The sequence below is a fragment of the Lactuca virosa genome, chromosome 7 (genome assembly GCF_052849685.1).
Source record: "Lactuca virosa cultivar CGN04683 chromosome 7, Lactuca_virosa_CGN04683_v6, whole genome shotgun sequence".
Taxonomy (NCBI): Eukaryota; Viridiplantae; Streptophyta; class Magnoliopsida; order Asterales; family Asteraceae; genus Lactuca; species Lactuca virosa.
Window position 1 is genome coordinate 246,776,873 of NC_136432.1, and position 72,089 is coordinate 246,848,961.

At 37.3% G+C, this 72,089-nt stretch overlaps 3 protein-coding genes and 1 long non-coding RNA gene across 4 annotated transcripts; 2 read left to right on the plus strand and 2 right to left on the minus strand.

Moving 5' to 3' along the window:
- Positions 1–14,288: 14,288 nt before the first annotated feature.
- LOC145123369 (uncharacterized) lies at positions 14,289–20,824 on the minus strand. The gene is made up of 19 exons (XM_079058583.1): positions 20,694–20,824; positions 20,214–20,274; positions 19,897–20,007; positions 19,691–19,753; positions 19,517–19,587; positions 19,332–19,431; positions 19,178–19,248; positions 18,782–18,882; positions 18,592–18,695; positions 18,308–18,361; positions 18,181–18,236; positions 18,041–18,079; positions 17,791–17,935; positions 17,376–17,554; positions 16,857–16,924; positions 16,614–16,748; positions 15,643–16,525; positions 15,155–15,445; positions 14,289–14,833 (listed from the first exon to the last, which is right to left on the minus strand). Exons 2-19 carry the CDS (start codon positions 20,268–20,270, stop codon positions 14,566–14,568), a joined length of 2,796 nt encoding a protein of 931 aa, XP_078914709.1. The 5' UTR covers positions 20,271–20,274; positions 20,694–20,824; the 3' UTR covers positions 14,289–14,565.
- LOC145123370 (uncharacterized) lies at positions 17,454–18,043 on the plus strand. Its single transcript, XR_013715111.1, has 2 exons — positions 17,454–17,580; positions 17,844–18,043. It is a non-coding gene; the product is annotated as an uncharacterized LOC145123370 (long non-coding RNA).
- A 3,443-nt stretch (positions 20,825–24,267) lies between the features above and the next one.
- Positions 24,268–31,997, minus strand: LOC145127690 (uncharacterized). Its single transcript, XM_079062839.1, has 12 exons — positions 30,368–31,997; positions 28,744–29,382; positions 26,679–28,680; positions 26,154–26,292; positions 25,797–26,067; positions 25,643–25,727; positions 25,429–25,562; positions 25,255–25,336; positions 25,086–25,176; positions 24,844–24,998; positions 24,387–24,763; positions 24,268–24,314 (listed from the first exon to the last, which is right to left on the minus strand). Exons 1-12 carry the CDS (start codon positions 31,995–31,997, stop codon positions 24,268–24,270), a joined length of 5,652 nt encoding a protein of 1,883 aa, XP_078918965.1.
- Positions 31,998–38,691: 6,694 nt separating this feature from the next.
- Positions 38,692–39,408, plus strand: LOC145127691 (uncharacterized). Its single transcript, XM_079062840.1, has one exon. It carries the CDS (start codon positions 38,692–38,694, stop codon positions 39,406–39,408), a length of 717 nt encoding a protein of 238 aa, XP_078918966.1.
- Positions 39,409–72,089: the final 32,681 nt, after the last annotated feature.

A 72,089-nucleotide genomic window follows, 5' to 3' on the forward strand; every position in this document is an offset into this window, starting at 1 on the left:
GTTGACTTTGAATAGACTTGGACTGACCCTGTTTAGGGTTATACTGGCTGTGTGTTGACTTGAAGGTCGTCGTGTAGGGATCGAGGAGTCGAGGGGAGTCGACTTGTACGCTGAGGATAATTCAAACACTGCACGACATCGAGGTGAGTTACCTTCCAGTAGGGGTGGGTTTAAGGCCACAATGCCGGCCCACCAAAGAGGAGTATTTGTAAGATGATTGTCTTTGTGATAATTATCTTGGTTTGGTTATGTGCTTTGGTCACGAGTATTATCTGCATGATATGTTACGTGTATAGTAGGGATTAGGATCCCTGACAGCGGCCCTTAGGGCCGTGGGGTAGGTCAGTACCCGGATATGCCTGACTGTATGATTGTACCTTGCTGTTGTATGCTAGTGGTAGGGGGTGGAATAGTCCCCAGTTACCGGTTGAAAGATACCGATGATGGTTACCGGTTGAAAGATACCGATGATGGTTACCGGTTGAAAGATACCGATGACGATTACCGGTTGAAAGATACCGATGAGAATACACACTTCTAAAATCGGCCTAGCCCTCTTGTTTCTTATGTGTAGCCAATTTTGGTGGAGAATGGGTTTCTTATATAGTGTTGACACATCTAGGGTTACACCATGTAAACCCTAATGTGTCATGACTCTTCATTTCCATGACCCATGGGTTTGTAACTCCCATGGAGCATCCATGGAGCATCCTATGGGTGGAACCCAACTTGATAATCCATGGAGCCTCTTAGCCCACTATATAAGATATGGAAGATTTACATAATCTACCCATATATTTAATTAGTTATCTTTTGATCACTTAATTAATTCTAAATTAATTCTTGATCAAACTAATTAAATAATATTATTAATATATTAGAACTTATAATATATTAATAAACCATAAGTGTTATTTCTCTCATTGTAGTTTATCCAGTTGCATGGTGCCATGCAACCCAAATGGACCATGCCGGGTCGGGTCAAGTACATACCAAAAATAGTTATGGACTTAGACACCTTATCCAACACACCTCTCATTGAAACCCTAACCGTTATTGAAGCAATCTAAGCCTTGTTGGTGGATTTTGGTGCTTGTGGTCTTAAGAAGGAAGGAGAAAGGCTTGAGGAAGCAAGTAAAGACCAAGGGAACCCGAGTTTGTGTACCTTCTACAGTTCATTGAAGGTAAAAAGTTGTAACCTTGCTCTTTCATTTTTTAGATCCCTTTTTGGGGAGATTTAGGGATTTTATAAACCACTTTTGATGGCCAACCATGATTGCAAACATGGTTGGGGGTTGGAGCTTCGGAATCACGTCATTAAAGGAGTCACAAGGCAGTTGGGGACTGCTTTTGCACCCATGAAAGGCCCCATGCATCTTAAGAGCTTGTTTTATGTCTTTTTGAGCTCAAAGTCCCATGCAAGCACGTAAAGTTTGTAACTTTACGTGCTAGATCGATTATAGAAGCTTGGATCTATCTTTTGATCAAAGGTTGTACATCAGAATTCAAGGATTTAGAGTGTGGACATGACTGAATCGGCGAGTCCGTTCTTGGACTCGACGAGTCCGAGGCTTTGAGCCTCATATCTGTTGAGAGTCAAAGGAACCCAGTTGAGTGTTAGAAGGGTTGTAATCGGACAGGAAGAGTTACCCAATGTATTGGACGTGATTTTAGACCTGGAGTTCATGGGACTCGACGAGTGCTAGAATAGACTCGGCGAGTTCAAGGCAATCTTCTTAAGGATGAAGATGAACTTGACGAGTTGTTCATCAACTCGGCGAGTCGAGGACAGAACTTGTTCATCAGATGAAGGTGAACTCGACGAGTTGTTCATCAACTCGGCGAGTCGGATGAGTTTCATGCGATGTTCATGTGAGGGAGGAACTCGTCGAGTTGACGGCCCAACTCGACGAGTCGGGTCGTGGATAAGGACGAGTAAAGGGTGACGGAATCGGCGAGTTGACGGCCCAACTCGGCGAGTCGGGTCAACTTGAAGTTGACTTTGACTAGACTTGGACTGACCCTGTTTAGGGTTGTACTAGCTGTGTGTTGACTTGAAGGTCGTCGTGTAGGGATCGAGGAGTCGAGGGGAGTCGACTTGTACGCTGAGGATAATTCAAACACTGCACGGCATCGAGGTGAGTAACCTTCCAGTAGGGGTGGGTCTAAGGCCACAATGCCGACCCACCAAAGAGGAGTATTTGTAAGATGATTGTCTTTGTGATAATTATCTTGGTTTGGTTATGTGCTTTGGTCACGAGTATTATCTGCATGATATGTTACGTGTATAGTAGGGATTAGGATCCCTGACAGCGGCCCTTAGGGCCGTGGGGTAGGTCAGTACCCGGATATGCCTGACTGTATGATTGTACCTTGCTGTTGTATGCTAGTGGTAGGGGGTGGAATAGTCCCCAGTTACCGGTTGAAAGATACCGATGATGGTTACCGGTTGAAAGATACCGATGATGGTTACCGGTTGAAAGATACCGATGACGATTACCGGTTGAAAGATACCGATGTTGGTTACCGGTTGAAAGATACCGATGATGATTACCGGTTGAGAGATATCGATGATATTGTATGGTATATGGTATGATGGGGGAACTCACTAAGCTTTGTGCTTATGGTTTCGGTTTTAGTTTCAGGTACCTCTTCGTCTAAGGGGAAGAAGCCGCCGGCGTAGCATCGCATCACACACACACATATGGTTTCCGCATGGAGTTTTCTGGGATTGTACTCTGATATGTTATTATTCTATGGCTTGGGTTTTCAGACATGATACATTGTTTTATGAGATGATGTATTTTCGCAGTATTTTCTTATGAATGTTTTTATGTGTTGGTTAATTAAAAAGAAATTTTTTTGACCTGAAAATTGGGATGTTACAGTTAGGGTCCCGAGAGTTCATAGAGGATGTACACTGCAGTTATTTGATGAGCAGTTCCCAGTAGATTTGGTTCCTATTCCCCTGCGAGGGAACAAGGTTATAGTGGGTATGGATTGGCTGAGTTCCAATGGAGCAGTGATTGATTGTGAGCTACAGTTGGTGAGGGTTCGCACTCCTAGTGGGGGAGAGTTAGTGATTCAGGGCGAGAGGCCACAACACGGACCGGTTCTTTGTTCAGCAGCTAGAGCGAGGTGCTATTTCCAGCAGGGTTGCGCGGGGTACGTTGCCTATATTATGGATACCCGGGATAAGGGTAAGGCGACAGTTGACGATGTGTCAGTAGTACGAGAGTACCCGGACGTATTCCCAGAGGATTTGCCTGGGATACCTCCGGATAGACAGGTTGAGTTTCGGATTGACCTGGTCCCCGGTGCGGCTCCGATAGCCAAGGCACCATATCGGTTGGCTCCTCCCGAGATGCAGGAGTTATCTACACAGCTGCAAGAGCTATTAGACAAGGGTTTTATCAGGCCGATCAGTTCACCATGGGGAGCTCCGATCCTGTTTGTGAAGAAAAAGGACGGGTCGCACCTTATGTGCATAAACTACCGGGAGCTGAACAAGGTAACGGTGAAGAACCGTTACCCACTCCCGAGGATAGATGATTTGTTCGACCAGCTTCAGGGAGCATCTTGGTTCTCCAAGATTGATCTACGGTCCGGATACCATCAGATGTGGGTCAGAGATGATGATGTGCAGAAGACCGCTTTTAGGACCCACTATGGTCACTATGAGTTTGTGGTGATGCCGTTTGGGCTCACCAATGCTCCAGCCGCGTTCATGGACCTCATGAACCACGTGTGCAGGCCGATGTTGGATCGGTCTGTGATAATATTCATTGATGATATCTTGGTTTATTCCAAGACTGAGGAGCAGCATGAGGAACACCTGAGAGAGGTGCTTGAGACCTTGAGGAGGGAGATACTTTTCACAAAGTTCTCCAAGTGCGAGTCTGGTTGCGCGAGGTGCAGTTTTTGGGACACCTCGTCAACCAGAAGAGTATATTAGTCGATCCGGCCAAGATAGAGGCCGTGATGCAGTGGGAGGTCCCAAGGTCTCCATCAGAGATTCGGAGCTTCCTGGGATTGGCAGGGTACTACAGGAGATTCATCCAGGATTTCTCCAAGATAGCAGTACCATTGACCCGACTGACCAAGAAGTCGGTGGTGTTTCGCTGGGGTCCTGAGCAGTAGACAGCCTTTGAGACGCTCAGGCAGCGACTGTGCGAGGCGCCGATTCTTACCCTGCCAGAGGGAGTAGATGATTTTGTAGTCTACTGTGACGCTTCGATCACAGGTATGGGAGCAGTGTTGATGTAGCGGGGGCATGTGATAACTTATGCCTCGAGACAGTTGAAGCCTCACGAGGCTAACTACCCGACGCATGATTTGGAGTTGGGGGCTGTAGTGTTCGCTCTCAAGATTTGGCGGCATTACCTCTATGGGGTCCGGTGTACTATTTACACAGACCACAAGAGTTTGAGGTACCTCATGGATTAGCCAAATCTGAACATGAGGCAGCGTCGGTGGTTAGACGTGGTAAAGGATTACGATTGTGAGATCCTCTACCACCCGGGCAAGGCCAACGTAGTGGGCGACGCCCTGAGCCGCAAGGCGGTAGCGGCTCCGATTCGAGATACTTGCTTGAGGATGACAGAGATTACTCCACTGCTGGAGAAGATTAGGGAGGCGCAGGTTGAGGGCCTGAAGGAGGAGCGTCAGAAGTGCGAAAGGATAATGGGTCGAGTGGCTTCGTTTGATTACAACAGTCGAGGATTATTGACCCTGCATGGGAGGGTCTGGGTACCGTACTGGGGCGGAGTACGACAGGTGTTGATGGACGAGGCCCACAAGTCTCGGTTCTCTATCCATCCAGGAGCGACGAAGATGTACAGAGATCTTCGACCCGATTACTGGTGGCCCTGCATGAAGCGGGACGTAGCTTGGTACGTGGAGAGGTGCCTGACCTGCAGGAAGGTCAAGGCAGAGCACCAGAGACCCCACGGAAAAATGCAGCCGTTAGATATTCCCGTGTGGAAATGGGAGGATATCACCATGGATTTCATTACTAAGCTTCCGAGGACCGCACGTGGGGTGGATTCGATATGGGTTATCGTGGATCGGTTGACCAAGAGCGCCCATTTTATACCGATCCAGGAGATCATCTCAGCCGAGAAGCTAGATGAGATTTATGTGCGAGAGGTAGTGGCACGGCATGGAGTGCCTGTCTCGGTAGTGTCAGACCGAGATGTCCGGTTTACTTCCAGATTTTGGAAGCGGTTTCATGACGAGATGGGTACTCGTCTCCATTTCAGCACCGCTTTCCACCCTCAGACGGATGGACAGAGCGAGAGGACGATTCAGACTCTCGAGGACATGCTTCGGGCATGTGTGCTAGATTTCGGTGGCAGTTGGGATACGTATCTTCCGTTAGCGGAATTTTCGTATAACAATAGCTATCACGCCAGTATAGACCGACCTCCCTTTGAGATGCTTTACGGGAGGAAGTGCAGGACCCCAATCTGTTGGGGTGAGGTCGGTCAGCGAGTCATGGGGAGTACAGAGGTGGTACTCAAGACTATAGAGCGGATTCGGCAAGTCCGGAGCAGACTCCAAACTGCTCAGAGTCGGCAGAAGAGCTACGCCGACAAGCGGCGTTTTGACTTGGAGTTTCAGGTGGGCGATATGGTCCTCCTGAAGGTGTCACCCTGGAAGGGTGTTATCAGCTTTCGGAAACGGGGCAAGCTGGGCCCCAGGTTCATTGCTCCATTTAGGGTTTTGGCCCGGGTGGGTCGGGTTGCTTATCGGTTAGATCTTCCAGCAGAGCTCAGCCAGATCCACAGCACGTTCCATGTTTCTCAGTTGCGGAAGTGCTTAGTGGATGATTCAGCAGTGGTACCCCTGGAGGACATTCAGGTTGACGATAGCCTGAACTACATCGAGAGACCAGTGGCGATTTTAGATCGCAAGGTGAAGGAGTTAAGGAACAAGAGTGTAGAGCTAGTGAAGGTGCAGTGGCAGCACCGGAAGGATTCAGAGTGGACATGGGAACCCGAGGAGGAGATGAGGAAGCACTACCCAGAGTTGTTTTCAGATTCATCAGACTTCGAGGACGAAGTCTAAGACAAGTGGGGGAGAATTGTAACGCCCCATTCCTGGTACGAAAGTAATTCTCTAAATGTTCATTTTATAAGAGCTACTCGACGAGTTGGTAGCCCTAACTCGTCGAGTAGGTGCGAGCTGGACCGCGGGGTTTAAGTGGACTACTCGACGAGTCGGAAATGGACTCGGCGAGTAGGTCCATCAGGAGGAAACCCTAATCCTTAGTGTTTGCACCCTATTTAAGCATCATTATGAGTCCTCACCCCAGCCTCCATCACCTCCACAGTCCATTCTCGAAACCCTAGCAACCATTGAGTGTCTTAAAGCCTTTCTTGCCATTTTTGTGTGGTTTGAAGTTAGGAGAAGGAAGAGATCCATTGGTGATTCAAGAAGAGGTAGAAGATCCAGAGTTTTAGTTGCATTTCAGAGCTCTTGAAGGTATAAAGTTTGTACCTTGGCTTATTTTCACTTAGATCTTCTTGAAAGCTTGTTTGTTGCCACTTTTGAATCCTTTCCAAGATAATTTCGGGTAGAGAGCCTTTGGGACTATAAGGACTTTAGATCTAAGCACTCTTGAGCTCCAGAAGCTCAAAGTTACCATCTTTATTCAGCCAAGGTCCCATTCTATGCCCTAGGCTCTCATTTCTAGCTTGTTTTGGGTGATTTAGCTTCATAGCATCATGCATGCACGTAAAGTTAGCAACTTTACGTGTTATTCTAGCCTAAGGAGTCCAAATCTATGAATTGGAAGCAGTGGGATCACCTAGGAACGACTGTATAGTGTGAACATGCAATGGACTCGCCGAGTTGTTCTTGGGACTCGACGAGTCGGATCGATGTCCCCAAACCCTTCTTCGATTATGAGTCATACCATTGAGTTAAGGAGATGACTCAGCGAGTTGGACATGAGTGAGACTCGGAGACAAAAGAACTCGACGAGCCCAAGGTGAGACTCGACGAGTAGGATCGAGATGTCCTGATGTTATGACCGTGGGAACTCGACGAGTCGGTAGAGGGACTCGGCGAGTTGGGTTGACTGAGAGTTGACTTTGACCTTAGCGTTGACTTTGATCAGAAGGGTAAAATGGTCATTTTACCCTAAGAGAGATTATTAGTTTTTGATTAAGTGTTGTTATGGAATTATAGCCGGAGAGTCGCCAGAGCAGCAGATAGGAATCCCTCGCCCAGTTTTTCAGCAGCCAGCCATACGAGGTGAGTTTCCTTCCAGTAGGAACGGGTCTACGGCCACAATGCCGGCCCGTTTAGATGATAGTAGTTACGGACTTCGGTCCGATGCCGGGCGGGGCCCGATGCAGTAGTATTTATGCTTGATGTCTTCGTGATTCATGCATGTTTTTGATATGTGTTATATGATCCGGACTTCGGTCCGATGTCGGGCAAGCCCGATGCAGTTTATGTGATTATGCTATATGTTCATGCTATGTTATGTCTAGTTTATTCCGGACTTCGGTCTGATGTCGGGCGGGGCGCGATGCAGTGGGCGGGGCCCAAGTTATTCCGGACTTCGGTCCGATGCCGGGCGGGACCCGATGCAGTGGGCGGGGCCCAGATTATGCCGGACTTCGGTCCGATGTCGGGCGGGGCCCGATGCAGTGGGCAAGGCCCAGTATGTGTTATTTGTGTTATTGTATGGTATGTGGTAGTATGGGGGAGCTCACTAAGCTTTGTGCTTACAGTTTTTAGTTTTGGTTACAGGTACTTCCACTAGCAAAGGGAAGGGCTCGGGTTGATCGCATGGCACACACCACAGTCACAGCCTGGGAGTTCACTCTGATGATTTGATATGCGATTTTGATTTGAGACAGATACTATGATGTTTTATGATACATGATTATGATTTTGGATGGTTGATGGTTTTAATAATGTTTTAAAAACGAAATTTTTGGGTTGTATTTTTGGGATGTTTCAATTCTGGAAATCACTCCAGAAGGCTCTTGGAACTAAGCTGGACATGAGTACAAATTATCATCCTCAAACTGACGGGCAAAGTGAGAGAACCATTCAAACCCTTGAAGACATGCTGAGAGCGTGCGTTATCGACTTTGGCAAGTTATGGGATACCCATTTGCCACTGGTCGAATTCTCCTATAACAACATCTATCACACTAGCATTAAGGCTACTCCATTCGAAGCCCTCTATGGCTGCAAGTGCAGATCCCGTCTGTGCTGGGCTGAGTTGGGTGACACGCAACTAGCTAGAGGTCAAGTCCCTGATAGCACTCTCACTAGCCCAGAAATTATCCGAGAAACCATCGAAAATATCGTAGAAATCCGAGAACGACTAAAAGCCTCGAGGGATAGACAAAAGAGTTACGCCGACAAAAGACGAAAACCCTTGGAGTTCCATGTTGGTGACCGCGTTCTATTGAAGGTCTCACCCTGGAAGGGCATGATACGCTTCGGAAAGCGTGGAAAGCTGAATCCAAGATACATTGGACCATTTGAGATCCTCGCAAGGATCGGTCCCGTAGCTTACAAACTCCGGTTACCCCAAGAGCTTAGCAACATTCATCCCGTCTTCCACGTGTCAAATCTTAAGAAGTGTCTATCCGACGAGACTCTTGTGATTCCACTCGATGAAATCAAGATCAACGAGAGTCTTAACTTCGTGGAAGAGCCAGTCGAAATCATGGATAGGGAAGTCAAACGAACGAAACAAAGTCGCATCCCAATAGTGAAGGTTCGCTGGAATGCCAAGCGGGGACCCGAATTCACTTGGGAGCGAGAAGACCAGATGCAACAGAAGTATCCGCATCTCTTTCCATAGTACATAATTGTATTCATTTTAGAAAGAATTTCGGGACGAAATTCCCTCTAACGGGGGGATGATGTGACAACCCGATACTTTCTAGTCATCAAAAGTCAATTCCGTTAAATAAAATTTCGAATTTTGTTTATTCCGTTAAGCTCGTGAGGGTTAGAAAATAATTTAAAATATATAAATAAAATTTATATAATTCTTCGGAACCAAAAACGCTCGAAAAATCAAGATTTCCCTCGAAAAATCAGCAAACTCGTCCAGCCACGCGTTTACGGCCGTAAACCCGTTTATGGCTGAGAACTCATTTCCGGCTGCAAACCCAACTGATATAAAGGTTTTTCCCAGAGAGATTTTTCATTTCTCACCTTCTTCACCCGAAAACTCTCTCAAGTTACTCTCAAGAACCTCCCAAGAACATTCATATCTTCAAGAATAAACCTTCAAATCTTCATATTTTCACCAAGAACACCAAGAACATCTTCAAATCTTCAAGCTACCGAGAACTCCTTGAACCGGGAACCCATTTACGGCTATAAACCTGTGTTCGGCCGTAAACCTGTGTTCGGCCGTAAACCCGTGTTCGGCCGCAAACCCCTTGGAACCGAAAACCCTCCCTTCATTTCCAACACTCTTGGTAAGTACTATTCCTAACACAAAAGCAAGTGTTTTCTAACACTTTAATTAATGGTTTCGCTATTTAAATACAATTATGTGTTTAATTATCATTAGGATACCGTTAATTCAGCGTACTCCAACTCGAGGGTCATCTTTCCGGTTTTGCTGTCGAGCACGTGCACATAATCAACTGTGAGTTCATACCCCTACACTTTTACTGTTTTTAACGTTTTCAGTAGGGATAAGCAGCGGAAGCGGGTACCTGCTTTCGGAACCGGAATCGCCTCGGAACTGCCGGTTCTGGAACTGGAACTGCCTTAGGTGGTTCCGGTTCCGGTTCCTAAAGTCGCGGAACCGCCTTAAGCGGTTCCGGTTCCAATTCTCATTTTTACGAAACCGATACCCGCTGGATACCCGCCGGTTCCGGTTCCAATACCGGGTTCCCGGAACCGGTACCGACAGGTACCCGCCTTTTTCTAAAAAAATATTTAATTATTTATATATTGTTAATTTTGTCTAGGGTTATATCTCATCTAGGGTTATATGACTATATCGACTCATTCTTAAAAATACGCCGACACACGCTTCTTCTCTGAGTTCTCTCCAGTCTTAGACCTGAACTGTTCCTTCGTCTCCCTCGTCTCCCTCGTCTTTGTCTCTCACATTACCAGTTTGCCCCAAATAGGTGGACCATGTCGCTTCTTCTCAGTACCATGTCGCTCCGATCGTCCCTAATTAGGTTCTCCATCGTCTCTCTCGTCGCTTGATTATCAGTCCTCTCTCATCCTCAAGGTTAGATTCTTAATCGTAACTCTCAAATATGATTGTATCCGTTGATTGTGGAATTGGATATCTCGATTATTGAGTTCTTAGGTTGTTCAACCTCCATATGTGAATTCGTTTATTAGACTATTAATTTTGATTTTTTTTGTTAATTTGTCGATTCTTTAGGTTCTGTTAACATCTATATGAAGTTTAAGCTACATCAGAAGATTTGTTCTTTGGTCTCCACGATTACCTTCTACTGAAGACATTGTCAGCCTGTAAGTGCAAGAAGCTTTAGAAATTCATATCATTTGTATTCTAGTTCAGACAGTCACTGTAAGTGCAAGAAGCTTTAAATTTTCTAGTTGCAGGAGTAGGATTGAATGTTGAGTTACAGAAGCTGATATTAGCTCATAATCACATTGAATTGCATTAGGGTAACAAGCTCATAATTTTATCTGAGAAGCTAGTTGGATCATGGACTTTACTCACTGAACTTAATGCAGGCATGTCATCTTCTTCCAAACAACTTCAAGTTCATTTTACTTTCATTTAATTAATATCATTTGTAATCTACTAATGTTAATTCTTTGGATTTACTAAAGCTCATACTTTGGATTCACATTATGTTTTTGTGCCTCTGTTTTATTATTTATATAGTTAAAGGAATATCTAGTTGAGGCATGCAAATTGAAGATTTCAGTATTGGATTTGTCTAATAATTCACTATCTAGCCTCCCCCTGAGATTGGTAAGGTTAGCATTTTATTGTACATGTAGAATTCAGTACTACATGAAAACAATACTTTTATGATTTTTATTTTTATTTTTATTGGAAAAGGTACTTTTATGAATTAATAATATTATTCTCTAATATCTTTTAGGCTTGATGACAACTTTGAGGAGCCTTGTACTCACTGGAAATCCTATACGAACTCTAAGAAGGTTTAAAAAGCAACTCCATTTTAATTATTTGATCCAAATTTATATTCTTCAAGCTAAAGAAGGTACCCACTATTCATGTGCACCATATTTGGTATTGACTTTTATTATTATTATTATTATTATTATTATTATTATTATTATTATTTTATAGATTTGGTCCTTTTATAAGTTTGAATGTTACTCCAATGTGTTATAAATGTAACTTTTTTATTTAATAAAATGTTAGTTTTTATGCTTAATTTATGTTTCTTGTATAATGCTTATTATAATTTTTTTTTTGCTTAATTTCATTTCAGAAATCAGTCGCAATATGGAAGATCTCTTAAGAGGGAATAAGTAATTGTTGTTGTTGTTGCTGTTTTTGCTGCTGCTGATTGTTGTTGTAGCTGTTATCCGATGTTGCTGTTCTTGCTGTTATGTGTTGTTGCTGAGTTGTGTTGTTGCTGTTTTGTTGTTGCTATTGTTGTTGTCACTATTGCTGTTTTTCGCTGTTACCATTGTTGTTTTTATTGTTGTTGTTTTTTCTTTTATGAATTATAATTTCAGTCTCCTGTTGCTATTTTATAGTTTTTTATTATTGTTGTCTATAGCTTGTAGTTTGCTATTTTGGCATGTTTTTAATAGCGTGTTATTCAAAAGATCAATTTTTTGTAAATGTTTTGGATTTATATCTTCTACTTATATTGTTTGTATTGGTTAATTTACATAATTGACATGACATGTATAAAATAACAAGTTTTAATACTCAAAAGCCGGGTACCCGGAACAGGAACCGGTTCCGGGAGCGGTTCTAGTTTTCTAGGAACCGGTGTAGGCGGTTCCGGTTCCAATACCAAAAACTTAAGAACCGCCAGTTCCGGGAGCGGTTCCGGTTCCAGTTAAAATAGGCGGGTACCCGGTTATGCTCATCCCTAGTTTTCAGGGGGGAATAAAAGCAAAATACAAAGAAATTTTGTGTTCTTATATAAAGGATTTCAATAGAATTAAATCTTATGCAATTGATACAATCAAGAGATCACTACATTTTATAAAATATTTAGATATTTTATCCATTTTTGAAACATGCTGAGCATAAGGGAAGTTTTCTACATACAACCAAAATTGCAAAGTTTTCGGTACAATACGTGAATCAAATACATAACATACATGCAAGCTATAATAGGTATAGTTTGAGATTCAACACACGGTTTTATCAATTCCAGAGCTTATACATTAACAAACATATAAACTATGATAGATATAGTTTATGGCATACAATACTATTTCCTGAACACAAGAGTACAATACTAAATAATTATTTACGTATAATTATTTTTACTCTACAAGCATACATACATTTTCATGTACAAGAGAACACTACTACATTACACGTAAACTAGTTGATACAGGGTTGTGAGGCACTACTTCGGGTACCCACCAGGGTACAGGTTCAAGTCCTATAAATTATAACCAGAGTCTCCCGGATGGAGAGCGTGAGGTTTGTGTATAGATCTATACGGGACTGACAATCTCACACCCAAACTGCTAGCTACAATTAGGCAGGCATGCCTGGGGGTGACACATGTCATAATACCGACGCCTGAAGAATTTCGTAGAGGCCACTAGGTCATATTAGCATGGTTATATGAAACTCACAACAGTATAACTAACAAGTATGTTTACGGGATTAACTCTACTTCAATGGTTTTATTTTAATTAATAAGACTACCATACACTATTTACTCTACAGCTGGTAGTAACCAGGCATTTATATAAGGTTTTCATACAAACATCACTGTGGTTCATTACTTTACTCTACAATTTGTAAATACCAGGTTTTCATACTAAGGTTTTATACAAACACTATTACAGTCCACTACTTTCACTACAACTGGTGGTATCCAGGAATACATACAAGAGTTTTTCATACAAATACAAATACAATACACCGTTTTTCTAACACAAAGTACACTAATATAATATACAAATACAAGAAACATACATGACTACACTGCTATCACTATAGAAAATATTGGATTTTCTTGAGAAACACACTAGGTATTTTCAAAGTACAAAGACAAGTTTTCCAGCACTAAAACATACTTATGAACTCACCAACTAAATGTTGATACACTTTCAAAATCACTTGTATTCTCACGGAACCAGAAGACAGGTACACTCGCAGGGTTTTGAGAAGACGGAGCTTTTAGAGTCGCGTCTTTTACACTTTTGTTATACTTTTGCTGTATACAAACTATGTATCAAACAGATGTAAATACCTTATTTATTTAATGTAATGGTTGTGTTTACTTTGATTACTATGATGCAATTTTTGTGATACTATACATGACGTCCTCCACCCCCGAATGTTTCTGCCGTCTCGGTTTGGGGGTGTGACACTTAATATAAGTGTTATTACTTAAAAGATTAATGTATATTAAATACCTTGTACTATGTGTTAAATATATGTACACTGAATTAAGATAGTGTTGCATCAACAAGGTTGGTATTGAAATTAGATTACAGGGATTATAGTCTTGTCTAATTTTTAAACTATGACGTATAAAGGATAATCAGTTCCAGTTAAGTTGAAGAAATGTGTAGTCATATACTATATTGCGATAATATGGTATAAACAGGAAAATGGTTTTGTAAGTTGACTAAAGCATTATAGTCTTGCCCAATAATGAAATAAGACTTATAAATGATGCTTAGTTCGAGTTAAGTTGAAAGAGTGTTTAGCTATATCCTATAATCTAAAGATATTACATAAACATGAAATTTATGTTTGAAGTTGCTTGTGGTTGTTGTAGCATTGTCTAGTTATAAACTAAGACCTGAAGAGGATGCTTAGTTCAATTAAGTTTGAATATTGGGTAACAGCATATTAAGGGTGTGTGTTGTGACATCCACAAATTTTTTCGGCCAGAAAAGATCGTTTTATTTATGCATATTTTAAACAAAGTTTATTTATAAATGCGAAATTTGTCTCATTAAAAAGTATTTCCAAAGAATGTTTTTCATTGATTTTTATAACTTTTGTGATCTTACAAATAAAACGATCGTATTACGATCTAACATGATTTTCATAGGTAGGATCTTAAGATCCTAGGATCAGGACCTTGACAAACTTACTTAACACAATTAAGACAAAATTCTTTGATGCAATTTTAGCAAAGAACATAATGTTGAGAGTATAAAAGTATAACTTGGGTTGCAACTTCTACACCCAAAGGAAGGTTTCAAGTACATGAGTATTGTATGACAATAAGATCTGTTAAAGAAGGGGCATGAGAGAAAGAAGGGACGTGAGAGAAATGAGAATGCTACGGTGTATGTATGTACATACTGAATGTTGGGTTTTGTTTTTTGTGAAGACAATCATGAATATTAATAACTTAATGTAAGTAAAAAAGAACTAAAAACGTCACATCATCTTTTACAAGCGTAGTCGAACATTTTCTGCAAGATGCTTCTTGTGTCTTGCTCCTTTGGCAGCTTTAGTAGACGAGCCACTTCTGTATATCTGGCATGTTGCCTGAGGAGAGATTCAGGCTTTACATCAGGCTTCATTTCGTGATCAGGCCCTTTGGGTTGTGTTAAGGCCCATTGCATAGCCCAAATCGCCAAAGGCCGCATGTAAGTCAGAGATCTGTATTTCCCATTACTGTTCCAAGCTTCTGGGGTTTGGAAAGAATAACTGCAAGTACCAAAAAAACAGACTTATTAATTAAAATAACTTAATAGAGAAAGTCAGGACTAACGTTTTACAAAAGTTCCCTCTTTTATCTTTTAAACATATAGATGGTTAATTGTTGAAATTTTCATAGGATGTGAGATAATGAAACTTGGTGGAAAAGGTGTAACTTGTCCAACCTGTCATATTTGGATTTTTATTGCAAATAGACCACCATTTTTGCAAAAAGTAGAAAAAAGAATATTATAATTTGTAAGAAAGAGACTCTGGATATATTTTGAAAACTTAAATGAATGAAAGTAGGTTGCTACTAAGTAGACTTACCTAGATCCCTCTTCAGACCAAGCGGTTTCATACACACCACTTGCAGTGTGGAAAGCGGTGTTGATCATGTCTTCATGAAGCATACCAGCAGCAACTGCATAAGTGACTCCGGTCCAAATTTCTCTTGATTGCATACATGAGGTATCGGGTTCTCCAGTGGGTAGCATCCCATTAATAGCTCCACGCTTCCCATTGTTCACTTTTAAAACATTGAAGTTGTAAATCTTCTCCAACGCACTTTTCGCCTTTTCTTCATCAACAATCGGAGAAAGCCCACATGCTCGAGCATACCTACCACAATTCACAACCAATGTTAAATGTCTTAAATGCCATTTTGTAATATCTCGTCTGTTCCTTCATAATTAAATGGAATGGAAGAAACCCATTTGTTTTAGATATTTATTTAATTCTAATCATATAATTTACTATTTACAGAACTAAAAGTTAAACACAATAAAAACTTATAAATTAAATTCATGAAAACATACCACTGTCCAGCCAATTGGATAGCTTGAATTGACGAACTTGCCCTCCCATTACTATCATCATAGTTAAAGTAAGAACCATTCCACAGCTTGTCATACACACTCCTCGCTTTCAAAAACTTGGCCCAAAAATACTCCTCGCAACCCTTATCACCAACTACACCAGCCATAGCAGACGCCGCCTGCAAAGCCGCCACCCACAGCCCACCGGAATACGCACTAACACCCGAAACCGACCACGTATCAAACGTCTGATCAGGGAACCCTTCATTTTCAATCATCCCATCTTCATCCTTATCAAACTGCTCCATGTACGCCATTGCAATATAAACCGAAGGCCAAACAGCTTTCGCAAAAGTCTTATCTCCGGTAGCCACCACGTTTCTGTAAGCTTGGAGGACAAATTTAGGGTTTAGATCTTTCCATTGATCCGTATTGAAGACGTTATAGAAGTTAACTTCAAACCAAGGATCGATCATTCCGATATCATGTGGGACAGCACCTAGGGCTTTTCGTGGGACCCATGTCCCATCGGATAAAAGATTCATTTTACGAGGATCGTGCATCAGGACAGAAGCTGCGAAGTCGCGTTGGAGGCTGAGTTCGAGTTTGGGGAAAAGCATGATTAGGGCGAATGATGCGTAGAAATGGACGTCGTATGTGTTACACATGTGGTATTCTATTCCTTCGTAATACAGAAATTGCCCGATGTTTTCTTCTCCTTCTTGTAGAAGATTTGTACCGAATGCTGAGTTTTTTGATGTTGGTATATGGATTTCATCAAGGACTGAAGTGATTTTTTCAAGAACATTATCATCATTGTCGGATTCATGAGTTATATTACCATTATTAATACTCTGGGGATTCTGTACTGGACCTAGTCCATCTGGAAACATGGATTATGAACATGAACGTGAGCTGCTTTCATTTTATGCAAAGATGATGATTTAAAAAAATAAAAAGATTGGGGTTACCTGTCCAGATTGCTCCCCCTGAGTTGAGATAATATAATTCATTGAAAAGAGTGATTGGGTACCATTCAGGAAGCCTCTTGTCTTCAAGGATAGGCTGTTGCCATGCTTCTATCTGGGCCTCCCAATTACCATGTTCTAAATTTCATACAAAATGAATAATTGGAATTGTTAATAATATATAAAAACAAGTTTCTTGAAATAGCAATGTACTTTAAAATTCTAAAATAGATAAGAATGCATCACCGAGAATAGCATCATGTGCAATTTTTTCAGCAGCATCCCCATGAGTACCATAAAATTTGGTGTAACGCCTGTCACAAAACATCCCTCCTAAGAATCATGCTAGTTTTCACACAACACTAAATGCAAGAAATACCAATGTACTTTCATCTATTTGTTTATCAAAGCATTAGCATCCTACCCCTTTTTCTATTAGAACACCGTATTTTTTTTTCTTATTAACGCATTGTACTTTGAAACTCTACCTAATCATAGCATTCTACTTTAAGTTTTTTTTTTTTTTTTTTTTTTCTTCTTATTAGGACGTTGTACTTTAAAAAAACTACCATATTATAGCTATGAAAATTGCTTTGTATTTGGATGACATTATGATAATTTGGTTGATTTTCAAAGTAGGATCATGTAATAGGACGAAATGAAAGTAAAATGCTATAATAAACATATGAATTAAAGTACATTGTTATTTCTTGCATTTACTCTTTTCATATATTATAAAGTTGTAGAAAATGTTTGGTGACCCACCTATGGTACGTCCTGGCTGGAAAGACAAGTTCCGGACAGTCCCATGCCAATGAGAAGGTGACAGTACGCACAGCCTGAGATGGTATGGTCACAGAAGCTGCAATAGCCGCACCTATACACGACTTTGCTTCTGAGATCATTGGTAGTTGAGAAGAATGAAGGTGATCAAAAGAACCATTCTGAATCATAAAAATTAAGGCTAAATGTAAGAAATGGCAATCTACTTCCATTTATTTGTTTATTATAACATCTTGCTTTCATTTCTACCTATTACAAATTTACAACATTGCACTTTGAAAAATCTATCCCATTATAGTAATGTCATTGCTATAATTGGGTAAAATTTGTCTTTACAAGAAAAAGAAAATTGAAAGTACAGTGTTGTAATAGCCATAAATGAAATTCACATGCTAACCTTTTTAATTTCATTCCACATGTCTTTTGCTGTGAAACCCTTGGACTGTCCAGATGTTATGAAGGATGGGCACTCTGAAACGCGAACATGGTTTGTTTCTTGTGCTGCAATAGCAAAGGTTAACGGGGCTTGCCCATCTGCACTCCTGTAATTGAAATAAATGAAAGTACGTTGCTATTTCTTGCATATGGTACAAATGTAACATCGAACTTTATGAATGAATTAATAAATCAAGGAGAGAGTAGTTTACGCATGATGTAGGAGTACACCATGAACGCCATCTTTCACCCTGATAACAATATTTTTAACATTTATTACAAAGTATATAATTAATAATCCTGAAACCCAATATGGATGTACAATCTGAGGTTAACATGTAAACATCCTTACGCCATTTTTGAATTGGAATGATGACCGGATAATCCAGAGGATCCACCAACAGAATTCTGAAATAAGCGAGAATATCAACTTTTACTTATTTTGTTTTTCTGAAAAACCCTAAATGATGAAAACTTACCTCCCATGTAAATAGCAAAGTGACATCTGCATCTGTGTTTCCGGTGTTTGACAGCTAAGCAAGATTAAAGCCAATGATAAAGATCAATGTCATCTTAATAGACCACATAACAAAAATCTGTAAATAAGGACAGGAGGGTATTCACGTCTTTTGCACAAAAGAAAGATTGAGAGCGAGTCTCTCTCCCACCTTTTTGAATGGGACAAAAATTGTAGTTTTTGTAATGTTATGTTGTGTTCTAGTTCAGGGTCTTGTCATGTCAGACTTTAAGAGAAAAGACATACTGTGTAAGTAAATACTGCTACAGGAAGGCTGCTTTCTTTATAATTATGAGGGATAATTGGGGAAATCTGACGACAAACTATTTTGAGGTCCGGATCAGGTTCACCTACATAACAGAAAAAGGGTTGGTCAATGATGAAAGTCAAACTTAGACCAATGGTCAACTTTGGGAATGAAGAAGATGAGAATTACCATCATAAACTGTCCAAGCCCTTGGGTATAATGCATGGTATGTTGATTTCTCTCCACTAAAATTCCAGTCCCAAGATCCAATCCCATCGACCGAACTCTCTCTGTTAATTTCACATTATCTTCGGTTTCACTTTCATTCATTCTTACATATAGAACAAGATTCTCATAATGAGAAAACAAAAACAAATGTATTCTTATCAATCTTAGAGTCAAACTTTGGGTATTCAAAATCTATAAAATAAAATTTATCCAAGATAAAATAGTGATTTTGCTAGTTGGAGTGTAAGTAAAAGATTTAGTAGTCTAAAATCTAAATTAGTGTTTCTACATAATACTATATTTTCTTAACTTCCACATAATTTATAATTATTTTGGGACACGAAAAAAATTGCTTACTTTAGCAGTTTTGGATTTGGTGGGCAGAGGACAGTGGAGGTCTTGTTTCCGTTTGGTCTTGAGACAAATATCTGCACAATGTCATAAAGTAAATAAGATATCATTTACGAATATTAAAGTGATGAATATCTGTTCAAAAGAAGAAAAAACTTACAGAAAATTGATTTGCTAAAACTGGTTTATCTTCACATGTTTTAGGAAAGAGTTGCCAACGCAAAAACTCGCCTTTATATGTCCTTCCAATGCTACCTGCACTGCCAGATGTGTTTTTTCAAATAAAATGACCAAAAGAAAAAGTTGTGATTATCAATTTATCATACAAAAGTTTAATGAGCTTACCCAATACCACCTAAAGGAACACCATAACAAGAAGAAAAGTAGTGTTTCTTGAAAGGGTCCACAAAAGTTCCCTGAAACCAATACAATATATAAATAAGTCACTGAATTAGTGCATTTGATTATTATTATAATACTAGTGAGAGAAATAATTATATTAACGAGTTAGAAAAATACATTTCCGTTTCCCTTTGAAGCATCTTCTCGTAACCAAAGCCATAAGCGATATATTAATGGAGCCTATGCAAATAAAAAAAACAACTTCAAAAATCCAATAAATGACCTGAGTTTGTTGCTACAGACAAAATACTGATAAAGTGAAGAGTATTGATTTCGATAAAGACTCTTTCACTTTAATTTTATGATTGGTAAAGCATACATACCAGACGAATTACTTCTGAGATCTTTATGCCAAACTGTGAAAGGGGAATTGCCTCGGTGTTGAGTTTCCTATTCCATGTAAGAGATGCTGGTTTTGCTGGATCAACCTTACCCTAGAGAAAGAGAGAGATACCAGGACAGATCTAGTCAAATTCAGTAAAAACTTCAATTTAACTTCTGAGGAATCTAATCATGGTTAATTTCTAGTGTTTTCCAGAAGTAAAATTTACTTGAAACACAATTTACAAATGTAATGCAGGACAATGATTTACAGACAAATGAAAAGAATAACAGAATAGAAGCATTATTATCCGTGTACCTTGATATCATTCGAATTAGAATCTTCTCTATCAGCATCATATTTATTTGCTGTCATTTCCCTGAAAGAAAAAAAAAAAAACACAGGTAAGAAGCTTAACTACAATTTCGGAATTTCCACAAACTCAGCAGTAGTGCTGAATGCTCTGATACGAGTGTTTATTGCCATAACCAGTACGAAGATTCAAATACAACGAACTGTAAGTAATAAAACAAAATTTAGTTGAAAAAAATCCTCCAAACAAAACACAATCGACGATTATAACATATTTTGAAAAATCAATGTCAAATTTTCAACGGAAAACTTAAAGTTGACGTAACCTTGATTCTCCGATGTGGAAAGGAAAAACCACAGGCGGAATTGTTTGCGGTAGAAAACAAATTTCAATTTGAGAAGCATATATTTGGCAAATCAAACTTATTAGCAATTAATTAATCAATTAAGAATTTCGTTTTCAGCATTCAAGTGAAAGAATCAAACCGTGATTAGTTTCAGTGATGAACTTCACGAACCCTACCCACGTTGTGACTTGTGAAGAAACGATACAGCAAAGGTTTGCTGGTGATATTGATGTAGAGACCCTCTCTATTATGCTTAACTGGCAACTTGAAAATAAGAATAAACAATATGGTGTAGCTGCCTCTGGTTTATATATAAAAACCACTGTATCAACTTTTGAACTCTGAACTCTTTTACTAATTTACATAAGTTGTCCTTGACTATTCATCATTGTACAACTTTGGTCTTGAAGTTTTATTTATTACTTTTTCAGTCTAATTTTGTTTTTTTCTTTAAACAATTCCTTCGTTCACTTCAATGGGACTCTATTAAAACAATAATGTTTTATCAGGGTAACAATTGTACCCCTAACATCGTTTGATGTTCGGTTCTCAAGTGAACCTGCAGTTGCGACCATCAAAATCATTAAATTGTAAATTGCAGTGAAAACACGTAAATTTGGTGGATTTTAGATTTTATTTTTTTATGTATATTAGAAATTAATTATATATGACATAAACTAGATAAAATTGATTTATAAACAGATATTGTAACCCTCTTAACATGGTATATATTGCTCGATATAAGCAAATTCAAAAATTAGACAAATAACATCAACACATATAAGTAAATGGATGAATAGATGAGTTTTGTAGTTCACTTCAACTTAAAGAAGGTTCAAGAAGAGTTTAGGTGGGCAAACGATATAAAAAAGTCATTGTAATTAGCTTTTTCTTCTTAAATAAGTCACCCTTAACTTATTATTTTCAATCAAATCAATCATAACTTATGAGATTTGAACGCTCGTTTTAAATCACAACGAATTTAGCAAGCACACGACTTAACTACATGGCCAAAATAGACTTATGATGTTTCATGTTGATAAAGTATCAGTATAATAACATATAAATGTATTTGGAAAACTTGTGAAAAAAAACATCTTAACTTTGTATATAATTATTTCAAATGATTAAGATCAAATAAGAACTCAAATTTCTAAAAAACCTAAGATTCTTTTTTCTCAGTAATATTTTTCAATCAAAACACCATCAAATGTGCACTAATGTACCGATTTGAAGATTTTGAAAAAAATAAACCTAAGATTCTTTTTTCCCAGTAATAAACTAACTTCACACCTTAATTATTTTGACTAGACTAAATTGGACGTTCCTTGTCTATAATTCTTTCCAAAAAGATTTTGGGTACATGAGTCTCATATATTTGTTTCGCTTAATAGTTAAGCAAAATTTAAAAAGTATTAAATGCCAAATAACTTTTGTCAAATTTCTATTAAAATAATATGGTGTTTGACCCTAGCAATTAAATCAATAATTACGTTTAACAAATTATAATATATCGAAAATAATTAATAAATTGTGAACTACTTACCAGGACTAGTCTTGATGGTTTAAATATTCTCAAATGCTCTTGACGAGTCAGGAAATAATGGTTCTTATCGTTATTATCAATTTTTTATTTTTAAATAAATATATAAATACATATATAACATAATAAAAAAAATGGACCAAAAAAAAAATTAAGCCTTGTGCAGCTGCCCACTTTGTCCCTCACTTCGCGCCCCATGCTACTTACAATCCATTTTATTAATTAATAACAACAATAACAGTATTTTTCTACCATCTAAATTATGAATAAGAAAATATTAGAAATATATATTTATTTTTATTGGAGATTTAGGAAGTGTTTAATATGTATGCTGAAAATGATTAGCTATATCTAATAAATTATGTTGTACAAGATATTTCTGGATTTGTTTTTGTCTTCTCGAATGTATTAATATTAACTAGCTGTGGTACCCCGCTCTGCGGGGTTCAGTTTTGATCGTAGTTTTATTTATGTATTTTTTGGTATATGTTTTAATGGATATTTTATTTTTGCAACGTAAAAAATAATGAGGTCAAGTGGAATGATTAGGGTGCGGTAATTGCAGCCGATTTGGGTAGGTAAGCATGTTGAAGGTGGCAAGTGAAACGTCATCTACGTCAGCGGTAGCATTAAGTGCAGGAAGGTAATCGTCATGGAGGGCAATCTGGCTTCTATAAGATCCGTAAAGGGATTACCCTTTATTCCAGATATCTCCTTTTTTGTACACATTGCTTTCGAACGTCAGTGCTACAAATCGAGCAGGAAGAAACATGAAGCCGCAGGAAATGGAAAAGATCATCAAGGTTCTAATCAAGCAAGCGGAAGAGGAGGTAACTGCATTGGCAAATGTTGAAAACGATTTCTTTCTGAACCAACAAACAAAAGCTGAAATACAGGCGGATATGAACCGGGGACCTAGGTATCTTAACTATCTGCGGATGGAGAAGCTACTCATTGATAGCACATATGAAGCATCGAAAGCTATCCAAACCATCTATAAACTGAAGAGGGAAGCAGAGATGAGAATGGAGGAACTGAGGAAGGAGCTGAAGAAACTACCAGAGGATGATGGAACTTATGTGGATTAAGGTAATAGTTTTATGGAGGTAGTTGTTATGGTGTTTTGTTTTAGGATGTGAATGGTCTTTTGGGGTTGTAAATGGGTATGGTCGTATGTTGTCTGTTTTGGAAATGGTGTTTCTTTGGTTTTTGGTTTCTTGTGTATTGGTAATGGGTTGGGAACCGTATTTGTCATGGTCATATGTAATGTAATGCTTTTATGTTTTAAGGAATGGAAGTGATAATTAGTAGTTTACATGTAGTCTTTGTAGATTAAGGATATTTGTGTGAAATGTGTTTTGTTTTGGTGTTTAAGGATAATGTTGATTCTGTTGTACGTTTATTGTTGTAGTTTTGTTTACCAATACATGTAGTCTTTGTAGATTAAGGATATTTGTGTGAAATGTGTTTTGTTTTGGCGTTTAAGGATAATGTTGATTCTATTGTACGTTTATTGTTGTAGTTTCGTTTAGAGTAATGTTGGAAAATGGGTTGAATGGAGTTTGGATTGTGTTGTTAGCTTCCAACATTGAGACCATCTAACTGTAAGTGTGTAAGTTGGGTCCCCATCTATGTATCATTAATATTATATACTTTTTGTCAATAGTAGCATGTTTTGGTTATGAGTTCAAGTAGTTTTTGGGTTTTAGGGTATTGCAGGTTTATATGTTGTCAATTATAACAAACTAAGATTGATTCTAATTTAATGAAATCGAGAAAAAAAAACGTGTTGTCTTTCTGAGGGTGTGGATGTGTTGTGTGGTAAGAATATAAAGAACAAAAAAAAGCTACCAAAAGTAGTAAAAGTGGTATTCTAGTAAAATAGCATTCCAAATTATTTATATACATATTGGCGATACATTATAGGTAATGGGTATTTTAGCTGGGTCCATAATTATGGTTCTAGTAGACTGATTTCTATCTATTCAAGGCATACATAAGTGGTACATTTCATAAAGCTTATAGCATCCAAAGTTGCATAGTTAACATTTTGGTACAAAATGTTATGTTGTTTACATACAAAAGCAGTGAAAGTGTTTATGGAACATCTGATACTAACTACAAACAGACGGGACACATTGATGACAAACAAAATAAGGGATGATTCCATCTATTTTTTGCGGCTTCGCTTTGTGTCCGTTGATGGTGTTGGCTCATCTGTATCCAACAGAGAGGATGTGTTAGAAAACATAAAGGTATAATAGGTAATAATTTGGTTTATGTGTATACCAGTGGTGCTGTATAACAGAGCACGTGTGCTGCGGGTGACAGACATTGTAGATTCAGGTGTGTTTTGTTGCATTGTTGGCCTTGTTGTGGGGACCTGTGCTGGAGTTGTTGGAACATTTGTTTGTGATATAGAATTCAAGCTTTCAATGTCCACAATTATGAAACGTAAATTGTCCCGAGCGGATGCCTTTAGGATTTGAACTGACATGTTCTTTGTTTGCCCTTTCTGCTGAGTAATAAAGGGTGGAAGTGTTTTCTTGTCGATGGTGTTGTTTGCTATAAGATTTTGAAGGGTAGAGTTGAGTAGTTTCTGACATGAGGTGTCGGATATGATTGCTGATATTGTGTCCGTTGTGTCACTTAGTGTTAGGTTGAATCTGTGTTTGTTTTTAAAATAAGTTTGTTACCTCATAGTATACAGCATAAACGGTTTTAATGTAGATTGAAGTGTACTTACGAAAATATTGGGTTTTCAATGACAGAGTGTGCACTGCAGTACCATTGTGGGCCCCGTTTGTGAATGGGATCTCTACAAGTTGGACATAGAACCTGATACCAATTGTCTTGAAACTGAATATCCATGATTGATGCTTTGATCAAAAAGGTTTTATCCTGCAACCAGATGGTTGTGCTGTTAGTGAAATTTTTTTGTCAATATTATTCAATGAAATTAGATAGGAAGATGTCATGTAACATAACCAGTAAGTCCGATCGTTTTCTTGTTTTGATATCCTGCAATGTAATTGGTATTCTAGATGGAATAGAAATTGGTCTTTGTGGTCCACGGAAACTGAAATCAGATAGTCATTTGGTTAACAATAGTTTTATTCAAGAAATCTGATGGTTATAGATGAGAAATATGTCATACATATCAAGAAGTGCTGCTGTTTCTGGTATTTCTGGATTTATGTATACATGGGTGGCAGGTGATGATCCATGGCGCAATGTTCCTAGGATTAAAAACAGGATTATATTCATTAATAAGAATTATTATGGCATGGTAGTAATTTTTTTTGTAACTTTCAGATTGGAAGTGCCATACCTGCAGAAGTGGAAGCTTTTAGGTTTGTAACAACAACAACTATAATCGCAGGCAGCGGGATGAGTAGATCGCGGTTGAATTTTGTTGGGACTGTGATGCATTCATTCCATAGGTTTATTGGAAGTTCATTGCCACTACATGTTTAATCTATGATGTTACTACCTGATGGAAGTGTAATGTATACTTAATATATGTTCCATGATATTGCAGTTACCTGTTGTCTGTTAGGAGGAGGAAAACATATGGCTCATCATCTTGTTTTCTGCAGTCTTTGATTTTTGATAGAACACCAATAAAATCTAAAAAAGTAATTAATGTTATTATGTGAGTAATATGTATGATATAGAATGAAATAGGGATCTGTATACCTGGATAGTAAGGTGGTTTTTCTCCAAGTTCCATGAGATGCGATTTTGTCACAAACCGGAACCAGTGTTTTGGTATTGTCATTGTATCTGGAAGTTGTTTGATGACTGAAATGAGACCAACTTCAATGTAGAAATCATTCTCTAATACCTTCTGGTGCCTATCAAGTTCTGGACAGCTGTATTCAGAGATCGTGTAGCAATCGAATAATTTGAATACTGATTCAATATAAGCTTGACTGGTACGTTGTCCAAGAATTTGTATTGCATCTCCCTATAGAATTAATTAAGTATTAAAGTATAGGCATAATAACTGTTTTTTGTATATTTATGTTTTGTGTATATGTTTTGTACACTTACAAATCTGTCAACAGCTAAGTACCATGTCTCGTATCGACGGATATTATTCTTCCATTTGCGGATGATTCTTACTTGTAAAGGAGCTCCAACACCTTCGTACTTCAGATCGGATATACTACACATGACTACTGTGTCTTCACTGTTAGGAAAATAGGGATAAATGGAGGTAAAAATGTTAGGTATTACATACAGTATGCATCGACGCTTGTTTGGAAAATAGTTAAAGCTATGTAACTAATAGTGATGTGAAATTTATATTTTAGGTTGTTATGGGTATTATGGACCTGTTTGTGGATTACATTGCGTAGCAGATCTTTGTACACAATGTTTTTTGTCTCTGTGGGTATCAGATGTTCATTTCTTTCTATAATAATTTTTATAGATGCAGGTGATGTTGCTCTGGAGAAAGCTACATATAATTGCCCATGTGCAAAAATTGGTTGAGATAGATAAACTCCAATTTTTTTTAAAGACTGTCCCTGGCTTTTATTGATTGTTATTACATAACAGATTTTGACTGGAAACTGTTTTCGTGAAAAACTGAATGGCAAATCGGATGGTGTGTGTATGAATTTTATGCGAGGAATGTATACACGTGTTCCGATATAAGTTCCAGTCATTATAGAAGCCTCAATTATGGTTGGGAGAAGTTGTGAAACAATCAACTGAGTACCATTACATAATCCCTCCTTTTGATTTATGTTTCTCAATAACATAATCGATGTTCCTTGTTTCAAGTGAAGTGCATGAGGTGGGATTCCTGGAAATATTAATTCATTCAGGTACTCTGTGGGATATAGGTCTTCTAGATCAGACGTGTGTTTTCCATTTGGCTGCATTGAATCTGTACTGTTATATACTAAACCGGAAGCTGTGATAGTTTTCAGGATCATGCTGTTTATCTTATCTGCCACTTCATTTGTAGGACAGACAATCGCCCTTTCTGAAAGGTCTTTGGCAGTTGGGTTGGTGAGTATACAATCTCCATACACAAACTGTATAAGATGTTGTAACGCATTTGGTCCAGGCGGGATCAACAGCGAATCTGGAATTTGAACCCAAGATGTGTTGTCTGGATCATCTGTATCTGGACATCCAAGCAAACCATCTCCAATGTTGAGAAGCCAAGTGGCAAAATCTGTTGTTGATATTATGTGTGCCTCTGCATCTGTATTCGAAAGTAAACGCATATTTTCCGTAAGCATTCTAACTTCAAAAAGAGGCCATAGATATGATTTTGGTAGTGTAAGCGCCGTTATCTCAGAACGTGTGCTTTTAGGGACAACCGGAAGTGTTTGTCGAAAGTCACCACCAAGGAGGACAGAAATACCACCAAATGGTTTTTGCTTACAATCTAAAACATCTCGTAGTGACCTGTCGAGAAATTCAAAACATCTTCTGTCACTCATTGGTGCTTCATCCCATACAATAAGTGATGTATGACACATGAGATCACCTAACATTGTTCTCTTTTTTATATCACAGGATTTTTTGTTTGTCAGGTCTATTGGAATCTTAAATCTTGAATGTGCAGTTGTTCCAGATAGAAGTAGTAATGATGCTATTCCAGATGCAGCAACAGCCAGAACCACTTTCCTAATTGATCTAAGATAAGAAAGAATCGTAGTCCATAGAAAAGTTTTGCCTGTGCCACCGTGACCATAGACAAACATCAATATTTGTTTCTTATCTTCAATGCACCTAGTAACTGTTTGATAGATTGACATCTGCTGTTCATTTAATCGTGGCAGAAATTGATTAAGTACTTTGTGTAGTTCTTCTCTATTGTAAGCCATTTCTTCAAGTAAGAGTCGATTATCAATCACAGGAAGGATATCAGATGATGGCATCGGTAAATCAAAATCATGTAACGATCTTGAAGGGACGGAAGAACGAAGTGTATCCTCTAAACTGTGAAGCAACTGCTGTGTTATGAGATCATCCTTGAAAGACAAAGACCTATCCAATATTCTGGTTTTCATTGTGTACAGATAATCATCGCACATCTTTTCATGTGCCACTTCCCATAAGAGGCGTGGATTACTTACCTCACAAAAAAGCAGCATGTGACAGAAAAGGGATCGCAGTTGTGCCGAAGTCGCCCAGACCGAAGCTTCAACGAATGCGTTCATCCACTCGGTGTCATCTCTAATTATTCCTAATGCATTGCACGCACTTCTGTAGGTTGGATGGACAATGTTGGAAACGGTACGTAGATCTTCAAATGATTTGCAACCCTTCTGATGAGAAAGTAACATTCTCAGATAAAACAGTTCACCAGACGATGGATGAACAAAGACAACCCGGCCAACCATTTTTGATGTGTCATCAGCCCTACGTTCCCACGATTTAGAAGGACCATCCCATTTGTAATACTTTGGATAGTCAACATATGTGACATCGTGACCAGACGAATCTATTGCATTGCTCTCAAACCATGCAAGAAGGGTTGTTCTAGAAGCATTTGGGTTGGACAAAACTTCTTGTATTGTGATCTCTTCGTTAAACACAATATGCTGCGTGTTTTCTGTATGAACAGACAGAATCTAAACAGGTGGGTGTCGGTGATGTATGTGAAAATCAAGAATACGCCATGCCGCCTCATGTGGACAGATGTATCTTCCATCTATGAAATTCTGAATTTCATTTACAAAACAGGATTCCTTTTCTTTTCCATCCACTTTATTATTTGTCACAACACTTGGGCCACCTCTATCTTGTGTTTCAGTTTTTTCTAGTGCATATCTAACACGATCTGCTCCTTTGGAAATGTACTTGAAGAGATACTTTATCATCATGTTCCATCCACAGTACTCAACGTTAATATGTGCATCAAACCGAGAACATAACCTTTTGTTATAGGGTACGATATACCCATTATCATTTGGAACCCCACGTGGTGTTATGTGTTTTGCTGCTGAAGATCGTTTGTAACGCACATAACCATCAGTATCAAAGAATGTAGAATCGAGAAACGGCTTTGGAAAATGTTTCTTGCATTTGCCATCCTTCATACATGGAGCTCTTTCATTTAGTGGACCATATGGACCATGAACCATGCACGCAGTAATTGTTCTATACAATGCAGGTTCCGCAACCGGATCTGGCAATTCAGCAGTTATATATGTATCTACAACTTCAGCATGGCGTATTTTAGATGAACTATTTACCCATAATAACGTATGACAATGTGGAAGACCTCTCTTTTGAAACTCAATTGTATACAAATCTGTCAACATAATTATACTTGTTAAATTAAAAAAAAATGCACTTTGTTTTATGGTAGTGATATGCACATCAAATTTAGGGTGTATGAAATACAGGAAGATCGAAGATAAGAATAAAACAATGTAATTTAATATGGATTGAAAAACAGAATTGTAAGAATCTGAGATGATATGAAAATACAAACTACTTATCCACTTTTAGAAAAAAGAGTCAGTATTTGTAAACCATTGAATTAAAAAAGAAATGAGGATAAGGGAATCTAATTGAATACAAATGCAAGGATATAATTATCACATTCTTACATGACATATGTATACAAACCATTTAAATACTGAAAAGAAAAAAACATATAAAAACGGTAAACCATTGAAACGAAAATGGATGATAATGCAAGAAAACAGGTAGCTGTAGATGAAAGACGATAGACTCCTGTATCTTCATTCCAATTATTTGTAACATGTATGTTTTATATGCTGCACGCTGTTTTTATACTTACAGGACTGCCTACAAAAAGTTATTCATTAAAATCCCCGTAGATACTAATTTTATAGATAAAAAATTTTTATGGAAACAAATTTTTACCAAACTCGCCTTGCATAGCGTGTATATAGTTAAAAATATAGATTGTAAGATTTTTGGACGAAGATGCCCCTGCATACTATTCTTAAAAAAAATATATATATTTTAAGAACTTTGTACCAAATTGCCTCTAGATTCTACTTTTATACTCCAAAAAAAATTTATCTTAACAATTTTTGACTAAAACGCCCCTGCATAATCTTTCTATAGCTAACAAAGTTTCAACCTAACAATTTCCAATCACACAACAGTGGCATATAATTATATTTGTCTCATTTACGTGTCACAATAAAGAGTAAGAAATAAGCAAAATAATCATGAAAATTGAACAACTAATAAGATATTTCAACCAAAAATAATCTCAACTAATAATAGATTTCAAGTCATAGGCAAACAAAATAGCTTACATGCATCAACATCACCGAAAGTCCTATCTCGTTTCAAGAAGTCCACAAAAGCATGAACCTTCAGTTTAAAAACCCTTGCAATGATATCTGCCCTGCTATTTGGATCCTTCTCGTGATATCTATCCATGTATCGTCTTATCTCTGGCCATTTTACATTGCATGTGAAAGTTATGAAATATTGTGGGTTACCATAAACTCTACATATGGCCAGTGCGTCCTGATAGTGACTATACATGTACCGGGGACCTCCTATAAAAGAGGTTGGCAAAAATACTCGTTTGCCTACAAACCGACCCTCCCTGTCCCCCTTTGAAAGCGCATCGTATAGCCCACTAACATACTCAGAACGAAGACTGTCCTGATGTTTAGAAATGTAGTCCAACCGTGCACCCTCAATACAAGTGTATGCATCCACGAGATACTGTTGAAAGAGGCGGGAGGCACTTAAAATTGGAGACCATATTCCCTGTCGAGCATGCATCTGATATGCATAGTACATGTTAACTGTGAGGTTCCGAGCATTGACACCAAGTTCATTTCTCAATTTCAACTGTGGAGACCAACCATCTTCACCATATGGAAACAAAATTGGATATTGCACGGGCATGTAACAGGGATGAAGCTTGCTAATACGCTGTGGCCGGCCAGAATTAGAATGGACTACAATATCATAGGCACTGCAATTACTGTCATCACCACTAACAATGCAACCTAAGGATCCCGGTGAAGGGAGATCATATCTGCGATCCGGAACATTGCTGAAGAAAGGAACAAAATAAGAACTTATATTTTGCTGCTCTGCAATATCTTTTGCAGTCTTGAATGTTCGTACATATTCATTGTTCTGAGAAAAAAACAAAACCAGAAACAACACTATACTTGCACCCATATTTGGTTTCCTTGGACCATCAAAAACCTTCAACCTGTTATCAACTTCATTTTCTGTGTCAAATAAGTAAAGCTGAAGAAACCGTGGTCCTTTCTGAGGGTCTGGACACAGGGAACCAATTTTATGACTAATTTGTCCTGAAATCTTAAACACAAAAGACCCTCGACCATCATTGACATCATCATCAACATCCGCTCCAAAAGATGTCATAGAGAACATACTATTATAAGCTCTAATCTCCCGTAAAAAATGGTCGTTAGTAAAAAGGGCCATAAACTCATCCGACATTGTAGAAGGATAGGGAAGAACAACCGAACCACTTCTACAACAACGATGATATCTTGGATGCTGAGGAGCAGACATTTTCAAATATCTTTCTCCAAGCCAGAAAAAAGCACCACAAAAACCGCACACTGCATCACAGTCGCCACAGTCTACATATTCAGGGAGAGCACATAAACCATCCGTCCGTCGATACAACCGACGACGAACGTTTCTACCGTCAGTAAGAGAAGGCGAACTGGAAGAGGAAGCAACATCACCGCAACGATGATTCTTGCGAGAACCCATATCAACACAAATAAAAGAAGAAAAACCCCCAAATGCAATAACATAAAGAAGAAGAACAAACGAATCAAAAGTAAATAAACAGAAGCAGCTCTTACCTGAAATGAGAAGTAGAGACGGAAGGCAATAATCGGGAACAACTACCGGAGATAGCGAGGCAAAATGGATATACATGGAAAACAGTAAGCAGCATGCAGGATGATAAACACATGTATAGATCATAATAAAATGTACAAAAAAACCCCAACACAATTACCTACGAACAAAAAATGATCATAATAAAATGTACAAAAAACCCCAACACAATTACCTACGAACAAAAAATTTCGTTGGCAAGAGTCAAAGGGCTAATTTTGCCAAAAACACAGGAGTTTACTATTCATCTTTTAAGACAAGTTTAATATATATATAATAATGCCATAATTCGGTTGTTTACCTTTTTGACAAAAATAAAAAAATAAATTATATATATATATATATATATATATATATATATATATATATATATATATATATATATATATATATATGGAAAAGTTCAATAGATAACCATTATTAATCAAGGAACCAATCCAAAGCGTCGGAATTTAAAGCGATCAACGGCAAAAGGAAGGGTTGTAAAATTTTATAATGGACGCACATATACCGGATTATAACAAAACTCACTTCCTTTTTTTCATTTAAAATTTTTTTTAGGCCAAGTTTTTTATCGAAAAAAAAACCGAATATACCGTTGTTCACGATTTTTCGTCCTCTTTCCATAGAGATCGATGATGATATATAAAAAACGAACTTTTTTTTTTTCGAAAAAAACCCACTTAATTTTCTTAGTTTTTTCAATATTTAAGTTTATTTTTATCAAAAAAAACTAATTATACCAAAAAATATTAATTTTTTGTACTCTATTAATAAACATCAACACCGATAAAAAAAAAACCTCGAATAGTGTAGATTCACATTGTGAATCTAAACTGTAAATATTTCATTTTTTAACATTCACAATATGAAAAATCTCGAACAGTTCAGATTCACATTGTGAATCTGAATTACTATTATGCACATTGTGAATCTGAGAATGTTCACAAAAAAAAAACCTCGATCAGTGTAGATTCACACTGTGAATCTAAACTGTAAATATTTCAAATTTTAATATTCACAATGTGAAAAAGCTCCGATCAGTTCAGATTCACACTGTGAATCTGAGTTATTATTATGCACACTGTGAATCTGAGGAGGTTCACAATGTGAATCTGAACAGGTTTACAATATGAATCTAAACAGGTAGGCTTTATCTTCCCATCCTTAATGTCCTGCAAGTATTTGGGGCAGCTTTGTTTCCAGTGCCCTTTTTCATGACAATGGAAGCACTCTGCTTCCTTTGGATTGGAAGAAGGTTTAGTAGAACCACCTTTGGTTCCACTAGAAGAGGATCCATCATGGGAATTTCCCTTGTGGCTCTTAGAAGGAGCCTTCCTCTTCTTTCCTTTCCCATGTCCAATTGCCAGAACAAGGGTAGCAGCAGTAGGAGTGGGTACAACATACTTTCCTTTCAAATTACTTTCTGCAGTTATTAGTAGGCCTTGAAGCTTGCTCAGAGTGAATTCCTCCTTGTTCATATGATAAGTCATTCTGAACTCATCATAACAAGGAGGCAAAGAGTGTAGGATGATGTCAATAGCCAACTCTTCATCGAAGTTCACATTCAACTTCAACAAGCGATCCACAAACCTTTGCATCTTTTTCAAGTGGACCGTGATGGACTCTCCATCTTTCATTTTGGTTGTAATCATGGAGGCAATGATTTCATACCTTTCCTGCCGAGCACTTTGATGGTACCTTTCCATCAAATCTTGGTGCATCTCAAAGGGCCAGAAGTCCTCATAGGACTTTTGAAGCTCAACAGTCATGGTTGCAATCATAATGCACGACACCTTTGTCGCGTCCCTCTCATGAACCCTGTATTCCTCGATTTGCTTGGGAGTAGCAGTTTGTTCATCAATCTCCTTCAGCTCTTTATCGAGGACATATTCTTTGTCCTCGTAGAGAAGGGCCATATGAATGTTTCGAATCCAATCGTTAAATTTTGACCCATCGAAGATATTTCTCCCAACCAAGTTCATGAGGGAGAACGAGCTAGAAGGGTTGGAGCCTGAAGCATTGTTTGGGATAGATCTAAAAAGGAAAAAGAATATGGTTTAGATTAGATAAGAATCCTTAATATAACACCCAAATGAAATATTAAGGCTAGGACCCAACACAATATTCTACAATTCGGAAGAGGGATGTCGTAATACAATTGCAAAATATTTGAAGGTAGGTAGATGACGATTTACCAATTTCAACCATGAAAAACGAAATTGATTATTGAGTTTTAAATGAATTGAAATTCCTAGATTCTTTGAGATTCATTGAACTTTTCAATGGCATGTTTAAATCTCAATTATGCCCTTCAAGTTTGTGACTGGGATACCGAGGATCACAAACAAGGTGTGAATAACCATGCAAATTGCTTGGTACTCTTGATGTCACTTATCACCTAATCAATGTGCTGGTTAACCACACATGCTCCATTGATCTATGAAAAACATCAAGCTACTCTTCGCCAGCCTTGTTAGTCCCAAATTAGTGTGCCGGTCAACCACACACGCTCCACTAACGACTTGGCAAGGTGCAAAGTGCAATTTTATGGAATAGCACCATTTTCACATTTTTCCTAAAGTAACTAAGATTGGGAATTTATAAAAGTTTAGTTACTTTATAATTTCATTATACTTATTAATGAGGATTAATGTCCTTTCCTACCCGTTCGGCTAACGACCCTCCACTAGTCAAGGGAGCGGTGGGTGAGAGTGGACACCCATTCAATTGCCATTTTATAGACAATTTCCTTATACCCTTCTTATAGACCAGCTTCGTGAATGAGGCCTACTAACAGTAAGACTGATTTTTCTTATATATATATATATATATATATATATATATATATATATAAGTATTAACTTTTAATATTATAATAGTATAAGGGTTGAATTTTAAACTTTTAAAATCCTAGGGTTTGGAATTAAATGTTTCATGAATGAGACTTTACAAATTCCAAAACTTGAGGGCAAGTTTTGAAACTCTTCAAAACTCTTGGCTTCCATAACTTATGAGTTAATGCATTCTTATGAATGAGACTTTTCATTTTCCATAACTTGAGGACAAGTTATGGAATTCTTTAAAAGCATTTAGATCAATTTTAACCAATAAAATTATCATGTAATTTGTCATTGATCTAATCTAACTCATAAGGCAAGGCAATTCAAATCAAATAATACAAATAATCAACTTATTATCTTAAAATTTGATAATTGTCCTTTAATTGGATGAGAGAAATCATTACCTTATCACAAAAACGATTTTTAATAGTCAAAACAGTTTGTGGTAATGATTCTAATCCAAAATTTGGCCAAAAAACTAAAAAAAAAACGTTCACTGAATAGTCACCACGTCGTGGTCACATTGACCACGTAGTGGTCATCAGTCAGGTTCCAAAGAAAACCATTTTCTTGCTTTGAACAATTACCAATGCATCAATATAACAGAAAACTACCCTAGGCTCTGATACCATTGTTGGGTTTTGAGCACTATAACACTCCTATGGTGCACATACAACCCTAGATGCTTTGGATCTAAGTTTTCTCTAATTATACATGCAATTTCATTTTTCCAAAGCATACACCCTAATTAGCATGCAGTTGGAGATATACAATATAAAACCAACTTAGATGAACACCTCTTGATGTAGCTTGTGGTTCTTGGCCTTTAAAAGCTTTAGCACCTCAAATGTGATGCCTCTAATGTGTCACAAACACCAAATGAAAGAGGAGGCTTATGAGAGAGAGGTTAGGTAACACTAAAATCGGTTATGGTTCTTCTTTAGAATGCATGGAGCCGATTTTAGGGGTTAAGGGGTTGCTTTTATAGTGTGGCAAAGACTAGGGTTTCTTCCATGCAAACCCTAATTCATCATGACCCTTCATATTTCTTAGGCCCTATGGGTTAAACCTTCATGGACTATCATATATGTTTAGCCCATCCCTAATCAACCATGGATCATTAGCCCAAACTATAAGTATTACCGATTTACTTAATCAGTCCCCATAAATTTAATTAGTCTCTTTTGATCACTAAATTAATTCCAAATTAATTCTTGATCAATACTAATTAAATAATATGAGTTCTCAATTAATATATTATACTTATAATATATTAATAAATCACAAATAACCTCTTTCTCAAAAGTCCATCCTATCAAATTGCTCCGGTGAAGGCAACCCAAAAGGACCATGCTACTATTGGGTCAAGTACATACCAATTATAGTTATGGGCTTAGACACCTAATCCAAAAACAATAACTTGATACAAATGATTATTTATTAGAAATTGATTTTAATAAATATTCATAAACTCTTATAATAAATTGGGAAAATATTTATTTCAAGGAAATAATTATTTTACAATACAAGTAACACATTATTTCATAATGTATGAATTAATAAGTCATGTACAACATTTTGGACTAGGTAAGCCTTTTGTCTTTTAGCAAAAAGACAAAGTTTATATCTTATAAACTTTGAGTTTATAAAATATAAACCAAATCTTCTCTTTACCATAAGCATGGCTGGCCATGCATTGGGAAAATAAGAAGTATGGATTTCTTAATTCTTTAATCTAAAGTATTCAAGGTATGGTGCATGCTAGAGGACAAAGTTGTCTAAAGTGCTTAATGGTTAAGGAATCTTGGACCATGATTCTATTATAAATAAGTGAAGAGTGTTCACATTTTTTCTCACTTCTTCTTGCTTGGCTAAGAGCACCTTTCCCCTCTCCATATTCTCTCTAAAGTCCTGAACTTTGAAGATTTCGTGTTGCTTGCATTCTCTCTTTAAGTCATAATCTAGTTTTGACTTAAAGCTGAAGAGTTGTAACTAGCATTACATCAAGTTGCCACATTGTTGGTGTCGCAAGGGTTCATCTTGACTCCATCAAATTCCAAGCCTCCCCTAAAGGACTCAAAGTGCTTCAAAGGTTGTTACCACTTCTTCCTTCTATGGTTGTGTTTTAAATCTCTCCTTTACTTGCAAGATGATCCTTGGTGGGTGATATATTGTTTATGTTATTTATAAAACTCAAGTCTTCCATTTGCCATTATTTGTAGTTTTTGAAACTAAGTTTTAAATAAAACCCAACAATAGGTATCAGAGCCACCTTGCAAGTTTGGTTAGATTTTTGATTTATGGAAATCTTAGTTTTTGGAGAATATGGATAACTTGTTTTTGTATAAAAACAAGTTCATACATATTTTCTTTGACAACTTTATAATTGTTATTTTATTTGACAAAAATTACATGCATTTTTGTCACTTAAAGTTGTCTTAGAAAAACAAAGGTTGGTTTATGTTTATATGTATTTTAGAGTGCATAAACAAGCATTGGACCGTTTATGTTGTTGTTTGTGTGATTTGGTTGAAAATGGTTTGTAATATTCTTTTATTCATAAAGTATGTAATAAAAGTAGCTAGTTTTTATTCTTGTTATTTTTATGTAATAGATTAGTTTTAGACTAGATTGATTTTATGAAAAATGTAACAAGATGAAAATGGATGCCATTTCTTGAAGAACCATGGAGACCCACGGTTTTATAATGATTTTATAAAAATTCATAACTTTTATAAAGCTTTATAAAATTGCAACAAAGTTGGTTGTCATTGCAAGTGGGAGCTTGAAGATCACATGAAGAAAAAGTTGTAATATTTGGCCCTTTTGTCCCTTAGGAAGGACTTAACACTTTTGTGTTGGCTCACAAAAGTGTTATATAGTTTAAGGCTTGTTTATGTCAAATGCATGCTTGTGTTGTTTATTTTTCAAGTAAATATTTTGTGTGGTTGATAATTTAGTTTTTCACAAACCCAAACTATTTTTTGGACAAAATGAACATCACATGGAGTTTGGATTTCAAAATGAAAAATATGGACATTAGATGTAACATATTCTAGCCATAAAATAAAAAACGGTTTTATAAAATTGTTAATGACGGCAACTTTTGAAATGTTAAATTATAAGTGTAAAAATCATGTTTTTATAACTTATTCAAACTCCAAAGTATGACTTAATAAAAGGAAGTTTTATTAAACAATAGTAAAAGGTTCAAAATGGCTCATACACAAACTTAATACTAGGTATTAATTTTAAAATTGTACCAAGCCGAAATATAAAAACTGGGTTTTTATAAGAACCTTAAAAGTGATTTTTGGAAAAATTGATACCATGACATATTGGATGCATGCTATTGTCATGATATCACATGTTTTTAAATAGAATAATCAAAACATACAAATCCCTTTTTTCAAAATGCAAGTCTATGCCATCCAACTTTAGAAACATTTGCACATCACTTGTATAATGCTAGTGGGATAAAGGATACCTAACCATTAGTATAATCTTTTGGTGGCCAAAGTATTTTTGCGATTTCTATAACCAAGTTATAGGCCAATTATACAAGTTTCTCTAATTGGATGACTTTATTGGAAACCTCTTGTGATAAAGGTCACCTAATTAAGAGTGTTCCAAGGCATATATGAGACCAAACATGTCAAATTAACAAATGGACTGTTAAGGGTCTCATAAATCTAGGAATTACAAATGGTGTAATTAATACAAGTTATTTACCTTGTTAAAATTGGGTAAATGGGATAAAGGATACCTAACCATTTATTTGATTTGTAACTTGGATCTTAGACTTTAAATAAATAATGTTTTTGGAAACAAAAGGGTATTATTATTTAAAGAATTATATACTAAATGAAAACTTTGTTAAACTTTTATAGATGGCTCCACCAATTATTGTAACAGATCACCCAATGAACATTCGGTCAATTCTTGACAAAGAAAAGCTTAACCACTCCAGCTTTTTGGATTGGCACAAAAATTTAAGAATCGTTTTGAAACAAGAAAAGAAAGACTATGTCCTTGAAAACCAAACTCCCGATGAACCACTTGCTCTCCCAAAGGCTGCACATGATGCATGGCTAAAGCATATAGATGATTCACTTGATGTTTCATGTCTTATGGTTGTCTCTATGGTTCCCGATCTTCAGCGGGATCTGGAACACTACACTGCCTTTGACATGATTGAACATCTCAAGGAGATGTTTGGTAAACAAGCTAGAACCGAAAGGTTTGACACTATGAGAGCACTTCATGCCATGAAAATGGAGGAGAATGCGAATGTGATCACACATGTTCTCAAGATGAAAAGTTACATGGATCAATTGGAGAGATTGGGCTCTCCATATCCACAAGAATTGGCTAAAGATATCATTATGAACTCTTTGCCAAAGTATTACAATGCTTTTATCATGAACTACAACATGAATGGGTGGGAGAAACCTATCTTTGAGTTGCACAGGATGCTAAAAAATACAGAAAAGAATATCCCAAGTAAAACACCCCAAGTGTTCATGATTAGGGAAGGAAAACTCAAGAAGAACAAAGGCAAGAACTTCAAGGGAATGCCACATGCTGGCAAGGGCAAAGGAAAGTAAGCTTCCCAAAACCCACCACCCAAAAAGAAGGAAAAAGTTGCCAAAGATGACACATGCTTTGAGCGTGGAGTTGTCGGGCATTGGAAAAGGAATTGTCCTAAGTACCTTGCATAGTTGAAGAACAAGAAGGTCGGGGAAGGCCCTTCAGGTATATCTATTTTCATGATTGAAATGGGATTATTTACTTTTTCATCAAACACTTGGGTATTAGATACTGGTTGTGGAACTCATATTTGTAATTCGTTACATGGGTTCAGAAAGAGTAGGGAACTAAAGACAGATGAGATGGTATTGCATGTGGGCAATGGAGCACAGGTTGCAGTCCAAGAAATAAGACATTTTGATTTACATTTACCATCTGGTCTGTACTTAACATTAAACAATGTGTGTTTGATCACCTCTATTACTAGAAATATTATATCAGTTTCCCATTTTAGAAAATCTGGTTATGATTTCAAATATGTTGATGATAACATTCACTCCTTCTTGAAAGGAATCTTTTATTTTGAGGCTAGACCAATAAATGGAATTTATGAACTAAACCTAGATGACACCTCAAGAAATAAGTCCCTTTATCATGTCAACACCAAAAGGCTCAAACCAGATTTGAACCAAACATATCTATGGCATTGTCGCCTTGGACATATAAACAAGAAACGCATATCTCAACTCCAAAAGAGTGGACTGTTAGGGGCAAATGACACTGAGTCATTTGATATATGTGAATCTTGTTTATGTGGAAAGATGACAAAATCCCCTTTCTTTGGGACAAGTGAAAGGGCAAGTGTTTTATTAGGCATCATACACACCAATGTATGTGGACCTTTTCAAACAATGTCTAGATATGGTGAGAGATATTATATCACCTTCACTGACGACTACAATCGTTTTGGTTATGTGTATTTGATTAAACATAAACATGAAGCATTTGAAAACTTTAAATTGTTTCAAAGTGAAGTTGAAAATCAACTCGACAAAACAATCAAAATCCTTCGTTCGGATAGAGGAGGCGAGTACTTGAGTCAAGAGTTCCAAGACCATCTAAGGAGTCGCGGGATTATCTCACAACTCACTCCACCTAGAACACCATAGCTTAATGGTGTTTATGAGAGGAGAAATTGAACCTTACTTGATATGGTTCGATCTATGATGAGTCGAAGTACCCTTCCTTTATCATTTTGGAGTTATGCTTTACTCACCACAAACTGTATCTTGAATATGGCACCAACTAAGAAGGTAGAGAAAACACCTTATGAGATGTGGTATGGAAGACCTATATCCTTATCTTATATGAAAGTTTGGGGATGCGAATCTTATGTTAGACAAGAGACTTCCAACAAACTTGAGCCTAGATCTACCAAATGCATCTTTGTAGGATATCCCAAAGATTGTTTAGGATATTACTTCTACATCCCTAGTGAAAATAAGATCTTTATTTCACGAAAAGCTGAATTCTTAGAAAGCAAGTTTATAATGGATGAGGCAAGTGGGAGGCGTGTGGAACTTGAAGAAGATCAAGAACCTCAACCCGATGCATCTTTAGTTGGCACTAGTACTGAACAAGAGGTTGTTGAAGATGAAGAGATCACTGTCCTTCAACCTACTGAAACACAAGGCATTCGTAGATCTGGTAGAATTCGTCATGAACCTGAGAGATATGGATTTCTCATTGATGAGTGCTTCATAATGACGAATGCTGATGAGCCGGTCAACTACCAAGATGCAATGACAGATTCCGAATCTGCCAAATGGGTTGAAGCCATGAATGCTGAGATGCAATCCATGAGAGAAAATCAAGTCTGGGACTTGGTTGATCTTCCTCCCAATAGCAAGACTGTTGGAAGTAAGTGGGTCTTCAAGAAGAAGACTAACATGGATGGCAACTTACACACATTCAAAGCAATATTGGTTGCTAAAGGATTCACTCAAACTCATGGGGTTGATTATGATGAAACCTTTTCACCAGTCGCTATAATTAAATCAATTAGGATACTACTTGCCATAGCTGCTTGTTATGACTATGAGATATGGCAAATGGATGTCAAAACCGCTTTTCTAAATGGACACTTGGAAGAAGATGTCTACATGGATCAGCCCGTAGGTTTTGTCAACCAAAAGCATCATAATAAAGTGTGTAAGCTCAAGAGATGTATTTATGGGTTAAAGCAATTCTCTCGTAACTGGAATCATCATTTCGATGCTAAAATCACAAAGTATGGTTTTAGTAGAAATGAAGATGAATCTTGTGTTTACATGAGAACTAGTGGGAGCTCGGTGAAATTCTTGGTCCTATATGTGGATGCCATATTGATCATGGGAAATCACATTCCAACTTTACAAGGTGTAAAAACTTGGCTTGGAAAGTGTTTCTCAATGAAGGACTTAGGTGAGGTACAATATATTCTTGGAATCAAAATCTATAGAGATAGATCAAAACGATTAATAGGTCTAAGCCAAGGTAAATATTTTGAGAAAGTATTGAAATGGTTCAATATGGAAAACTCTAAGAGAGGATGTGTGCCCATGGCACATGGCACTATACTAAGCTCATCTCAATGTCCTAGCACAAAGGCTGAGCTAGACAAGATGAAAGATATTCCATGTGCTTCTGCAATTGGATCCATCATGTATGCCATGAATTGTACAAGACCTGATCTTGCTTATGCTATGAGCATGGTAAGCAAGTTCTACCAAAATCCAGGGGAGAGTCATTGGAGAGCTGTGAAGAACATCCTAAAGTACTTACGATGAACTAAGGATTTGTTCCTCATCTATGGAGGCGTGGAAGAAAGCTTAAGTGTGAAGTGCTACACTGATGCTTCCTTCACAACTGATCGAGATGATTTCAAATCACAATCAGGATATGTGTTCATTATCAATGGGGGTGCTGTGTATTGGAAAAGCTCCAAGTAAAGTGTTGTTGCATAATCCACTACATAGTCAAAATACATTGTTGCTTCTGAAGCTGCACAAGAGGCTGCTTGGATGAAAAAATTCATTGGGGATCTAGGGGTAGTCCCTACCATTTAGGACCCCCTAGACGTTTTCTGTGAAAATGAGGGTGCTATTTCTTTGGCAAAAGAACCCGAGCACACAAGAAGACCAGGCATATTAGCCGCAGATTCAACTTTATCCTATATAATGTTGAAGATGGTGAAATTAGTGTTCGTAAAGTTCACATTGATCATAATTTGCCGGACCCTTTCACGAAGCCTCTTCCTCAAACAAATTTTGAAGGGCATGCTCGAGGAATAGGACTTAACTATTATAGTGATTAGATTTGATCTATGTATTAGTATTGAATATTGGAACATTATATAACATCATCTATTGTAATGACTATGATATATATGGCATATGATCTTTTTATTAAATATTTGTTGTGTTCTTTATTAACATGTTTAATCCGTGAGTGAATTTATTCACTCTAAAACTCCATAGTTAGTTATTATTGTGGGAGCAATAATGAAATAAGACTAATATGAAATAGGATGGTTGACAAAGCGTTGTAACCAGTTTCATAGATACTTACTAGAGAGTAAGTATTGGAGTGACCCGTTCAAGATCACTTCATGGATCGCTGTCATGAATGATACTTGATAAAAGGTAATATATGTATATCCTTAACACCTGAGATACATATTTGGGACTTGAATGTGGGGAACGTTATGCTTTGATGTAGTCAAAAGTTGTTCTTTTGTTAAGCAGTTATAAAAGCTATTATTAGGCATGATGTAAACCATGCAAGAGGCGTATGTAGTCAAGATGGGATTTTCTCCTCTTATTCGCTGAGAGTTAGACATCTAAGGCCTGATGTAAAGTTGAAAACTTATATGATATTGAGTGCGATGATGTCTGTAGCAAAGGGATAACTGATAAACTTACCTTACTCACCAATATCATGATGCCTTTGGGGCTTCTGGGGAATTGGTAGTTGATGGAATGACACTATGTCATATGTTGTTGGTGTTGGATTTAGTGTCTAAGCCCATAACTATAATTGGTATGTACTTGACCCGAGAGTAGCATGGTCCATTTGGGTTGCATGGCACCGGAACAATTTGTTAGGATGGACTTTTGAGAAGAGGATATTCATGATTTATTAATATATTATAAGTTCTAATATATTAATATGAAATCATATTATTTAATTAGTATTGATCAAGAATTAATTTGGAATTAATTTTGTGATCAAAAGAGACTAATTAAATATAAGGGGTTGATTTGGTAAATCATTCATTCTTATGGTGTGGGCCAATGATCCATGATTCCTTAGGTTGGGCTAAACCCATGTGACAATCCATGGATGATCCATGGAGGTTTAAACCCATGGAGCCTAAGGAATATGGAAGGTCATGCACATTAGGGTTTACATGGTGTAACCCTAGTTTTGCCACACTATATAAGGAACCCATTAGCTCCTAAAATCGACACCCTAGTGTTCTTGGAAGAGCTATAGCCGATTTTTGAGTGCAAGCATTCTCTCTCAAGTCCTCCATTGTTGGTGGTGTTGTGTGAAGCATTTGAGGCATCACATTTGGGGTGCTAGGCTCTCAAAGGTCCAAGGAATCAAGCTAAAAGAAAAGGTATGTCTTCTAACTAGGTTTTTGTTATACAAGTACCCATGATTGTATGCTAGTTAGGATAATGCTTTGGAATATCATTTTGCATGTATAATTAGAGAAAACATAGATCCAAAGCATTTAGGGTGGTATGTGCACCTTAAGGTTGTTAGGATGCTCAAAACCCTCGAGTGGTATCAGAGCCTAGGATTGTTTTCTATTATACTTGATGTTATATTGATTTTCAAAGTGAAAAAAAATCGAATTTTTGCCCTCTGCCCAGTGAACTCGCCGAGTCCACTGGGTGATTCGCCGAGTCCCATTGTAAAATGACCAACTCGACGTGTCCAGTTCATGTACTCGCTGAGTTGGTGCTCCAGTGGGCAGATCTTCGACTTTTGGCCAGAAATTGGATTAGGATCATTACCCCAAACTGTTTTTTGAACCATGAAACCTGTTTTTTCATAAGGTAATGATCATGCTTGTCTAATTAAAAGATTTATATTAGTTTATATGATTTCTTGAAAATTGTTGATGTGAATTATCTTTGCTTATGAGTTTTGCTAGATCATAGATATTATTTGACATTTCTTGTTAGTTTAATTGTTGATCTAAATGCCTTTTAATGGACTCCATAACTTGTCCTCAAGTTATAGAAAACCAAAAGTTTTTTCTTTAAAAGTCATTAAAACTTATAAGTTATGGAAATGAAAGGTTTTGAATAGTTTCAAAACTTGCCCCCAAGCTTTGGAATTTGTAAAGTCACTTAAGATACATTAATTCCAAACCCTAAGAATTTTAAAAGTTTAAAATTCAACCCTTATACTTTATAGTATTATAAGTTTAATAATATATATATATATATATATATATATATATATATATATATATATATATATAAGATCAAGTCAGTCTTACTGTTAGTAGGCCTCATTCATGAAGCCGGTGTATAAGGGGGTATAATGTTACTGCCTATAAAATGGTGGTTTAATGGGTGTCCACTCTCACCCACCGCTTCCTTGACTGGTGGAGGGTCGTTAGCCGAATGGGTAGGCTAGGACTATAATTCTCATTAAAAGTATAATGGTAATAATAAAGTAACTAAAAGTTTTATTAAATTCCCAATCTTAGTTACTTTAGGAAAATGTGAAATTGATGCTAATCCATGAAAATTGCACTTTGCACCTTGCCAAGTCGTTAATGGAGCGTGTGTGGTTAACCGAAACATTAACTTGGACTAGTAAGGGTGGGAAAGGGTGGCTCGATGTTTATCATAAGATCAATAGAGCATGTGTGGTTAACTGACACATTGATTGGGTGATAAATGACATCGATAGTACCAAGCACATTTTGCATGGTTATTCACACCTTGTTTGTGATCCTCGGTATCCCAGTTACAAACCTGAAGGGCATAATCGAGATTTAAACATGCCATTGAATTGTTCAATGAATTTCAAAGGTTCAATCCAATTAAAACTTACTAATAATTTCATTTTTCATGGTTGAAATTGGTAAATCGTCATTTACCTACCTTCAAATATTTTGCAAGTTGGATTACGGCATCCCTCTTCCAAATTGTAAAATATTGTGTTGGGTCCTAGCCTTAATATTTCATTTTGGGTGTTATATTAAGGACTCTTTATCTAATCAAACTTTGTCTTTCTTTCTTTTCAGATGTCTTCCAACACCGCTTCTGGCTCAAACCCTACTGGCTCCTTTCTCTCTCATGAACTTGTGTGGGAGAGTCATCTTTGATGGGTCCAACTTCAATAACTGGATTAGGAACATCAGGATGGTCACTCGCTATGAGGACAATGATTATGTCCTAGACAAGGAGCTTAAGGAAATCGATGAGTCTTCTACTACTCCTGAGGAGATCGCTGAGTTTAGGACTCATGAGAAGGATGCCACCAAGGTGTCTTGTATCATGTTGGCCACCATGACAGCTGAACTCCAAAAGTCCTATGAGGACTTCTACCCTTTTGAGATGCACCAGGACCTGATGGAAAGATACCATCAGAGTGCTCGCAAGAGAGGTATGAAATCATATCTTCCATGATAACAACAAGGATGAAGGATGGTGAACCCATCACGGGCCACTTGCAGAAAATGCAAAGGTTTGTGGACCGGTTACTAAAGTTAAATGTGGACTTCCCTGAGGATCTGCCTATAGATATCATTCTACACTCCTTACCTCCATGTTATGATCAGTTCCGCATGACCTATCATATGAAAAAGGAGGAGGTCACACTTAGCAAACTTCAAGGGCTTTTGAGGACTACCGAAAGTGGTCTCAAAGGTAAAAATGTTGTTTCTACTCCTACCACAACTGCCCCTGTTCTGGCAATTGGACTAGGGAAGGGGAAGAAGAGGAAGGCTCCCTCAAAGAGCCGCAAGGGAAATTCTCTTGATGGATCCTCTTCAAGTGGGACCAAGGCTGGTTCTGCTGCTCCCTCTTCCATTCCTAAGGAAGTAGAGTGTTTCGACTGTCATGAGAAAGGGCACTGGAAGCGAAGCGGACCCAAATACTTGCAGGATGTCAAGGATGGGAAGGTTAAACCCACCCATGCAGGTATTTATACTATTCTATCTAAAAACTCATCACATTCTAACTCTTGGGTCCTTGATACAGGTTGTGGATTTCATATTTGTTCTGATGTACAGGGCCTAAAAGGAAGTAAGGATGTGGAGCACGGGAAGATAAACTTGATCATGGGGAATAGGAAGGTTTCACCTATCACCAAGATTGGAGTTTACTCTTTATTGCTTAGTAGTGGGTTAGAAATAGATTTGAATAATTGTTTCTACTCGTCTGATATGGCGAGAAATATTATTTCTTTTCATGGTTTGTACAAAAAAGGTTTTAGTTTTTCATTTGATAATGAAATTGGTGCTATTAATGCTTATTATACTGGGTTTTTTATTTTAAAGCATTACCTTGTAATGGTGTATATGAAACTGTGATGGTTGTAGACAACTTAGGAAATAATGTGTTGCACATTGATTCTTCCAATGAATTGGATAAGGCATGCTTGTGGCATTGTCGTCTTGGACATGTCAGCAAGAAGCGCATAGGCCAACTCCAAAAGGCTGGAGTTTTGGAATCATTCGACTTAAGGTCGGATGACACTTGTGAATCTTGCTTCCTTGGAAAGATGACCAAGTCACCCTTCACCGGTACTTGTGAAAGGGGTGAAGGTTTGTTGGATCTCATACACACCGATGTGTGTGGGCCTTTTAGAACCGCCACAAAGGATGCTAACCGCTTCTATGTGACTTTTACTGATGATTACAGTAGACATGGCTATGTCTATATAATCAAGCATAAGTCATAAACCTTTGAGAAATTCAAAGAGTTTAAACAAGAAGTGGAGAATCAGCTGGGCAGGAAGATAAAGATGCTCCGATCCGATCGGGGTGGTGAGTATCTTAGTATCGAGGTCCTTGAATATCTTAAGGAATGTGGAATTGTTTCACAGTTGACGCCACCTAGGACACCACAACTTAATGGTGTGGTTGAGAGGCACAATCGACCCTTGTTGGACATGGTTCGTTTCATGATGAGTCGAGCTTCATTACCTATCTCATTCTGGGGGTATGCCTTAGAGACTGCCGCCCCATATCCTTAATCTAGTCCCAACTAAGAAGGTTGCCAAAACACCTCTCGAGATGTGGACTGGGAAGGTTCTCTTGTTGTCACACATCAAGGTTTGGGTTGCGAGGCTTTCGTGAGATGTGATACTCACGACAAGCTCGAACCTCGGAGTGAGCGGTGTATTTTCATTGGCTACCCAGAGAAATCCGTTGGTTATCTCTTCTATAGACCGAGTGACAATGTGGTCTTTGTTTCAAGGAGAGGAATCTTTCGCGAGAGAGAGCTCATAGGCCAAGGAGACAGTGAGAGGCAAATTGACCTTGAAGAACTTCAAGAGTCAAGCAGTGAAGGAACCTCAAACACTAGTGATCAACCTGAGGAGGAAACTCCTATTGAGCCAATTGACGAGTTTGTACCTCTGAGGCATTCCAGTAGAGTTAGTGTTCCAGTTATGTTATATGGTTTTCATATAACATCTGAGGGTGATACATTTATCAGTGATAGCACACTGATAAATTTGGATGAACCTAACAACTACAAGGAAGCCATGGCAGGCCCTGAGTCTGCGAAATGGAAAGAGGCAATGGACAGCGAGATTCAGTCCATGTATGACAATCAAGTTTGGAACTTGGTTGACAATGTACCGGGTCGTAAGACAGTCGGGTGCAAATGGATCTTCAAGAAGAAGACCGACATGGATGGAAAGGTACACACTTATAAGGCGCGACTGGTTGCGAAGGGCTTTACTCAAACTCCGGGAGTTGACTATGAAGGGTTTTGAGCATTCTAACACTCCTATGGTGTACATGCAACCCTAGATGCTTTGGATCTATGTTTTCTTTATTATACATGCATACATTCAATATTCCACAGCATCATCCTAACTAGCATACAATGAAGCATAAATAACATGAAATACAAGTTAGATGACATACCGTTTAGTGTAGTTGGAAGCCTTGAACCATTAAGAGCTTAGCACCAATAGTATGAATGCCTCAAATGGAATCACAACACACATAGGACAAAGGTGGCTCTTGAGAGAGAATCTTCTTGCACTAAAACACCTCCTTGAACTCCAAGAACATGTTAGAGGCGTTTTTAGGCTATCGAGCACATATTTATATGTAGGATTCCAAGGGTCATGGGTTAACCCTAATTCGTACCCATGGGTTTATGATCCATGGTTCATGTGGCCCAACTCTTTATGTATCCATACGTAAACTTAGTCCAACATGGATCATAAGCCCAACATATAAATATAACTAATTTACACAATTAGTCCCCATTGATTTAATTAGTCTCTTTTGATCACTAAATTAATTCCAAACTAATTCTTGATCAATACTAATTAAATCATATGATTTCATATTAATATATTAGAACTTATAATATATTAATAAACCATAAATAACCTCTTCTCAAAAGTCCATCCTAACAAATTGTCCTGATGATATGCAACCCAAATGGACCATGCTACTCTCGGGTCAAGTACATACCAATTATAGTTATGGACTTAGACATTAATCCAACAGTTTCCCACTTGTATAAGTCTAATAACTATTATTGCAAGTATGACTCCTCAACCCGACTAGCAATCGTAGCTCTTAAAAGCCGCTGTCAAACTCTGACCTAGTTAATGACGCGTGCATTAGATAAGGGATCATATATTCCTCCATTCTAGATATCATATGGACTGAGACATGGGTTATAATCATTCTCTTTGTCCATTTCTTGTTTCCCGTTTTCCAATTTATGATGAACGACTAATTTAACAAATCAAATCAGTCCAGGCCCGACCGATCACTTAGGTTTTTCATCACTAAATCATCAAGGGGCCCACAGATATCGCTTTTATCCTTCTAAGGGTAAAAGGAATGGTTAAACTTCGACTCAAATGCTTGCTTGTACTTACTCATCAAATCACACAACGATATGTTTTATAACACCAAGTTACTGGTGCGTCTACATATGTCAATGTGCAACCGACTTATAAACTACAACTCACATGTCTTGGTTTCAAGAATATGAGATATTATCGTCTCATGATCACTCGTGATAAAATCAATGAAGTGATTCAAATGAGCGTGAGTTTAATCCAATACTCGAATCTTATTCCAAGAGCACTCATGAACACTGTAGCTATGTCTAAAACACCTAGACAAACTATAGACCCATTCATGACAGTCTTGCCTCAATACCTACTTCTAAAGTATGATTGACTGTGGATGGTTTGAATAACCTAGTTATTCGGGAAGTCAAAACAGGCAAAGTGAAACACAAGAATAATACTAATCCTATATGGCCCCAAAACTTTGAGTGCCATATTGATTACTCATTATTCATTGTATAATGTTTCGAATAATTAACTTAATACTTGAATTAAAACAATAGTTGTCCCATGCTCCAAGCATGTACACTATGTTTGACTATCGTCCTTACTTTGTGAAATAGATCAATTGACAACACTTTAATGATGCTCAATTCACAATCCCAAATCCTTACCGTAAACGTAAGAATATCAAATTCTTGCCATTTACTGTAATCTGTTAGATTCTAAACTTATATGCAATGATCCTTTTGTAATGACTATGGAAAAAAGTCACAGAGACTTGGCAACAGACATTACAAAGTATTCCAATGGAGAGCAATTCCATGGAAATGAATTTACACATTCAAAGTACATTCCTTTGAACATCCTTCTTGCATTAATTTTTCTAATCTTACACAGATTTAAAGAATGACTTCCACTTATGGAAACATTTCCATATTCCCATTTTGACTATCACTTCTAAACAAGAGTTGTCTCTTTTCAGAAAATGTCAATATGGTCCTTTCCAAAATTTACACCATACTTCCAAGTGTCCATGAGCAACCAATCTTTGGTAAACCTCAAATTTTCCTCGACAATTGCTTAATCATGTTAGACATATCCAGTTCTAGTCCTTTTCCCTCTTAATGCCCTAGGCATTTGGAAAATTTAGAACGAATGAATATTACATCACATATAATCGATCCTATATCTGAAGCATATGGGACACGATTCATGATGTCTCACATAAATACATGATACTAGACCAGTCTTTTGCTATAATATTTCTATTTCTATTTGCCATGTTTTCATAATTCGGTTTTTGAAAAGGGATGCCGTAATCAGAATCAAATTTTTGAACGTAAATAATATTCCCATATATAGAATTTCCTTATGTTGAATCATTCCAACATAACATTCATATATATAGTTGACTAAATTTGATTAAAATCTCAATCTAAGCTTTTAGAATTGAAATAAAGTATGAATTCCTCTCCCTTAATTATATCAAAACAACTTTTCAAACCCTGCACTTGGCGAATTGAAACCTTTGTTTTCTATAATTAACATTGCTAACTTGCAACACTTAACATAATTGATTATGCTCCAACTAGCATAATAATTACTTTACTAGCATAACACTTATGCTCCCACTAGCTTTGACATGTACCCAGAAATCATCCGGACTTCTAGAAATCAATACTTTATTGACTTTCTTACCAAAGTTCAGATATCTGATACGAGATTCTTTGATAAGACTTTATCAAAACCATACACCTTTCCTTAGATAGCACACATGTGTGTCTAAACAATTTTAGAACTATGAAAAGGGATGTCGTAATCATAGTCTCAAATGTTTAGACCTTTGCGATTGCTCACAATTCGAATTATGAAAAGGGATGCCGTAATCATAATCAAATTTGAGAAATGCAAATATCACAATTGCTAACTATTCAAAATCTACTTAGTGAAAGCGTTTACTCACAATCATTTTCATGAAGCGGAGAGAAACCTTATGACACTTAGATTTTTATGGTGTATGTGTTCCTATCCATGTGAATTTATCCAAACCATAATCACAAGACAAGGTTAGTGACAAATCCAAACTAATATGGACTGAACTTGTTCAATCTTAATTTCTTGCCACCTGGCAGCACAGGGCCTAGCATTGCTTCAAGGTTGTTATGCAAACAATAGAGAACTCGTAGAACTCACAAGCATAGTCAAGTTTTAACTGGAATGAGCACAGAAATACGAATATGTCAACACGATAGGTTACAAACCTCAAGTCGTGTGCTAGTGATAAGCAACAGGTTTTATTCTTGACTAATTCTTGAGACCCTTTTCAAGATGATTAAGACTCCCACTGACTCCATGACATATGAGATTCTCTTGTAAAGAACCATTCCTTGACAAACAAATATTCAAGAGTTAGTGCGGATTCTTATCAAGAAAAACAATTCACACTATTGTTCTTAGTTGGTCTTTGTTTTATCAAAAACATCACAACTTACCAATTTCAAATGTACAAGAGTAGAAAGCGTTTTACTCTACATTTGACAAGTGTTATAAACCTTTCTTAAGATTATGTCACTCGAGTTACAATCTTGGAGTATGACTCTAAGACTTGTTTCAGAACGAAGTATGATTCATCTTCTTGATTTAACTATTTCAACAATTCACGATTCCTCTTCTTAGCCAAACAAATGCACCAGGATGTCCTTAGAGGATCAATTGTGATATGACTTTCTATAATATTTAAGATGATCATAAAATATGATACTGAAGTACTCTTCCATCTTTTCAGATTGGAGAAACTTTTATCTTTCTGCCTAATTTGATTCTTCCCATTCGTCCTGCCATACATTGAAACTTTTCCAATGTTTCAGAATTACACTTAAACTTGTAAGCATAACCATATTTACTAAACTTTACTAAATCATGACGAATGGTTTTATCGACCTTTGTGGTGGACTTGACCAGTGCACAACAAAGTGTACTCGATCCCCTAGTCCTTCACTTGACTCACACATACATGTGAACAAGGAATTAGTCCTAATTTCCCAAAGATGAAAATTCTCATTCATCACACAAGTTGCATGATTCCAAGTTTCTATCCAAAATAAGCTTGGGTGATGAGAATCTCTCCTTATTCGGCAGATTCTCGACACTACCACAAACGAAAGAATCAAATCCATTTTCCAATATTGCTATGAATGGAATCATTTAACAACAATTTTCACAAATCCTATTGTAAGGATACTTAAAATAATTAAAATAAAAAATTTTCTTTTTATTTTAAAATTGCGGAAAAACTTATCCTTACAATGCAAACACACATGCAAACTATGTTGTTATCCATTCCTAAGCAATCTATCATAACTCTTAGCAGCAACTCAAAATTCCGATCTTCAGATCATGCGATCGAAATCCATCTCTTCACGATCAGAATTAGCTTATTCTTCCTTTAAGCTTCCTTTATTTTCTTCGATTCTACAAAACATCAAAATGCGACCTAGTCACATCATGTAATAAGAATCTCCAAATAGGAACTTAATAGAGTTAGATAGTGGACTTTTACCTGAAGCATAGTCAAATTTTTGACTTTTACCATCCTGGTGAACTTTTAGGTAAATAGGGCAGCTTCGCAACCAATGCCCCTTCTTTTGGCAATAGAAACATATGGAATCTTTAGTAATGGTACACGGGACTATCTCAAACTTAGACTTTCTCTTTACCATGTGGTCAACAGGGTTGACTATGGCCGATCCCTTTCCATTGGGAAGAGAAGACTTTTCTGGACTTCCAATGTTTCCACTGTTAATGTCCATGTAAGCTTGGGAAGTAGATCTTCCAATCAAATTTGCTTTACCAGTGCTCCAAATCATTGCTTATTCAACAACAAAAAGCAAATAGGTAAGATCATTAGGGGTCATGTCATGGTCTGTCACATAGTAGTCCTTAATGAACTCACTATATGACTCGGAAAGTGATTGAAGAACCCAGTCATCAGTCAACTTCCTTGAGACTTCGATAGCCAACTCTCCCAGCCAGTCAATATGTGACTTCATCTCCAGGACGTGAGTGCACATACACTATCCATCTTTGTGTTTGCTTGCCAAAAGGGCTTGAGTGACCTTGAACTTTTTCAAGTCTTTAAACTTGTGGGTTAGGGAGAATAATTGGAGGAGGAACTGAAATATGATTTCGAGTCCCATTAATGCACGACAAAGGGATTAATCTTTCACCTTGATCGCCATGTGGGATATCATCTTCATTAGGAAAGCTTTATCCAAAAGGATAAGGAAGACCATAGTTGTCATAACTAGACATCGATGAGGGAGAAATTCAAGTTTAGTTGATTTAAGTCCTTAATATGACACCCAATTTGAAATATTAAGGCTAGGACCCAACACAATATTTAACAAATTGGAAGAGGGATGACGTAATCCAATTTGCAAAATATTTGAAGGTAGGTAAATGACGACTTACCAATTTCCACCACGAAAAACGAAAAAGAAGTTTAGGTTTTAAGTTAATTGAAACTCCTAGATCTTTTGAGATTCATTGAACCTTTCAATGGCATGTTTAATCTCAATTGTGCCCTTCAAGTTTGTGACTGGGATGCCGAGGATCACAAAAAAGGTGCGAATAACCATGCAAATTAGCTTGGTACACCCAATGTTACAACCACCTAATCAATGTGCCGGTTAACCACATACGCTCCATTTATCTATGATTAACATCAAGATACCCTTTGCCACACATTGTCACTCCCAGATTAGTGTGCCGATTAACCACACACGCTCCACTAACGACTTAACAAGGTGCAAAGTGCAATTTCATGGGTTAGCACCATATTCACATTTTTCCTAAAGTAACTAAGATTGGGAATTTAATAAAAGTTTAGTTACTTTATATTTATCATTATACTTTTAATGAAGGGAGAATTAGTGTCCTGCCTACCCATTCGGCTAACAACCCTCCACCAGTCAAGGAAGCGGTGGGTGAGAGTGGACACCCATTAAACTGTCATTTTATAGGCAGTAACCTTATACCCCCCCTTATAGACCGGCTTCGTGAATGAGGCCTACTAACGGTAAGACTGACTTTACTCTTATACATATATATATATATATATATATATATATACATATATATATATATATATATATATATATATATATATATATATATATATATATATATATATATATATATATATATATATATATATATATATATATATATATATATATAATCTAAGCAGTTAATATCGGCGATTTCCAGGTGATTTCCAGGTGGGATATCGGTTATCGATACTTTTCAAAATAGCGGTGTCAAATATCGGTCGAAAATATCAGACCGCAAATATCGGTGATATTTACCGATATTTCCAGGCGATTTCCAGGTGGGATATCGGTTAAGTAATTTTACTTGCTTTTTTTAGTGTTAAGTCATGGCCTTAAGTCTTATGGACTTAACTTAACTGAACCTGCTATTATGTTAAGTACTTAATTGTTAGTTTTAGGTCATAGTCTCATGTTTTAAGTATTAATTGATCTTATTGTTATGTTAATTGTTACATACTTAAGTGTTAACTTGCTAGTTTCTATAGGTTTGATCATGTTGATGTGTTAAGTACATAATTCTTAAATGATGATAATGATATTAGAGTTGATGTGGACGATCTAGATAAAATAATTGGATGCCTTGGTTGATGTGGACTTGGAGGAAGATTCCATGGCTTACGTAAGATTATGTTACAAACATTGACAGTTTTGAATTTTGAATTTTTATATTACTTTTATACATGTTTTATGTTTATATATTAATTATGCATGATATAAAAATACCGATATCCCACCGCGATAACCTATATCCCAAATATCGGCCCTTGACCGATATTTGATTTTGGACCGCTATAACCGCCTAGCCTATAATATTATAATAATATAAGGGTTGAATTTTAAACTTTTAAAATTCTAGGGTTTGGAACTAAATGTGTCAAAAGAAGACTCTACATTTACAAATTCCAAAAGTTGAGGGCAAGTTTTGAACTATTCAAAAACCTTTGGAATCCATAACATATGAGTTTAATATAGGCTTTAATGAAAAGACTCTTGGAAATCCATAACTTAAGGACAAGTTTGGAGTTCATAAAAACATTTATGGAAAAAACTCTTCAAGACCATAACCTATGAGTTTAATGAAGTCTTTTAAAAGAAAAACTTTTCATTTTCCATAACTTGAGGACAAGTTATGGAGTACATTAAAGGCCATAAAGATCATTAAATAAACTAACAAGCATGTCAAATAATGTCCATGATCTAGATTAAACTCATATGAACAAGATAATTCATATCAAACAAATTTCATGTAATTAGCATAATCATACAAAACATGAAACTTTGACAATTATCTTAAAAATTGGATAAGCATGATCATTACCACATCAAAAACATGTTTATAAGTTCAAAAATAGCTTAGGGTATGTGACAACCGTTAACTTCCGGTCAAGTCAAAGTCAAATAAAGTCAGCAAGTCAAACCGGTCAACTCATCTAACCCTAGTATATTAGGGTTTACAATATGTTAGCTACTGTACAACTCGCTATTTTAATAAGAAGTTATCACTTGGAAAGTTCGTATGATTGAAATTCTTAAGCCCTAATCGGGATAAGCGAGGTAAAAAAACGATAAAACACTATTTGCATACCCTTCGGGGGTGTGTAAGACCCTTAAACATGGCTTAACGGGGTTTACAAACCTTGCCTTACGAAGCCAAACACTCAAAAAGGTCGCAAACGAAATTACTCTCAATCTCTTTCACCCTATCTCCCTCTATCAAACATCTCTCCCAAATCTCTCTCAAAACTTCTTTCAACTTTTTATAATCATTCGGGTCATCCCGACACTTAACTTGGTGAAAAACCGCTTGAAACGGGAAGATACCTTGAAAAATAGCCATATAGGGCCGAAGCCTCTCTAGAACCGAAACTCTCTATTAGGGCCGAAGCCTCTCTATAGGGGCCGAACCCGAAGCTGCTGAACCGAAGCTGCTGAACCAAACCTGCCTTGTACCGAACCCGAACCTCGGAGGACCAAAACCGAAGGTCCCTTCGGACCGAACCTCCTTTCGCTTCCTTTCACCTTCGGTCCATGACTGCTGGGGACCGAACCTTCGGCCCAATCCGAGAAGCTTCGCAGGAAGGCCCATTTCACCCGGTTTTCGACTACGACTTCGTTTTAAGCCTGTTTTTCATTATTTTAACGTGGGACTTTCACCCAAACTCATATTTTGACATATAAAACACTATATATTCATAATTTAAACACATTTTTAGGGAAATATTTATTTAAGAATAAAATCTAGTGGGTGAGATTTTGAGGTGGAGTGTTGACTTTGCCTTTGAGTTATGACACAAGCAACCCACCACACCCACTCCAGGGCCATACTCAGTCACTATTCCTCCATACTTAGTCAATTAGTTGTCCTCTCACACTATTTCACCAGCCCATAATCAGATCAAAGGGTTGGAAATCTTCACTTCACTTCCCACATTATTCACTCTTTCTCAAGAAGAATCAACCCATTTCTCTCTCACTTCCTCTCTCCAAAACTCAAGATTCAAGGGCTGTTCTTGAGTTCTTTCTTCACTTTTGGTAGGTACCTTCATCCTACACTTGATTATCTTACACCTCTTCACTCAATTCAAGAGTTCCTTACACAAATACCATCATATTTGTTGTTAGATCTTCGAATCTTCAAGCATCTTCTAAGTGTTCTTGAGTTGAAAACTTCTTTTCTTCATCATCCATATACTGAAATCACTCAAGGTGAGTTCATACCCCTACATTTTCATGTTTTCTTCAAGTTTTAGGGGGGGGGGAATACAAGTTAAATCACTATAATATAACTTAAACTCTATCATCAGCTTTCAACAGGAAAGTTGAGTCCCATTCACGGACTGTTTTGACCTTCTTAAACTTTTTATTTTCCATAACTGTTTAATATGCAAATAGTTCAGGTTAATAAGTTTAAAATGACTACTTGCACATCTCCACACGATTTTTCTACAATTTATGGCGATTTTTACAAAACAGCCTATCATTTCAGAAACCACTTCGGACCAGTCTGTGAAGTTGGACATTTTTACACAAGTTAAAGGTCACTAAAAATCATGATAAACATTATGAATAAAATAGACACATCTTCTAAGCCCTCAGAGTTTACGGATCTAAATTTCGACCTCGGATGATTTTTCTATAAATTTTCCAATAGCAGGATCAGAAAGGTTAAAAACTATAAAATAGTTAACAATCATGATTACACCTTGTAACTTGCTGAGCAAGGTGTGTAGTTTTATTTGAATACACGTCGCTGATTGTACTTATTATTTACCTAGTTTAAAGGTATGAATCATATATAAAGAAGTACTATCACTATAAACACTTATAATAAATTATAATGAGTATGGTTGAGTCTATTATACATCACAAACAATTAAGATAAACTATAATAGGTATAGTTAGGTTGCATATACAATACAAACATTTTCATAAACTATAATAGGTATAGTTTATGTTTCATTTACTTCTCGAACACATTACAAAAGGTTTCCATACTAAAGGGGTACATTACAAAGTACCAGATTTTCATACTAAAGGGGTACATTACAAAGTATCGGGTTTTCATAACTAAAGGGGTACATTACAAAGTACCGGGTTCATACTAAAGGGGTACATTACAAAGTACCGGGTTCATACTAAAGGGGTACATTACAAAGTACCGAGTTTTCATATAAATGGGGTACGAATACAAAGTACCGAGTTTATACTAAAGTGGTACATTACAAAGTACCGAGTTCATACTTAAGGGGTACATTACAAAGTACCGAGTTTTCATACTAAAGGGGTACATTACAAAGTACCGGGTTTATACTAAAGGGGTACATTACAAAGTACCGGGTTTTCATATAAATGGGGTACGAATACAAAGTACCGGGTTTATACTAAAGGGGTACATTACAAAGTACCGGGTTCATACTAAAGGGGTACATTACAAAGTACCAGGTTTTCATACTAAAGGGGTACATTACAATGTACTGGGTTTTCATAACTAAAGGGGCACATTACAAAGTACCGGGTTCATACTAAAGGGGTACATTACAAAGTACTGGGTTTTCATACTAAAGGGGTACATTACAAAGTACCGCGTTTTCATAACTAAAGGGGTACATTACAAAGTACCGGGTTTACACAAAATGGTTTTATGATATTAGAATTACAATTCATCTAGAATTTGTTAGTTTCCGGTTATAATTGCTAAGTGTATATATTAGAGTTATATAAGAATTTAGTCGCGATCAACTTAGAATTGGTGGGCCCGCCTTACTTCCTGTTCCTTGTTTGGTTGTGGAGTTAGGGCAGACCCATTATATTCGACGGTTTATTTAACTTAAATTTTATATAACTTATATACACTGGGTGATTATAGAGGAAATCTATGGGTCTTTCTAGGGTACATTATTGCATAATATAGGGGCTTTCATTACACATTTTATAAAGAAAATATTGGATTTTCTGGAATTATATGCATTCGCTTTTACAAGGAAAATGACATCTTTATCAAATAAAACTCTTATGAACTCACCAACTTAATTGTTGACACTTTTTCAAAACTACTTGTATTCTCAGGGAATCAGTAAAACAGGAAATCAGCGGCTTTTGAGGATGGATCGCTAAGGCGTTAAACATTTCATTTTTTTCAGCATAATGTAATTGATTTAGAAACATGTAAACTTATACTATGGTGTAACTTTTTCAATTATATTTATGTTGGTTGTTTTTACTTTGAGCACTATTATACTCGTTGTTGTGATACTATAAATGAAGTCCTCCACCCCAGTACGTTTCCGCCATGCTTGGTTTGGGGGTGTGACAGATTGGTATCAGAGCATTGTTTATAGTGAACTAAGTATATCGAACCATATAAGATATAAAAACTATAAATGCATTGGGACTAAAAGTCTCTGATTAAATAGTTTCTTGATTAAACGAATGAGTACATGCATGCATACATACTAAGGTCAATATCCTACAAGAACAGAACAAAAGTGGTGATTGTTGAACGGCACAAGTAGTCTTGGGGATGTATGGTTAGGTCTGGGAATGACATAGCCTGATCAACTATGTCTATCCTAGAAGTGATTAGAAGGGTTCTTTCTCTTCTTCCCTTTGCCATGCCCGATTGCCAAGACATTGGCCGCAGTTGGAGTAGGAGTAGGAGTAGTAACAACCGACTTACCCTTTAGACCACTTTCGGCGGTCTTCAAGAGTCCTTGAAGTTTGCTGAGGGTGACTTCTTCCTTGTTCATGTGATATGTCATGCGGAATTGATCATAACACGATGGCAAGGAGTGCAAAATGATGTTTATTGCTAACTCCTCAGGGAAGTTCACATTCAGCTTCAGTAAACGGTCCACATACCTTTGCATTTTCTGCATGTGGCCCGTGATGGGTTTGTTGGAGATAGTGTCTAAGTCCATAACTATATTTGGTATGTACTTGACCCGACCCAGCATGGTCCCTTTGGGTTGCACTTCACCCGAACAATTTACGGATAATCTTTTAAGAATAGTATAAGTTATGATTTATTAATATATTATAAGTTCTAATATATTAATATAAAATCATATTATTTAATTAGTGTTGATCTATAATTAATTTAGAATTAATTTAGAGATCAAAAGTATGACTAATTAAATATGGGCTCTTGTATTTATATAGTGTGGGCTAATGCTTATTTGGAATGGGCTAGGCTTGCATGGAAAGTCCATGGATACTCCATGGAGCTTTAACCCATGGATCTCATGGAAATGAAAAGACATGGGTATTAGGGTTTACATGGATGTAACCCTAATCCACCACACTATATAAAGGAGGCTTTGGTTCTTGAAATTGCACTAGTTGATGTGTGTAAACTAAGAGGGCCGATTTCAAGAAGTTTGTGACTATTCTCTCAAGTTTCCAAGTTTGTGGTGATTTGTGACTTCCATTTGAGGCATCCACATTATTGGTGCTAGGCTCTCAAACTCCAAGCAATCAACTACTACTACAAGGTAAGTAATTCTACTAGTTTTATTTGATTCAAGTACCCCATGCCATGCTAGTTAGGATAAGAACCTTGGAAAAATAATTATTTGCATGTATCTTAGTCAAACATAGATCCAAGATTTCTAGGGTTGCATGTACACCATAGGAGTGTTAGAATGCTCAAAACCCATCAGTGGTATCAGAGCCAGGTTTGTTTATTTGATACTTGATGCAAAAAAAAAAAAAAAAACTTGAAAATCAAAGTTGTTCAAAAGCTCGTATCAAAACTTCAAGTTTTGTATATGTACTTACGATTCTTGAAAATTTTTGATATGAACATTCATAAACATATGAGTTTAGAAGATCATAGAAATTATGTGCTAATAATTGATTAGATTAATTCTTGATCTTTATGTGTTTTAATGGAGTCCATAACTAGTTCTTAAGTTATGGATAACCAAAAGTCACATTTATAAATAACCATTAAAAGAACACATAGGTTACAAATAATGAAGAGTCTTCATTTTTAATAACCATTAACTCATAAGTTATGAGAAATGAAAAGTTTTGAAAGTTTACAAAACTTGCCCTCAAGTTTTGGAACATGTAAAGTCATATTAAAAACTTTAGTTCTAACCCCTAGAATTTTAAAATTTAAAATTCAACCCTTATACTTTATAATATTATAAGTTTAATAATATTTATATATGTATAAGATCAAGTCGTCTTACCGCTAGTACGCCTCATTCACGAAGTCGGTCTATAAGGGGGGTATAAGGTTGTTGCCTATAAAATGGCAACTTAATGGGTGTCCACTCTCACCCACCGCTTCCTTGATCGGTGGAGGGTCGTTAGCCGAACGGGTAGGACAAGGACTTATAAATTCTCATTAAAAGTATAATGATAATACTAAAGTAACTAAACTTTATTGAATTCCCAATCTTAGTTATTTTAGGAAAATGTGAATAAGGTGCTAATCCATGAAATTACACTTTACACTTTGTTTAAGTCGTTAGTGGAGCGTGTGTGGTTAACCGGCACACTAACTTGAACTTAACAAGGTAGGTAAAGGGTGACTTAATGTTTATCGTATTATCGATGGAGCGTGTGTGGTTAACCGGCACATCGATTGAGGGGTAATACATTAAGGGTACCAAGTAATTTGCATGGTTACTTCACACCTTGTTTTGTGATCCTCGGCATCCCAGTCACAAAACTTGAAGGGCATACTCGAGATTGAAACATGCCATTGAAGAAAGTTCAATGAATCTCAAAGAATCTAGGAGTTTCTAAACCAATTAAAACCTAATTAAATATTTCGTTTTTCATGGTGGAAATTGGTGAATCGTCATTCACCTACCTTCAAATATCTTATAGCTTAGATTACGGCATCCCTCTTCTAAGTTATAAAATATTGTATTGGGTCCTAGCCTTAATATTACATTTGGGTGTTTTGTTAAGGACTATCTCTATATCTAATCTAATCTATTCCCTCTTCTTTTCAGATGTCTTCCAATAATAATGCTTCTGGCTCAAACCCTACTAGCTCCTTCTCTCTCATGAATCTTTGTGGGAGAGTCATCTTTGATGGGTCCAACTTTACAGATTGGATCAGAAACATCAGGATGGTCACTCGGTATGAGAACAAAGAATATGTTCTCGACAAGGAGCTGAAGGTACCCGAGCCAACTGCTACTCCTGAAGAGCTTGCTGAATATGAGGTACATGAAAGAGATGCTACAAAAGTGGCATGCATCATGATGGCCACCATGACAGCCGAGCTCCAAAAGTCCTATGAGGACTATTATGTAACGCTCGCAGATCCGGGCTAGTCAATTTAGAGATAATAGGGGTCGAAAACGACTTTTCGACAAAATATTATTTAGAATAAATAATCTTAACCAAGTTGTAGAATATGTCTCAAGGGTTCCGTACATATGAAGAACGCCGAAATCCGAGTTATAACGAAGAAGTTATGGCCCGTCGAAGTTTTACGGCAAAACCGGCACAGCACCGGGAGACGTAAATAGTGAATTTTTGATAAATGACTTTTTAGCCTTAGAAATCTAAAAAAAAGTTGTAGTATACGTAAACTGAGAACATACAAAAAAAAAACGCCCAAATCTGACTTCGTATGAGGAAGTTACGAATTTTCTAAGATTTGGCATAGCAGTGCACGACCCGAAACTCGAATTTTAGATCGAGCGGTTTTTGGCCTACGCGACCTAAATGAGAATTGAAGATCTCATTAATAGGAACTCAACGGTAAAAAGACAGACGAAAACAGAGTCCGTATGTAGAAGTTATGAATTTTACGCGAACATTTAACAGTATAATCTCCTCGTACTGTTAAATTTAAGATCAGTCGAGAATTAGCCGACGGAGTCAAAATGAAAGTTGTAGATCTTATTTTTACCTACGCGTGGATATAAATAACGTCAAAAACGGAGGTCGTATGTGAAAGTTACGGATTTTAGAAGTCGGAAGTGTGCTGTGCGAAAATGGGTGATGTGGCACAATCTTGGCCATTGCTTTCTCCCAAAGTCTTGCCACTAGATGGTGACATGTGGCACCAAGTTCAACCATTTTTCACCCTATAAATAGAACCTCCCACCCTCATTTTCTTCATACCTTTCCCATTCTTTCTTGTCTTTACTCTCTCTCTCTCTAGAACCTCTCTCTAGCCCCGAAACCCCCCGAAAAGCCTAGGGAACCTCCCTAGCACGAGGCAGAAGCCCTGAAGTGCTCGACAGCTCCGAGAAGAAGAGCTTTTCGGCTCGGGAACGCTGCTCCAAGCAAAGCCCGGTTTTCTATAAAAGCCGCTGTAAGTGAGCTACGCCTACGCTATTTTTAATATATCGTTTATTTAATTATAGTAGCGTTATTAGGAACTTATAATAAGTACTTGGGCTATTATTATGGGTTATATAAGTATTGTTTAAAGCTTATATAATAGTAATAATAGCTAGACTATTAATTAGTCTCGGCGAATAATAGACTAAACTCTAGTGGTAATAATACTAGGTTTCGTCGAAGGAAATTATTTTTAAGAAGCGAAGCGCTGTCTGAGTTCGGATTCACCACCTTTTCAAGTGAGTGCATAGTTACTTTCATCTTACACATAGATATGAAGTATTTTAAATAAATTACGTGCTATGTGTGCATATTATCTGTATACTTGTTATCTATGCTGGATGAACGATTTTATACATGTTTTAAATGATTTAAACTGTATATATATATATATATATATATATATATATATATATATATCTACGAGAATATGTTGGGTAAAACATGGGTAGATGTAATAGATGGAATATGAGTTGGATGATGAGTTGAGAGGTGTTATAGACCACGAGGTAAGTGTGAGAGGTGGACGATGTGAGAAGCCTTTCCCAAATGATGGCCCCATCATCTAGCAGAGTATGGATGACAACCACAGACTATTCTAGACAGTCCAGTGGAACACTGGCAGGCTCGCAACCTGTAGGTGTTGTGAACGATGTGTTCACCGGTGTACTCTAAAAACCCATTGACATGTATTGCGAGTGGACTCTCGAAAACGATACTGTCAATAAACGAGATAACCCTAGCAGCTATGCTCGAAGGACAATACTGGTAGCTGCGCCTCACATAGAATGTCACAATTCTGGCAGCTGCGCCTAAGTGATAGAACTAGCAGCTGTGCTTGACAGCTGTGTCATTGACAACGATGGACTTCGTGCCGATTCCTTAGGATGATCCTTAGGAATGAATGAACGAGGAATAATTGATTATTAGGGTAGATCCTTAAGAGTAAAGAAGATAATAGGGATGGGTAATTGGGTTGATTGTTTGATGTTTAAACATAATAATTATATTATTGTGGGTTGAAAACCCTATGTACTCACCAGGTTTCCCAACCTGACCCACTCAGTTTATTTGTATCACAGGTGTCGATATGAAGTTACATTACACTGAGAGATTTAAAAGAGATGTAGATCACTAGTGTAAATGATTGTAAGTTCTGTTTATGCTTATGTTTCTGTATTAACGATGACATCCCAAATGTTTTAAAATGAATAAAAATACATTTCTTCGGAAATTCTTTGATAACGTATTTATCATTTTTTTCTGGGAACAAATTCCGCAAGATTTTTATTAAAAGAAGTACTCTGGTTTTTATAAAGCATAAACAAAATCGGTCTTTTCTGGCCGTGAAAATGGGGATGTCACATATTATCCTTTTGAGATGCACCAGGACTTGATGGACCGCTACCATCAAAGTGCTCGTCAAGAGCGATATGAAATAATCTCCTCCATGATAACAACCCGAATGAAGGATGGTGAACCCTGATGGGTTTTGAGCATTCTAACACTCCTATGGTGTACATGCAACCCTAGAAACCTTGGATCTATGTTTGACTAAGATACATGCAAATAATTATTTTTCCAAGGTTCTTATCCTAACTAGCATGACATGGGGTACTTGAATCAAATAAAACTAGTAGAATTACTTACCTTGTAGTAGTAGTTGATTGCTTGGAGTTTGAGAGCCTAGCACCAATAATGTGGATACCTCAAATGGAAGTCACAAATCACCACAAACTTGGAAACTTGAGAGAATAGTCACAAACTTCTTGAAATCGGCCCTCTTAGTTTACACACATCAACTAGTACAATTTCAAGAACCAAAGCCTCCTTTATATAGTGTGGTGGATTAGGGTTACATCCATGTAAACCCTAATACCCATGTCTTTTCATTTCCATGAGATCCATGGGTTAAAGCTCCATGGAGTATCCATGGACTTTCCATGCAAGCCTAGCCCATTCCAAATAAGCATTAGCCCACACTATATAAATACAAGAGCCCATATTTAATTAGTCATACTTTTGATCTCTAAATTAATTATAGATCAATACTAATTAAATAATATGATTTTATATTAATATATTAGGACTTATAATATATTAATAAATCATAACTTATACTATTCTCAAACGATTATCCATAAATTGTTCGGGTGAAGTGCAACCTAAATGGACCATGCCGGGTCGGGTCAAGTACATACCAAATATAGTTATGGACTTAGACACTATATCCAACAGTCTCCCACTTGGATAAGTCTAATAACTATAGGTTCAAGTATGACTTCAGGAACCGATCAGCAATCGTAGCTCTTTAAACTCTGTTGAGCTATGAAGCGCCATTTTAGATAAGTGATCATATAATCCTCTGTTCTAGATATCAGCCGGACAAATACATGGAACATGGTCTTGCTTATTGTCCACCATTTGTTTCCCGATTTCCGATTTGTTTGACATAGAACTTAACTGAACACATCAATTTAGTTCTGACCGGGCCCGGTACATAGGTCAAAACAAAATCATCGAGGGGCCCAGATATCGCTTCTAATCCTAGAAGGAACAGATAAACTTCGACTCATATGTTTGCTCTACTACTTGTTGAATTACACACAAAAGCACGGTTTATAATATCGAGTTACCAATGCATTTTCGTGCAATCAATGCATAACCAACTCATAGGCAACAAATCATATCTCTAGGTTTGAAGACTTATATGATATTACCGTCTCACGATCACTCGAGATAAATTCCATGAAGTGATACAAGTGAGCGTGGGTTGAATCCAATATTCAGAACTTATGAGCACTCATGAGTGTTGTAGCCCCGCTTTGTCTAACATCTTAGACCTCTACAAGCCAACCCATGACAGTCTTGATTCATATCTACTTCCAACATATGACCGAATGTGGAGATTTTGAATAATATGATATAAACCATAACATAATTATTCAGGAAGTCAAAACATGCAAAAAGAAATAATAGTAAACGATTGACAAGAGATAGCAACACTTTACTCATAAATAACAGCTTTTATTTATCATGAAATGTCAATTACATTTTACAAATTTCAAGATTATCTAACTACTAAAACTAATATCATCCTTCAGCCCTATGCTCCGAGCATGTTGGAGATGCTTAGCCCGAGTCAGTCCCTTCGTGAGGGGATCTGCTGGGTTCTCATCCGATGATACCCTCTTTGCCACGAGGATTCCTTCTTCTATTCGATGTCTAATGAAGTGATATTTTCTGTCAATGTGTCTGGATCTCCCATGATCTCTTGGTTCCTTGGCTAAGGCAACCGCACTATTGCTGTCACAGAAAATCTCCATTGGCTCCTTTATAGCTGGTACAACTCCAAGGTCTCCGATGAAGTTCTTTAGCCATATAGCCTCCTTTGTTGCCTCGCTTGCTGCTATATACTCTGATTCACAAGTGGAATCAGCCACTGTCTCCTGCTTGGAACTTTTCCAAGTAATTGCCCCTCCGTTTAGAGTAAAGACCCAGCCCGACTGAGAGCGGAAATTATCCCTATCAGTCTGAAAGCTAGCATCACTGTACCCTACAACTCTCAAGTCCTCACTGCCACCGAGGGTAAGGACCGAGTCCTTAGTCCTCCGTAGGTAATTGAGGATATTCTTTACCGCAGTCCAGTGTGCCTTGCCAGGGTTCCCCTGATACCTGCTAACCATGCTCAAAGCAAAGGCTACATCAGGTCGAGTACACGTCATAGCATACATGATCGATCCTACAGTTGAAGCATAAGGTATTCGACTCATTTTTGCTATCTCAGCCTCAGTACTAGGGCTTTGTGTCTTACTCAATCTGGCGTTACTCTGAATGGGTAACTCTCATTTCTTGGAGTTATGCATGTTGAACCTTTTCAACACTTTTTCCACATAGGTGCTTTGACTAAGTCCAATTAGTCTTTTACTCATGTTTCTCAAAATCCTTATCCCTAGGATATAGGCAGCTTCTCCAAGGTCCTTCATAGCGAAACACTTCCCAAGCCAGGACTTTACTTCCTGCAGGGTTGGGATGTCATTTCCTATGAGTAGTATGTCATCCACATACAGTACCAAAAAACTGACTATACTCCCACTAGCCTTGATATAGACACAAGATTCATCTTCACTCCTTGAAAAGCCAAATTCTTTGACTTTCTCATAAAAGCAAAGATTCCATCTGCGAGGTGTCTGTTTTAATCCATAAATGGATTTATCGAGCTTACACACTCTACTGGGGTACTCTGTACTGACAAAACCCTCTGGCTGAACCATGTAAACATCTTCAGCCAACTTTCCATTAAGGAAAGTGGTTTTGACATCCATTTGCCATTTTTCATAATCATGAAATGCAGCAATGGCTAACAGAACCCTAATAGACTTAATCTTGGCCACTAGTGAAAAGGTCTCATCATAATCAATTCCCGGAGTTTGAGAATAACCCTTTGCAACCAGTCGTGCCTTATAAGTGTGTACATTACCATCCATGTCGGTCTTCTTCTTGAAGATCCATTTGCACCCAACTATCTTACGATCAGGTACATTGTCAACCAAGTTCCAAACTTGATTGTCATACATGGACTGTATCTCGCTATCCATAGCCTCTTTCCATTTAGCAGCCTCAGGGCCTGCCATGGCTTCCGTGTAGCTGTTAGGCTCATCCAGATTTACCAGTGTGTTATCACTGATAAGTGTCTCACCTTCTGTAGTAATATGAAAACCATAATAATGCTCAGGTGCATTCCTAACTCTGGTGGAATGCCTCAGAGGTATAGATTCTTCAGTCGGCTCAACATGAGTTTCCTCCTCAGGTTGAGGGCTAGGGTTTGAGGTTCCTTCACCACTTGACTCTTGAATTTCCTCAAGGTCAATTTGCCTCCCACTGTCTCCTTGGCTCATGAATTCTCTCTCTCGAAAGAATCCTCTTCTTGCTACAAAGACCACATTATCACTGGGTCTGTAGAAGATGTAACCAAAGGATTTATGTGGGTAGCCGATGAAAATACACCTTTCGCTTCAGGGTTCGAGCTTATCGTGAGTCTCGCGTCTCACGAAAGCCTCGCAACCCCAATCTTGATGTGGTCTAGATTGGGAACTTTTCCAGTCCACACCTCGTGAGGTGTTTTGGCAACCTTCTTTGTAGGGACTAGATTAAGGATATGGGCGGCAGTCTCTAAGGCATACCCCCAAAATGAGATTGGTAGCGAAGCTCGACTCATCATGGAACGAACCATATCCAACAAGGTCCGATTGCGCCTCTCAGCTACACCATTCAACTGTGGTGTCCTAGGAGGTGTCAATTGTGAGACAATCCCACATTCCTTAAGATAGTCAAGGAACTCAGTACTAAGATACTCACCACCACGATCAGATCGAAGCATCTTAATGTTCCTGCCCAACTGATTCTCCACTTCTTGCTTAAACTCTTTGAATTTCTCAAAGGTTTATGACTTATGCTTGATTAGGTAGACATATCCATATCTACTAAAATCATCAGTAAAAGTCACATAGAACCGATTAGCATCTCTTGTGGCGGTTCTGAAGGGTCCACACACATCCGTGTGTATGAGGTCAAACAAACCTTCACCCCTAGCACAAGTGCCAGTAAAAGGTGACTTTGTCATTTTACCAAGCAAACAAGATTCACTACTATCATCTGACTTTAGGTCAAATGACTCCAAGACTCCATCCTTTTGGAGTTGGCCTATGCGTTTCTTGCTTACATGTCCAAGACGACAATGCCATAAGGATGCTTTATCTAAGCTAGTGGAAGAGTTAATACACAATACATTATTTCCTAGATTATCTACAACATATATAGTTTCATACACGCCATCACAAGGTAATGCTTTAAAATAAAGAACATTATTAAAGAAAGCATCAATACTACCATTATTATTATCAAAATAAAAGGTAAAACCTTGTTTATACAATGCATGAAGGGAAATAACATTTCTTGCCATTTCTTGCGAATAATAACATTTATTCAAATCTAATGTAAACCCACTATTTAGCACTAAGGAATAAACACCTATCTTGGTGGCAGGTGAAGCTTTCCTGTTTCCCATGATCAAGTTTATCTTTCCCTGCTCCACATTCTCACTTCTTTTTAGTCCCTGCAAATCACAACATATGTGAATACCACAACCTGTATCAAGGACCCAAGACTTAGAATGAGGTGAGTTATTAGACAATATAGTGTATATACCTGCATGATTGGGTTTTACTTTCCCATGCTTCAAATCTTGCTGGTACTTTGGGCAGTTTCGCTTCCAGTGCGACTTTTCATGGCAATAGAAGCATTCAGCCTCATAAGGGTTAGCAGAAGGAGTGACAAAGCCTTTCTTGGTTTTGCTTGAAGAGGAGCCTTCAAGGGTCTTACCCTTGGTACCCTTAGAAGGGTTCTTTCTCTTCTTCCCTTTTGCCATGCCCGATTGCCAAGACATTGGCCGCAGTTGGAGTAGGAGTAGGAGTAGTAACAACCGACTTACCCTTTAGACCACTTTCGGCGGTCTTCAAGAATCCTTGAAGTTTGCTGAGGGTGACTTCTTCCTTGTTCATGTGGTATGTCATGCGGAATTGATCATAACACGATGGCAAGGAGTGCAAAATGATGTCTATTGCTAACTCCTCAGGGAAGTTCACATTCAGCTTCAGTAAACGGTCCACATACCTTTGCATTTTCTGCATGTGGCCCGTGATGGGTTCACCATCCTTCATTCAGGTTGTTATCATGGAGGAGATTATTTCATATCTCTCTTGACGAGCACTTTGATGGTAGCGGTCCATCAAGTCCTGGTGCATCTCAAAAGGATAATAGTCCTCATAGGACTTTTGGAGCTCGGCTGTCATGGTGGCCATCATGATGCATGCCACTTTTGTAGCATCTCTTTCATGTACCTCATATTCAGCAAGCTCTTCAGGAGTAGCAGTTGGCTCGGGTACCTTCAGCTCCTTGTTGAGAACATATTCTTTGTTCTCATACCGAGTGACCATCCTGATGTTTCTGATCCAATCTGTAAAGTTGGACCCATCAAAGATGACTCTCCCACAAAGATTCATGAGAGAGAAGGAGCTAGTAGGGTTTGAGCCAGAAGCATTGTTATTGGAAGACATCTGAAAAGAAGAGGGAATAGATTAGATTAGATATAGAGATAATCCTTAACAAAACACCCAAATGTAATATTAAGGCTAGGACCCAACACAATATTTTATAACTTAGAAGAGGGATGCCGTAATCTAAGCTATAAGATATTTGAAGGTAGGTGAATGACGATTCACCAATTTCCACCATGAAAAACGAAATATTTAATTAGGTTTTAATTGGTTTAGAAACTCCTAGATTCTTTGAGATTCATTGAACTTTCTTCAATGGCATGTTTCAATCTCGAGTGTGCCCTTCAAGTTTTGTGACTGGGATGCCGAGGATCACAAAACAAGGTGTGAAGTAACCATGCAAATTACTTGGTACCCTTAATGTATTACCCCTCAATCGATGTGCCGGTTAACCACACACGCTCCATCGATACTATGATAAACATTAAGTCACCCTTTACCTACCTTGTTAAGTTCAAGTTAGTGTGCCGGTTAACCACACACGCTCCACTAACGACTTAAACAAAGTGTAAAGTGTAATTTCATGGATTAGCACCTTATTCACATTTTCCTAAAATAACTAAGATTGGGAATTCAATAAAGCTTAGTTACTTTAGTATTATCATTATAATTTTAATGAGAATTTATAAGTCCTTGTCCTACCCGTTCGACTAACGACCCTCCACCGATCAAGGAAGCGGTGGGTGAGAGTGGACACCCATTAAGTAGCCATTTTATAGGCAACAACCTTATACCCCCTTATAGACCGGCTTCGTGAATGAGGCGTACTAGCGGTAAGACGACTTGATCTTATACATATATAAGTATTATTAAACTTATAATATTATAAAGTATAAGGGTTGAATTTTAACTTTTAAAATTCTAGGGGTTGGAACTAAAGTTTTTAATATGACTTTACATGTTCCAAACCTTGAGGGCAAGTTTTGTAAACTTTCAAAACTTTTCATTTCTCATAACTTATGAGTTAATGGTTATTAAAAATGAAGACTCTTCATTTTTTGTAACCTATGTGTTCTTTTAATGGTTATTTATAAATGTGACTTTTGGTTATCCATAACTTAAGAACTAGTTATGGACTCCATTAAAACACATAAAGATCAAGAATTAATCTAATCAATTATTAGCACATAATTTCTATGATCTTCTAAACTCATATGTTTATGAATGTTCATATCAAAAATTTCAAGAATCGTAAGTACATATACAAAACTTGAAATTTTGATACGAGCTTTTGAACAAAACTTCGATTTTCAAGTTTTTTTTTTTGCATCAAGTATCAAATAAACAAACCTGGCTCTGATACCACTGATGGGTTTTGAGCATTCTAACACTCCTATGGTGTACATGCAACCCTAGAAACCTTGGATCTATGTTTGACTAAGATACATGCAAATAATTATTTTTCCAAGGTTCTTATCCTAACTAGCATGGCATGGGGTACTTGAATCAAATAAAACTAGTAGAATTACTTACCTTGTAGTAGTAGTTGATTGCTTGGAGTTTGAGAGCCTAGCACCAATAATGTGGATGCCTCAAATGGAAGTCACAAATCACCACAAACTTGGAAACTTGAGAGAATAGTCACAAACTTCTTGAAATCGGCCCTCTTAGTTTACACACATCAACTAGTGCAATTTCAAGAACCAAAGC

Excerpts from the sequence above, each read along its gene's own strand:
- LOC145123369 (XM_079058583.1), bottom strand. The coding sequence starts at position 20,270 with ATGACAGCAAATAAATATGATGCTGATAGAGAAGATTCTAATTCGAAT. Across the intron at positions 19,588-19,690 it reads CTTCAAAGGGAAACGGAAAT|GGAACTTTTGTGGACCCTTT; the intron begins GTATTTTTCTAA and ends TATTGGTTTCAG. Across the intron at positions 18,696-18,781 it reads GGCTTGGACAGTTTATGATG|GTGAACCTGATCCGGACCTC; the intron begins GTAATTCTCATC and ends TCTGTTATGTAG.
- LOC145127690 (XM_079062839.1), bottom strand. The coding sequence starts at position 31,997 with ATGTATATCCATTTTGCCTCGCTATCTCCGGTAGTTGTTCCCGATTAT. Across the intron at positions 25,563-25,642 it reads CTCCTCCTAACAGACAACAG|TGGCAATGAACTTCCAATAA; the intron begins GTAACTGCAATA and ends TTAAACATGTAG. Across the intron at positions 24,764-24,843 it reads ATTGAAAACCCAATATTTTC|ATTCAACCTAACACTAAGTG; the intron begins GTAAGTACACTT and ends AAACAAACACAG.
- LOC145127691 (XM_079062840.1), top strand. The coding sequence starts at position 38,692 with ATGGCTCCACCAATTATTGTAACAGATCACCCAATGAACATTCGGTCA.